The sequence below is a fragment of the Phoxinus phoxinus genome (assembly GCF_949152265.1).
Source record: "Phoxinus phoxinus genome assembly, chromosome: 14".
Taxonomy (NCBI): Eukaryota; Metazoa; Chordata; class Actinopteri; order Cypriniformes; family Leuciscidae; genus Phoxinus; species Phoxinus phoxinus.
Genome location: NC_136889.1, coordinates 19,898,103 through 19,970,191, shown reverse-complemented (window position 1 = coordinate 19,970,191; position 72,089 = coordinate 19,898,103). Strand labels below are relative to the sequence as shown.

Below are 72,089 nucleotides of genomic sequence, written 5' to 3'. Positions count from 1 at the left end.
AGTTTATTATTCAGTAAAATATATTATTGTGAATATTATAGTTATTTGTTCATCATTGTGTCAGTGTTTTATTCGCTGACTTTAGATAGCTTCTTAGCACAAAGAATAACATAGTGATGAAAAAAAGGGATCCATCTTTTAGGGCTACTGTAGAAACATGTCGGCGCAAAATGGCTATTTCACTGTAAGGGGACCTGCAGTGTATGTAGATAGAAATGGCTCATTCTAAGGTAATGCAAACATAACGGTTCATTATAAGGTCTTTATACACCACTGAAAACATAGTTATGTATAATATTGCATTTCTGTCGACAGATCCTCCTAAATATTAAACAATGCACCTTTAAGAGAGATATAAAGAGTTTATATGGAAAGGATCTCAAGCTGACTGGCTGAAGACGTTAGCCTACTTTAGCTTTACCCATTTACAGAACTTCCTTAAAACTAATTCCAAAGAACTCTGTTAGAGAGCTACATATGGCAATTTATCCATTCAATAAATTACCTTACTCGGCTGTTGAGTAATAAAAATGCCATCGCTTTTACAACATTTCAAATCCCTCAGTTCTTGCCATCTCCGAAATTTCCAGCGAAAAACATTGCATTTAAAATATAAACACTAAAGGCTTGCCATAGTGAATCATGGTAAGAAAAAAAAAACATTTTGGAAGAAGGATTGATGATGTATTGACTCATTATTTATATTTAATTAATTTTGCAGGGTCTCATTTTTATTATAATTCTCATGGAATAATCCAACTTCATCATATTGTTTATTGCATTTGGAACAGCTGTGAAAGTAGGTGGTGGTCATTGAAAGGTCAGTGTGTATACATTAATATGCATTACAGTCATAAAATATCCTGCTTTCATGATACAACATTTCCTTAACAGCTGTGCGTGTATGGATGTGTTATGACATATGCCTAATAGGCTGCAGGCATACTCATATAAAACACACTCAACCTGTGTGCTGATAGTCACATGATGTGTCTCTATTTTACACAGCAGGACTGCAGGCAATCAGTCAGAGAAACTCACAAGAGGGTTGGTCCCTTCATGAAGTAGCACAAAAAGTAAATCACATTGGCTCAAAATGTTCTATAAGGACAGTAATATACTCTAGTTTATACTCTAGTTTATACTCTATGACAGCACAAAATGTCAACTTTATATTCGAAATATTCTACAATTAATTAAAAGTTATGTTATAATTATGTTATGTTATGTGTATTTGTTTGATCGATTTAAATGGAAAAACCTTAAAGGATACACTCTAATAACCCAAATGGCTGGGTTTGTCCATATTTGACCCAAAATTGGGTTAAAACAACCCAGCATTTTTTAGAGAAACAAACTGATAAACGAAATAAAATATAGTAAAATAACTCAAATATAGTAGTTGTCAAAGGTGATATCGGAAGGGGATATTTGTTCTTTATGATAATCCATATACAATTCCATCAACATTTGAGGAAATATATCTTAAATGTTTTTTTGAACTATTTTAAATATGAAGGTGAAGGAATAACAAAACACAAACCTGGTTTAACTATTTATCTGACAAAATTATTTGGAAAAAAAGGCAAACTACAGCTACTGGTTTTATTTGACTATGCAAAAAAAAAACTGCATAAAAAAAATACTCAGGAAAAAGCAGACACTCAACAATGAGTTATTTATATTTCGCTTAGTTATCGCTCTTGTTTTTGCATGTGTTTATTAGTTGTATATATATATATATATAGCTAATTAAAAATATCTACTAACCACTAATTATAATTAACTCAGGCAGCATGACATTTATGCTCAATTAGACTTGAGCTAATTGTTGAAATGAATAAGGCATGAAACGCAAACACACAACCATGACATTAACCATTTTGAAAAGTAAAAACATGTCTAAGTACTTATATGTCTATTTTCTTGTTCTCCTCCTGGATAAAAAGAGAAATACAGGCGGTCTTCTGCAGATATCTGGTGCAGCTCAATTTAACTAAGGATCAAATCCTCTGGGAGTAAGTATGGCACCTTTATCAAAAGCATCACACTCTCAGTACTCTGCAAGAGATGCACCATAGATGCTTGGTGTTTGAACTGCACGGCAGCTATAAAAGCAGAAAAAAATGACTGAAACTGCAATGTTTTGCTAAACGTTCGGTAAAGCTTACAACAGCCCGGAACATAAAATTAAACAAACCTTAAGATTTTTTTATTGATTTCAACTTCTTATTGTATGGTTATTAATCTTAAAATATGGCTCAAGATCTTTGATCATGATTTCAGAGACACTGTCTTTTCTATGTCCATAAAAAAACATTTACAATAGACCAGTATCAGCACGAGAAGAAAAAAAGACAGTGACCTATTTTCAGCAGGCTGCTCTATTTTCTTGCACACCTGGGATGAGAATACAAGCCGGCATAAAGTTTGTCTGTTTTTTCCCCTCCCTTTTTATCTGTCAGTCGCATACTGTTATGTCCTCTTTCAGTTCACACACATATGACCCATGTTTATCTCCCCAGGTTTTGAGCAGCAGAGCTCCAGTATTGAACCACTAAACCGAAATGCAGTTGTACAGATGTGGCCCCTGAACACGCACAAAAGAAACGAGCGAGCTTAATTGAGCCGGGTAATTGGCCATTATTTACCGCCGAGATGACGCTCCCCACCGCTGGCTTTGACACATCTGTAGAGCTCATTAGTGTGAGGAACTCTCTCAAACGAGGCTGGAAAACGTGACAAGCTGCTTTGTTTCAGCTGTTATGTAACTGCGGGGTGCTCTCGTGCTCATAATTGACCTGGATGAAACATGTTTCAATCTCTGTACCTTTGTTGTAATGGTGGTTGGGTAGGTGGGTTTATAAAGTCAGTGATTATGTGAGTCCTGGACACGGAGTATATCTTAGGTTTGACAGAAATAGCAGGCTGTGCTGGCTAGCAGTAAATCTTTTAAATGATTAAATTGGACATGTTTCAACAAAAAGGACTTTCTGGTAGTTCAGGTTTTAGACGGTTTCACTGTACACTAAAAAAAAAAAGCTTTGTCATGTAAAAAATAAACTTAACATCAGCATGAAACGAAAGTTGCGGTTGTATTTTATTTTATGCTGTGATGTATATCCGAATGAAATGGTTTCTCAAGCAAGAAAAAATGTTTAGGGCAGGACTTGATTTTGTCCACTGGGAATTGCTTGGATTGTTGTGGTTTGCTATTGCTACAATTTCATGTGAGTGACAGGTTGTCTTGTATAATGTTCCTAAAAGCAATGTCTTAATTTTTCACATGTATGTTACATACATTTAATGGTCCTATTATACACCTGGCGCTATATTAAAATATTAAAAATAACTACAATTTTATTATTGTGTACACAAAGATATGGTGGAATGAATCCGGCTTGTCCTGTAGATGGTCTGTTCGTGCGCTTTATCCTCGAGCACAAGCAGATCCGTTCCCTCGCTAGAGAAGCGTTCAGTCTTTCCGCTTGCAAATTCCACCATGTAAAGAGCGAATCCGCCATGGCGCGAGCGCAACTGGAATGTAAAGAGATTGGGCGATGTGACTGATTGGTTTATTGCACGTAAAGCCCAAAACACACCCATTACTCATTAAGAGAATAGGGACAACCCTTTTAGACCAAACGCCGGGTGCCGACCATTTTCCCAAGTGCTAGCAAAAGTGGATTCAGACACGCCCTAAGTGCACTTGCGCCGTGTGCTTTAGACCATGTGCTTAGACTGTTAAAATAGGGCCCTAAATGTATGACAATTGAATTCATAAACCCACTTTTGTTAGAAAACATGCCATATACAGTGCAAAATTTGATTGATTTGCTTATAAGTTTCAACCCAATCTAACTGATCGTTCATCCAACTAAATGAAGTTACGCGACATTTGAATCAGAAATATTCACCAAATGTGTAAGTTTGCCAGACATCAATAAACAAACGTAAAATGTAGTGACAATATGGGTAACAGATACAACAACAGGTGTTTAGAGCATATTAAAGCCCCTATTCGCAATAACAACTAAACTCATCCAGAACCAACGAGTTTCACATTGAAATTCAGCCCCTGGCCTCAGATGGGAGTAAATGTCTTTCCCCCAGCTGCACCTGACAGCAAGTCTCGGTTCTGTTTACGTGCCTCAGCTCCCATTACAGCCCTGTGCCGATTGCCATCAAAATAGATCTTCAATTTTGCAAGTGGGATTCAGACCTCCATCAAAACAATTGCCTGTCATGCGGAACAACAGTTGGCAATGTTGCATTTGATGAGGCAATCAGTCCACTGATCCTGCTGCATATTAGCAGATCCTAATGACTCTTTGCATCAGAAAGAACCCTTCAGCACACTGACCATACATTTTCACAAATGGATAGTAAAAAGACATTTTCTTCACATAGATTAAGACATTTATATTAGAATATAAATATGTTTAGACAGCTCATGGAAATGGCTGGTAAAATGGATTTACTGATTACATTATAAATTTGTATTGCATGTCATCCTGCATAACCTCTATAGTAAACCATAAAAAAGTAGTCGCCTGCTTTAAAAGCAAAATATTAAAATATTAATATATTTGATAATAAAAATAAATATTATAAAAACAAGAAATCAAGGCTCCCAAACTTTTTGACCAATGAATTTGTCTAACGAATTTTCCTGTCACTTGCGATTACTGGATACGGATATTTTGGTAAGACTTTAGTTTAGGGTCCAGTTCTCACTATAGTTGCTTATTAGCATGCATATTAATATTGGCTGTTTATTAGTACTTATAAAGCACTTATTAATGCCTTATTCTGCATGACCATATTCTACATCCCTTAATCCTACACAATACATAAACTTAACAACTTCCTTACTAATAATTAGCAGTAATAAGGAATTTATTGAGGCAAAAGTTATAGTTAATAGTTAGTTAAAAGTGAGAATTTGACCCTAATCTAAAGTTTGACTGATATATTTTATGGATTTCACTCATAATTAGAAATGTCCTGCTGGCGAAATATTTTAGCTATAGCAGAGCATAAATAGGGGAAAAATGTTTTATTTAATACCAAATTCTTCATGGCTCCTTTCTCCGATCTTCAGGCCTGGATGGTGCAATTTAAAAATGTCCTGATCTCTCCTGGTTTTCCATAACTGTGTGAATCCTAAAGAGAAGATTGAAAAAGAATGAATGCATGCATAGCAAAGTGAGGTATTATGCCATGAAAATGAAAAAAGTAAAAGGAAGAACCCACTCCACTGAAACATGGCCATTTAAAATTCAAAGCCTCTTTCATAGCAGAGTGACTCAACTCTGAAATTTTGTTGCTTCAGTAGATCAAATAATAGAATTATGTGCATGTCGACCCCTGTCTTAATTACAGCTTTCAAAACATATTAATCAGGCAATCAGAGCAGGTCGGCCTCTGCAAAGAACAAGTCGTGGGGAGCGAACAGAGAACTCTACATTACTCTCATTAGAAGCACTTGGATATACTTGGATAATTAAATAAAATTTTATTTAAAAAAAGGATGAGGGACTACTGAGCTGCACTGCCAGACGTGTAAAATACGGTATTCTCTGGCAATCAGGGAAACCTGTGAAGACACATTGTGCAGTCCACAATGGGGAAAAATGATTGTAGCACAAGTGTTTGAAGAGAGGCAGATTGTTTTATGACTGTACATGTGTATCCTAGCAACCAGGCCCCTTATGTTTGCTTTGCATCAGTGGCCCGTACCTCATGTCACCATGAAAGGTTGCAGAGAGCATAAAAGAGATAAGACATTTGGTGTTGTAGCAATTTCCCCCAAAGTAAGAGCAAAATTATTAATTATATAACAGATTGAACAACAAAACAGCTAGATTTTCAGCACTCAACCTTTTACAGTATGTCCATGGAACGGTCAGAGTGCTTTCTGACCGTTTCACGCATCTGAGGAGGAATCTCTATGGATTGTTTGGTTCTTTCTGTTGTCAGGAAGTAACAAGAGCAAGCTCTTGTGGAATATGTTCACAACTAAATTAAGTTTCTCAGTGACTATGTCTTTTAGTCTGGTCTATATATGAAAAATATTAATCAGCAAATTTGTATGTTGGGGAAAATTAAAGGAGACCACCACTTTTATTGGAAATAGGCTCATTTTCCAACTCCCCTAGAGTTAAACAGTTGAGTTTTACCGTTTTCGAATCCATTCAGCTGATCTCCATGTCTGACGGTAGCACTTTTAGCATAGCTTAGCATAGACCATTGAATCTGATTAGACCGTTAGCATCTCTCTCAAAAAAATGACCAAAGAGTTTCAATATTTTTCCTATTTAAAACTTGACTCTTCTGTAGTTACATTGTGTACTAAGACCGACAGAAAATGAAAAGTTGCGATTTTCTAGGCCAATATGACTAGGAACTATACTCGCATTCCTACGTAATAATTAAGGAACTGTGCTGCCGTACCATGAGTGCAGCAGGCGCAATATTACGCAGCACCTGAAAATAGTCCCCAGCTAGGTAACTTCCAACGTGAACGGGGCTAAGTTTGTAATATCATTGCGCCTGCTGGTACGGCAGCACAGTTCACATCGATGAACAACGTTCACAAATGATTAATTTAAATTAATTTAAATCTCCTCCCATACATTTTGCATCTGAAAGGGAAACTCCTATACAAATGCATATGCAATAAGGTCAGCCGCAAAAATAACTGTCCACGCCTTTTCAGCGCAAATAAATGCAAATTTCACTGCATGCCTTTAGTAAATCCTGACCGCTGTTCTTTAACGCCAAAAGAGGGTTTGCGTTGGCGCAAGCTATTAGTAAATCTATGTTGGTATTTCTATGTATGCAAGCTGCTATTTGTTGTATCTATTGTATTATAATTCATGAATTCTTTAATGGTATTTTAAAAAGCATCATATGGATGTTTGGCTCCTTGCTGCATTCTGAGAGAGACAATAAAGCTGAGTCTGTGTCTGGTAAAGCTGTGATTGGTCACTCAGATGGTTATAAACAGGCAGTCTTTGACCAGAATATGGTGGAGGGAATGCTAAGTTTCAAAATGAAAAGTTATAAATATTTAGGTGCTATTTTAATAATTCATTTGTTTAGCCTGTTTATCAGTTTGTATATACAGTAAAGCACAATCCAAAAAAATAAAAACATCCCTAATCTCTTGTAGCATCTTTCAAACGCATGCTCATGCTCTGGCTAATGTCTCAGTGGTACCCAAAACATCACCTGCTCTGCTTTGAAACATCTGCCTGCAACAAATTCTTGCTGGAGGGCTCCCCGCAGAAATGAAGCAGCGTTGCAGATTGAGCGGAGAGAGAATCACCACGGAGCCCAAGGCTAAGGGCCGGAACTCATTGTTTTGCAGCTCTCAGCTGCTCAACGTACCCAGAACACCACAAAAGATCCCAGTCAGCGAGGATGTCCACGATCTCACTTCAAACTGCGTCCTTCGTGGCAGGCACGAGGGATTTGTGGAAAAGTTTTAGCTTACTGGTTTGCTTTTATTTAATTTAAGTTTTTGCATAGCAGTAACTTGCCTAGCCTATAGATCACCTCTCTCATCGTTTGCCTGGGAATCCTTTCAGAGGCAATAATCTCATGTTTAAAATATCAGGCTTTTTGTTGTTGATATTTCCCCTTCAGCTATAATTAAATTCTTAATTATCAAGACGCAGTCACAAGGAACACTGAGGCAGGGAATTCAATTTGGAGACCCCCTGTACCATCCCGAGGGTCAATAGAGGATTGTGGGAAGTGAGTGGGGTATGGATTGGGGAAGAAAGGAGAAAATAAGAGAGTTATGGATTCTTTTGATGGATATAATTTGCAGCACTGCTTTGCTTCCTGCTGCCATGAGATCACCTGATTCACTGACATCTTAATCATGTGTTCCTCAGGAGGAATCGCTCTGGATTACTGCTCTGTTCTTTCTATTAAAAGCAAGCAACAACAGCAGCCTCCCATGGACCAAGGATACAACACAATTAACTTTCTCACTGACTTCTCTTCATCCTTTCAGCAGGTCTATATGAAGTCTGCAAGTCTGTATGATGGGAAAAACTAAGCTTAAAGGGACAGTTCACAAAAATATCATATTTATTCACCATCGTGCCGTTCTAAACATGTATACTGTTTAAAAATAATGAATTAAAAAAATAAAAAAATAAAAAAAACATTACAAAGCTACATTGGACATCTTCTAAATAGTGTCAACAAATCTCATTATCAAAATGATTTAAAAATATATTTGTTAACCAAAGGTTTTTTAGTCATCAACAATATCAAAGACGGTGTTGACATTTTAAATAATACACTACCATTCAAAAATGAATGCAAGATTGGGGTCGGCAAGCTTTGTTAAAAATTGTTCTTTAAAGAAACCTCTTATGCTCACCGAGGCTGCATTTATTTGATCAAAAATACAGTAAAAACAATAATATTGTGTCATATTACTGCAGTTTAACCCTAGGGTATAAGTGTTTTCTATTTTCCATGATGGCAAAGCTGGATTTACATCAGCCATGAATCAGTGTCAGATGATCCTTCATGATCATGATCCTTGATTTATTTGAAATAAATAAATTTGAAACATCATAAATGTCTTTACCTTTTGATCAATGTCATGCATCCTTATTGAATAAAAGCAATAAGCAATTTCTTAAAAACAAATATCCCAAACTTCTAAATGGTAGTGCATATAAAAGTTAGTTAGAAGTAGTTATAAAACTGAAAACGGACTAAAATGGAAGTAAAACATTGACAATGTTAAGGAATTATTTTCATAAAAATACAAAAGCTATGACAAAAACTGTAAAAATTAACTAAATGAAGCTTCAAAAGCCATGTGATGCTGCACTATGTGATTAATGGAGAACATGGAGGTGTGTAACTTCATGACAGAATTTCCATTTTCGACTGAACTACTCCTTTAACATGATTTCAGCACACATACAGTATACCTTTTCAGCTATTTATGACTGAATGCACTGTAAGGATGGGCGTAATGTATGAACTTTCCATTTTCGAGCGAACTACTGCTTTAACATGAAATCAGCACACATGTGCAGTACCTTTTCAGCTATTTATGACTAAATGCACTGTAAGGAAGGGCGTAATGTATGAACTTTGACTCACTGATTGCTGATATGCAGGTTCTGTCATGGCCATGAGGATAGCTGAGGACGCTTTTCCCTCTCTCTCTCTCTCTCTCTCACACACACACAGGGATCTTGATGATTGGTCTATTTGGGAGAGTGTCCAGGACTCAGAGGAATGAATCTGACACTAATGCAGAGTGGAGGTGGCACAGGGGTGCACTGCGGATGTGCTTGCACTCTTTGAAGTGTCAGAACTGCTATGCCGGCACTGCGCCTACCTCCTCCTCCTCCAGATATTACAACGCAGTGTGTGCCTCGGGGAACATGGGTAAAGGATTGCCCCTGGCTAATTCGACATGCCTCCACTACATTTCACTCTTATCGGCCATTGTGGAGTACCTAAAAAATCAGTTTGACACAAGGCTTAAACACTGATATATTCCTGCATTTTCTTCCGACTTCTTTTTGTCTCTCTGTGTTTTTTAAAAACTCCCCCGCAGGCCTCGTTCCCGCCTTCTAGGTCAGCTCTTCTGTGATGTCATGCGTTCAGCTGGCCAGATGCAAAGGCGGTACTGACTCCTCCAGTTCCCTGCAGCACACGTCTCCCTCGATTCATAGGTAAAGAGTTCATGTCCTGGAATGGTCAGACATGGTGAATGGGCTCTGTGGGAAACAGCTTGTGCAGTCTGATCAGCTCTGACCCTTACAGATGAGCCATTCAGACAATGTGACACATGAAACCATCCAGTCACAGACCATCTGTGAAGTGAGCGTTTAAATGCAGGTGACTTCTCACTGTCATTCTACCAAAACTCAAAGGAACAGTTCACTCAAGAATAAAACTCTGTCATTAGTTACTCACTCTCAAAGTCATTCCAAACAAAAGGTACAACTTTGTGGAAACTCTGTAGAAAACGCTCACGCTCCTTATAGTTCGTATTGTTCCGAATATAAGACCCCCCTCAATATAAGACCCCCTTTTCAAGATGTACCTTTTGGAAAAAAGTTTTTTTGAAGACCACAGAAAATACTTTATTTGAAAATAATTTTCATATTGCATTTTTTTTTTCATATTAAAATATTACTGGTAAAACACTGGTAAAATCTACCAACAACAATTACATTCAGAAATAAACATTTTATAGCTACCATTAAGATAACCTGAAGTTCTCATTTAGTAGATTTCACAATGACTGATTTGAGAGAAAACATCCAGATACAAAAGTTTTAAAGAAATTCCACATACGAAGGCTAACTATTCATAAGACACAGTATATATGATGAAGCACTATAGTGTCCACTGCATGTAGTGATTGATGTGTACTATGCTATCAGAACCCATGCATACAACTTTTTTTTTAATAGCGTCCACTGTAGTGTGACCTCTATGCATGAAAGGGTTAATATATATAATATATATATATTGAAGCCATAGCTTTGTTTGAGGACCTAAATTTAAACATTCAACAAAATAGGTTTATGACTTAAAATATATTCATTTGAAAAACATTTTTTTTGCAATTTTATGGTGATTTTGTATCTTTTTTTAAGCTTGAAAGCCTCATCATTGTAATTTCATAGACAAAAACATAGACAAAAGAGCAATCCATTAAAATTTTGTATAGCAAGTAATGGAAAAAAATCATATGGGTTGGAAATGACACAAGGGTTAGTAAATTACAGAATTTCCATTTTTGGGTAAACTAATCCTTTAATGGTCTGACCTACTTTGCAACCCTTCTGTAAGTTGTCTAAAAACTGCATGTCACCAGTTTAACTCCAAAATAAGCTTTCACAGAGAGAAACTATTGCCGGATGTGGATGGGCTGTGATGAAGGATGACTCCGCACTAGTTTGATGAGCTTTAGCTTTAGCTCATCAGACACGCCTCACCAATCAGCAAATTAAAACCATCCGAACAGCTGGCTCATCCTGCCGTTTGAATCCGGATCATAATTAGGGATGGAGATGGGGGGAAATGCATCATAATACATGAAGTATGGATGCATTCCTGATCATTTTTTATTACTGGTGTTTTTCCAAACATCTCAAAAGATTTTTTTAAATCAAAAGTCTTAGCAAAAGTTCTGTTCTAAAAGATCTGCTTCTGTTTCAGCTACATTAAGGCACTTTTTTTTGACAGGGAGATAGTTGTTAATAACTGCCACAATTTACCCGAATTCACCATATTCATAATTTTAAACTCATTTTAAAACAGCAAAACCAATTGATTAATTCATTTAAAAGTAACTTTGGCTACGTTCACATTGGGATTGACAAAAGCACTTATTTAAAGGTGTAGTAAAGTCTCTAAATGTCCCGTTCACACAATGACTCATGCTTAGAACACAAAGCTCTTGGGAGCAACTCCGGAGAAGAACAATGACTGGATCTAAACCCTTCAGATGACACACAGCTCACACACAGCTTTCATCTTTAAATAATAGGTAAATAATAATAAATCAATAATTTTTACATTGTTATATTGTCACATGAAAAGCTTATTTGATGTGAAACTTACTGAGACCTTATTACTGAGACCCTAACAGCCACTTTCAGCCATACAAAAGTTGAGAGTTATGAGTTTGCCCACAAAATAAAGTGATGACCAGTCAACTTATATAAGCTTCTTGCAATATTTCCTCTAAAATCACTGGCGAAATAAGAGTGGCCAAATTATAATGATGCTGTTAAAGTTTGTCAACTCAAACTTAATTTAGTAGTCTCAAAGGACACACTAATCCCATTGTGTATCTGTAAAGACTGCATTTTCAATGACTCACTTGGCTGATGAACTTGCTGAACCACAGTGAGTGTGTAAAGCCTCTTCCTACTGCAACATTTGGAAAGAAATGACTGATGTTTTACAGCAGCTCAATCTGACTTTCTCTTTGACTCTTCGGCGCCTCCCCAGTTTGTGGATCCCTCAGGGAGAGAAAAATGGAGTTCACAGATGCAGTATTGCAGAAATATAAATAAATATATGGATTTTAAAAAAACAGTAAACACTGACATCATTTACAAAAAGAAGTGGTGTGACCAAGTTTTAACAGATATGTGGGAGAGAAGCGTCCCTATGTTTTTTGCAATAAAAACAAGTGACTTTTTTAAAAGGAGAGGGTAAGTAGCGGTGCCAAAATCATCCCATATCTTTCTCATAACAATAAGCAATTAATTCCACCTTCGAGAACAACATAACCCTGAAGATGAGATGATGCAATTGGCAGTAAAATGTCCATGCTAAAATTAGGCTTCTATTATTTGTGAATAGAATAGAGCCCAAATTGAGTTTGGAATATGGAGAATTTCAGAGAGATGCTAATCAAATTCACTCAAAGATGCCTTTCAATCTCGTTTGGCCTAATGTCTATGATTACGCATTGTGTGAACATGCTCACACCCTGTACAATGTTTCAGCCACTATATTCAACATGTATTACAGATAGACAGAAAAAATAGAAAGACACTTACTAATTAATACAGTAAGGTCCAACAACCACATTGGGATTTTTTTGTCTTTTTCTAAAACAAAAAAAATAAAAAAATAAAAAAATGCAGTATATTTCAAAATTTCACACTTTCTAAATGTCTGTCCAGATAGTATCATTTTGTTTTGAAACTTAATATATATATATATATATATATATATATATATTTAAAAAAAAATCACAAGTGATCTTAGTTTGCACCTCACTGTATGTGGATACTTTATGAGCTTTCCTCATTTTTCAAAATGTCTTGTTTTATGCAAAGCATCTGCCAACCTTGGGACAGTTTGGAGACAAGGTCACGTCATTGGACTGACCCCTCTTGCCGAGCATTGAGCAGTTTCATAACAAGGTGTCCGGATTTTGCATTTTAGGCATCCTCTGGACTTGTAACATCTCCTTTGCTAAAGTCTTTCTCACTTTGTCTCATTTTATATGTGTAAGAAGAGAGAAGACTGACAGAAGAGATTGGGGTGTTTTCTGCATGCAGTACTCATGGTTAGGATTAGGGTTGAAAAGAAAAGAAGAAACAGGCATGTTTTCCTATACCCTAACCCTAACCCTAACCCTAACCCTATACACACGCAATTCTACATTCCTCTCTGAGAAGTAAACATATACATACAAAAAAACTATAGACACAGAAACATTTTTTTTTTTTTTTTTTTTTATTACACTTGCTAACTGCTTTTAGCTAATATTACCCCCCAAATCTGCTTTAATTCACATCCAATTTATAGTATGCACTAGAAAAATTATGTAGTTGTAACCAGTATGTGTATAACACACTATAGCTGAGAAAGACAACGAAAGGTGGAAAACAATCGCTTAATCCAAGATGATTCGGGGGGAGAAAAGTACACTTAAGAGAAAAGAAAGAAATCCATGAATCTCAGGTCAATCAAACTGATCAACAGTTGTCAGTTATGTGAAGTGAAAGCACTCTGTAGGGAGAAAGATGTTACAGTTTCAAATATGCCACCTAATTTCCACAGCAGGCAGAAATGTATATTTACAGCTGATAAGATTTTCAAGGTAAAATCAACGATTTGCATCCAGTATTGCTTATTGTGTGTTAATTAAAAAGTGTGTTTGTGTGTTGTTAAAAAAACAAACATGTAAATATGATCCTGTTGATATAGTCCCTGATAAGATAAATAAATTAACCAGCTTTCGCTGCAAAAAAACACCAAACTGCTGCAAATGGCATTGCAATTTCAAGAAAAAACATCAACAAAATCCAGTTTGAGCACTGTAGCACCTCAATAAGCTTATAAATGGCGAATTACCTTTTTGGTAAGGAAACTGAAAAAAAATATTCTTACTAATTTTAACCCTTTACAATGGTAATTTAGACAAGTCTTGACCTCGCTGTTCTTTTAAAACAATAAGATGATAATTTGCCTTTGCCTCAGTCTCCATATTATGGCAAATATGGTCCCACTGTGACATTCAAGTTGATGCCAGGTCTCTGTCTCCACCATTTGCTTGTTTTGCCCCTCTTGTCACAGTAAGGCGCCAGTCTCTACGGGGTGTTAATACACTAGTCTTTTGATCCTCTCTGTTATCATGAATACCAGCAGAAGCTCAGTAAGGTCAGATTTTGAATGTACATTTGGGTCTGAGATGCAGACATCTGAATCAGCTCTTTAAAATGATGGTACACTTCGAGGCATACACACTGAATATATGCCCAATTAACACTCGTTTCAATGATCTGATCAATTACTTCTGTCACAATCAATAGTAGCCTAAATTAACACATATATTTTAAATAATGCCTGATTTGAATAGCATAATAAATGTAAGTTTTGCACAAAAAAAATATATATGTGTAAAGGTATGCATTAAAAAGAATAATTACACTATTTCAGAGCTTTTACAGTGCACACAAAAATAGCGCAACTCTTTAGGAGAACCTCCTATGTCTGCAATACAAAGTCGTGCTTGTGAAATTAACATCATCAGGCAGACCCAGAGTCTCACAGCCCGTACTAAGTTGCTAAACTATTCTCATTGATGCCCTTGCTGAATCTGAATGACGGCTTTCATTTCCCCTAGCATTCGGAGGCACGCAGCGCAGAGCTGCGATTGAGTTGTTCACTTCTCCTCCAGTGAATTATACCTCACGGAACGTAGAAGATCTGTAATTCCGAAAAAAAATTTGCATATCAAACATGCCATAGTCACTCGAGGGAGGACATCAAATCCTCCATGCTCATTCTCATGTTTGTTTGCGAGTTGATAGTCAAAGCTGTTTTGGTCTGATGCTAAAAGTGAATGCATTATTAGCTGCACTGCTAATGTGGTGTGTATATTCTAGGTCGTTGCTGATCATTGGCGAGTTGATTCTAGAATTGTTTCCTGAAAAAGACGCCAAAAACTATTTTGCATCCATAAAAATCCATCCAAATTGCACTAGTAACTGATGGTGATCAAAAATAGTAGCCTGGCAAGCCAGACCTACATCAAGATGTTAGGTCTAGCAACTCACCATTGGGATGGCTCAATCCGAGGGGCGGGATAAACGATTGTCTTTCAAATTCCCTCTGCATGCAATAGGACAGCGCTAAAAACAACCAGAGCAACGAAGAAGGTGACGTAGTCAGAGCGGCAAAGATCCGGTCCGGCAAAACTCTGAACACTTCTTCCTTTTTTAAGAATGACTGAAGTGCTGTTCTTTGCTCTTTTCTCAAAGAAAAACTTAACTCCAAGTCCTCCAGAGTCGCGGCCAAAGCCGATTCAAAAGACAGCCGATTCAAAAGACAACAGACCCGGGAGAGAATACAATGCTGAATAAAGTCTTATTTTGTGTTATTTTTGGACCAAAAAGTATTTTCGATGCTTCAAAAACTTCTACTAACCCACTGATGTCACATGGACTACTGTGATGATGTTTATATTACCTTTCTGGACATGGACAGTATACCATATATACATTTTCAATGGAGGGACAGAAAGCTCTCGGACTAAATCTAAAATATCTTAAACTGTGTTCCGAAGATGAACGGAGGTCTTACGGGCTTAGAACGACATGAGGGTGAGTCATTAATGACATTATTTTCATTTTTGGGTGAACTAACCCTTTAAGTCATTAAATTAATTTAAATATGCGATTACTAATTGCTTAAATGAACAACTAAAATGTCCACCTAATTCACCTAAAGTACGTTGTTCGAACATTAATGATTTTTTAGTTAGTAATTCGCATAAGACTCGCCCAAACCATGCCCATATATGGGCTTTCTATCACATGTGTTTAATAATAAAGTGTGTATCAGTTAGGGTTACGGTAGGTGTAGGGAGGGCTTTATTGTTCCAATAAGCATCCATTTAATCATTTTAATAAATATAACCATTATCACTTATTGCATACCGTAATGTACAACACCGAGGTGCAGATAGTATCTGCCATTATTTATAATTATAAATAGTATCTAAGTAAATAAGGAAAATACTGCTATTTTTACATAGTGTAAATAGAATCTATCGCTATTTTCACAAATATCTATCGCTATTATATTGCAAAGAAAATGCTGCTATTTTCACTTTGTGTACGGTAAATGGAATCTATTGCTACTTGTACTACAAATAGCCGCTACCTTATAATAAAGACACATGGGGTTAATATACAGACCAATGGGGTAAACAACCATATTATAATGGCATTATAAAAAGGCGACTGTGATGTTTAACTCACAGTATCTAAAGTGATTTACATTACATACATTTTCCGCTGATCATGGAATAATTAATTAATCAAATGATGGCATAAATAAAGATACATGGGGATAACGACACATTTGGCATTGTAAAGAGGCAATTCAAATGATGGACGGGAGTGTTGTGGTGCAGTCCAAATAAAAGATCACTGATCACGGCAGTATGCGGTGTTTCACTCAGAACTGACAAGCAATCAGAAAATTGTGCCGTTACTTGATTTGAATAATTATTTTAGTAAATCAAGCCCTTAAAAACAACACAGGCACAATTTTGACCATGTACGTTTTGCCAATGCTTTCACCTCACTAACGTAGCCTTTTCAGTGTACTTTAAGAGCAACCTTCAAGCCTGATCCATTCTGTCCTTCTTAATACGCCAAAAACACAACCTCATCATGTGTGACAAGACTGTTTCTGCCTCAACCCAACACTGCTGCCCTTCATAAATAATTAAAGATCTAATCTGTGATATTTCCAAAGGTCAGCAGCACAACAAAGCGACAAAAAAATGCCAGCTCCCCCATTTCTCTCAACGTTTTCACTTTCTTTACTACTTCCGGCCTGAACCTTTTGAGAATTCCAGGAGATGTTCTTTTTTTGTGAGCCAGCAACTATTGAACTCTCTGGAGTGACCTTCAGTCCATTTTGAAGCTTTGTAGATAATGATAAAAAAAATATAAAGAAAAATGCTCACAAATTTGTGGTCTGCTCCGTAACCCCACAACCTTAGTTCAGCTAAATACTAAAGAGCAAAGGTCACTAAAGCTTTCCTGCATGCCAAAATACCTAAATGTATTATTTAAATACATTTGAATATAAATATGAGCTATAGCGCTAACCTTGATTGGTCTCCTTGATGCATTATCTATAAGGTTCCACAAATCTCCAGACGCAGGAGGACTACGCTATCTTCCACACAGTTACTTTCAGAATTAAAGATGCCAGCAAAGACATTCCTAATCCATGAGGTATTAACTGTACAATACCATTATTCACATCACGAATGCAGCAACACGAAACTTTCAGAGTTATTAAAAGTTAATCCTAATGTATGATTTTTAACGCATGTGTTGTTTTACTAGTGAGATCTACACTGTAATTAACACAGTTATCAAGTCTGTGTCCGCAGACTGAGTTATGTAAATGAAGCTTGCTGAATGAAATGTTTAGTGTGCTGGAGATTTATTCAAATGTTTAAAGCTGACAGTGAGCTTAATCATTACAGCGTGCTCTTGCGGAATGAAATTTTTCTGCAAACAGGGTTTTATCTTGCCTCGCCTTTTCGACGGAAAACGTCTGAGAAACACACAGAAGGTTTTCTTTCGCTTCGAAAACATCATTCCAGAGTTCCTTTGTTCCCTGTATCGCATCGGAACAGGAGAGGAACGCTGGCTAACTGAAAAAGAGTTACATCCTCACTATGTCAAGGAAACAACCAAATTGAGAGTGCCTGGCATGTTTTTGCTAGCAATATCATTTGCCTCTCATGTTCTCTGACATTCAATCCTCAGAGAACAAGTTTATATTCATGATCAAAGCCAATTCTCCCTTAAACCTGGTTATCAACAATCATGATGCTTAGGGGTAACATTTATCAAAAAAGTGTGGAAAATTTTCACCACTGTTATCAAGTATACAAACACAAAATGCTATACAAAGTATACAAATGCTTTGACCTTTTTGAAATGTAGAAATGCTCATCTCGGAGCAATCCTCTGACACCATTTATATAACACTAAAATATTCCTACAACACACTGACCTCCTGTAAAGAACCTGAAAATGCATATTAACAAGCCTACAGTGCAGATGCACTGAACTCTAGAAAAGCTTTTACAGAAGGCAAGGCGGAAACCTCAGTACCTACTCTACTTTATGTTCATCTTATTGCAGCCCTATAGCACTCTATAAAGTTTCATTAGGCTAAGCTTAATTCCATTTGGAGAAGCTTACCTATAGCTTACTGAATAACATAAAAAAACATAGACTTCTTAATGTCAGCAAAATTCAGAGACTTTCTCTTTATTTACAGGTTTAGATAATTATGAGTAAAAAAGTCAAACACATACAATTACATAAATTAACCCACATCAGTCAGTAATGGCATCAAGGGACCAAATGGGTTGCTGTTTTGTGTTGCTGTTATATGTAGCTTTATTTAGTGAAAAATGTATTTAATTGACAGTTTTGCAAAAAGTGGTCACAAAGTTGAATTTATTTATAGATACAAAAGAACATAAAAGTCGGATTTTTATATATAATCGCAAAATGGACTGACCCAGTTCTCAAGCTCATCTCTGACTCAACTGGTTGCAACGCTGGCCAGCTCACTGAGAGTAAAGGAGATCAGTGAGTAACATCATACATTTAAGTTTGTTCCAGCTATTATGTGTCTTCAGGAGACTTGGAATATAAAGCACACTATGATGCTGAGAAGTTACCCACAATCTTAGTTCTGCTCTGCAAATATGATGACAATTTGTCGGCGCACTGGCTAAGGTTAAACTCTGAGATTTAGTTCATGACTTAGAGGTTCAAAGCCAAGAGAGAAAAAAAATATTGCCTGAGAGGATAGAAACATTCATCCTGAATGTTTAGTATTTACTTCTCTCCAGTCCGGGATGTGCCTTATCTCTGGCTACAGCAAAGCAATGTGCGTGTAGGTAAATTTAATGTGGTCCACGTGTGTCTGGGTAAGCGTGTGAATATGCGAACTCATCATCAATGTGTGCCACTAACACCTCTGCTCATGTGTGACGTCCTCTCTCTGCCCTCTCCTTGTGTTCTGCTGGCAGGGTTGATTATGCCGCTTGTCCTTTTAACCCTGCGGCTTTGAGTTAGTGTCATCCTGGGTCTCTCATTAGACTCGTTTTCCCATTAAACATTCATGATCTGCGTTTCCATGTCAACAATGCACAAAGGTCACTGAAGAATGATAACTTGGGACGGTTATGGTTTTTGCATCGCACATAAACTGTAGCGCTAGCGTACTTTATTTCTCAAATAAAATCTCTGCCTTCCACCAGCTGCGGCTGCCTCTCTGAGCTTTCATAAACCAGGAAAAATCATTGGGCTGCCACGTAGTAACTGGCCTCAGACTGTCAGAGGTGAACGAAATGCAATTTCTATAGGTAAAATGAAAATTGGATGGTTCTTTCCATCTCCCATATGTGTCAAGGATCCAATTTTAATATATTTTCAGTCCCCAAGAATGATTGTTTGCTTCCTGCGACTGCTCACGGTTCTCTACTGCTGCATGGCTGCAATTATTTATTACTCATTGACGCTGATGTATCCTTTATCATTGTTATGTCTCTGCATGTTGTTTACACATTCTATTGCATTCACTTGGTACAAGCCAATGCTGCAAATGTGAAATAAAACTTTGAATGTTTTTAAAGCGCTTGTTTAGCAAATTACCCTCAATAAAGTGTTTGTTGCCTCCTAAATATGACCAAATCCACAGAGATTCCACTAAGTTGCAAAAAAAGCTGAGAAAAGCACTTGGTATGGTCTCAGAATGAACAGATACATTAAAAGTGAATAGTGAAGTTCATGACTGCGCACATTTGATCAACTATAAGAACTTTAACATCCCAGGGGTTGAGCAAAACATTAAAAGTTTAAAAATCATTAAAACTAATGTTTTTTGTTGTTAGTTTGCCATGGCTTCATTTATTTCTGCTAATTTTGAAATAGCTTCTGGCTTCTAGAGACTTTATTTTGTTAACAGTGTAAGTGTAAGACTTTCCATCTGAAATTATGAAAATCCATTATATATATATAAAGAAAATGTGTTAGTTGCATAGCTGATAGCATTTTTAATACATTTTTAAGCATTTAATTTTAGCTTTACTTCAGTTTTAGTTTTAAGTTTAAGTTTAAGATGAAGCACTAAAGTTAACATTCCTAAAGCCCTATTCGGGCGGTAATTGTTTCTCATGTGGACGTTTGTAAAAAAAAAAAAAAAAAAACATTTGCATGGCACCTCAGTGATAAAACTTTGGATGGCGATTTTGTGATCCTACGAACGCGGGAAGTCGTCAGTCGTATGATTGTCTGCAAATAGAATGTCCTATGCTTGGAATAATAAGAATAAGTTCATATATGAGGAATATAATATCCTAATTATTATGTGATTATTTAAATCTCCTGTTTAATGATAGGAAGATAAATGGTTTTTGCTACTTGGTCAAAAATGGTCTTGCATTTTATCTCAAATTGTGTAAATTAGCGGAAATAATGTATATTTTAATGTATAGTTTAATGTGTATTTTAATATAGTTGCTGCCATTTCAAATGTTTACATGCTTTTCTCCTCTTTCGCCTTTGAATGGTGATGAAATATTATTCTTGTAAATAATTTCCAGCATTTCAGTTATAAAAGTCTAGGCTAGATCTTTAAAATGCATCCAAATTACAGTAAAGCGCAACAGTTATTGTACGGTGCTCAGCAGTGGTCAAAAATAATTTAAACAGTGCATTTTTTATTGATCTCTTGTAAACTCAGTGATGTGGATTTGGACAGCAATTAAATGAACATATGACCTTGGTGTTTGACAAAAAAAGGAAATTCAGCCGGGGATTTTTACACGGGTGGTGGGAGAAACACACTGACATTCTGGATTCTGACAGCAATAAAATCACTGACTAGTCCCTGTAAATGTTGAAAATACCTTACGACCCCATGAGAAACAATTACACTTCCAAATAGGGCTTAATTTTTATCTAAAGCCCTATTCAGATGGGAATTAGAGAAATATTTATTTTTCACAGGCCTACTTGGGGATTTAAATCCTGTATGAATCTGCATTGTGTTTTCTCACACAACCTGAGTAAAAATTCCATGGCAAATTAGCTGTTTTTCGGCAAACTCAACAGTCCTCTGATAAATCTAATCCCACCAGAATGCAAATGTCTGGGATTCCCGATATTGTATTATACTAATGCTTCTCCTCAAGTGTTTTTTGACCTACCTGAGCTACTGTTTGCGCATCATTCACATGCTTTCATTTCAATATGGATGGTATCTGATGAAAAATCATCACGAGTCAAATCGTGGAAACTGACTGCCCTTTTTAATATCAGTGTAAGGTAAGATATTTGTCTAGATTTCGCTGCTTACTTATGTGGGGTTATTACCGTAACAGCCACTTCTATAAACTTTTATTTATAAAGTAATTTACAAAGTAATTCTTTGTAAAGCCATTGTATTCCAAAAATATTTGAACATTGTAAGTGAACAGTTAAAAGAAAACTACAGTGTGTGTGTGTGTGTGTGTGTGTGTGTGTGTGTGTGTGTGTGTGTGTGTGTGTGTGTGTGTGTGTGTGTGTGTGTGTGTGTGTGTGTGTGTGTGTGTGTTATTATATACAGTTATTATATACAGAAGCGCCAATTTTACAGTTATTGTCTTATCTAGTCAAAAAATATATAACCAAGCACAACACCTTCAACAAATGCTTAGGATTTTGTTGATAATGTAATTATATATATATTCATCCTTGCCAAGTAAAAGGTTTGGAAAAAAACATCCAAATGGATTTTTATAAAAACAGGAATGACACATTAGCCCACATCTTCTGTGATGAGTTGAAACATTAACAGAAAAGCCTTTATGGAAAATCAACATAACAGACTTTTCTTGTCTTCTTATCACTGGAGTGGACATGAAAGGCCACAACTGGATTTTACTGAACCAATGCCTCTTGTCCTGCTTGGATAGTCATCAAGATTCATAAAGGCTAAAGATCCAATTAGCCTGAGCAGCATTAAGGACAATCCTGTTCCTACCAACAATCCAGACCCGCCACATAACGTACAGCCAATTACACACCTGCTGGATAAGGATGGTAATCATGCTGAAGTAGCTAGATTGTTTCTGACTTTTGGTGTTATGGAAATGAGGATCTCTCAAAGACACTCACTTACTTTAGGCCACTGGACTCAACAGTCACTGTTTCAAGGGCATCAATGACCCCCCGAGACATTCAGCCGGGAATTTGAATAATCCCGACCGTTGAGTGCTGAATTTGGCCATTATAAAGCCATTAAAATGATAAAGGAAAGGAAAGTGACTTTTTTGCTTTGTGGCACACACACTTTCAAATCCTTTTGCTAGGTGTAACCGACCAACAAAAACAGTGCAAGAAAAATGTTCTCTGTTTTCCTGAAACATCCATCAGGACCAATGACCTTAAAATGAGAGCTGTTATTTGCTGCATCAAGTACTTCCTGTGTAGCTCATATCCACAGTAGCTGTGAAGAGCAGTTACGGCTAATAAACCAATACTAGAGCTCTAAAAAGCTTTTAAATCGTATTAATTTGTCATGTCTGTTATGCAACCACTCACAAATGACTGCTTTCAGAGGTAGCCACTGGGTCTTTTAAATCACATAGTGTATTCACTGCTGTGCTTCACTCTGTTCATTTTCTCTGGGTTATTTCCCACGGGAGGCCACCAAGGGGTTTCAGGGTACTGCAGCAAACAAATAGAGGTCAAAGAAGACCCCACAGTAACTGTAGTAAAAACTCATCTATTATGACTCATGTCGAGCCTCATGTTATCAGTGCTCTTAGTAGTCCCTGAGCTGAATTTCAATTTATACTATTTATTTATTTCCACAACTTTCCCATTTCACAATAAAAGCAGCCATGCTAACTATTTTTCAATAGCGTGATTCATTTGTTTCCTTTCTGTCGGTCACTTATGACGTTGTGTCAAAATACTGAAACTAAGGGTTAGGATTGGGAATCGAAAATCGATTTCAATTCTGGAATCGAATACTTGAGGTCAGGAATCCGATACTTGTTATAAAATAAAAATGTCAGTTTCTCTTATCGATTCCTTTGTGAGCATTTCAATATTACTTTAAACAATTCAAGCGCGAGACGAAAAGAGGAGGCGTGTTCCGGCGCAAACGTTTCCTGGTGCTATTTTGCGGTTTCAGAAAACAATTCCGCCACAGACCAGGAAAAACCTAGTCTAAAGTCAGTGGTGCGCTATTCAGATGCTATTTTAAGGGCACATGCTTGGCCGCTTTGCTTCTCTCATCTACACATCTACATTTGTATCTTTTTGTTGCGATTGCTAATGTTTCATTTTGTTCTTTTTAAATTACTGAGTGTTTAATTTTCTTTAATAATGCTTGAAATGTATTTTAGTTAGTTGTTTTTGCTATGGTCTTTTTAAACCACAGGCAAACGTTCCTTGTGTAAGTGTTCCTTAGCCTGTTGTTTTTGTTCATGATATTCAGCTACAATTAAATGTTTTGCGATACGACTAAATGTGAATGAAATCTAAGCTTCTTTTTTTTTACCTTATTAGAATCGAAATTAGGAATCGATAATAACGATACCCAACCATACTAACGCCTGTTTCACACAGTACCTCAACAACGGGACATAATGGATGTAGCCTACTCGTCTCTTTGTGGAGGTGGAAAAACAACTTCTTTGTGACCCACAATATTTATTGTAAAAAAGATTTAAATGCAAAAGAAAAGGTATGAGAGAGCTGTTTTGTCAATTATATGTTTTAATTTAAAATGTTTGCGATTTAAAGGTCCCGTTTTTCAGCTTTGATTGTGTTTACAGTGTGCAATATAACATGTGTTCATGTTTCGCGTGTAAAAAAACACAGTATTTTTCACAAAATGTATTTATCTGTTCCCTCCATCAAGGAAAGTGGGTTACACTCAAGCGGCAACCTCCCTGTCTCTCTCTTGAAACCAACACGGAAATGAATTAAACGGCAATTCATCGACTGGCCGTTTGAGGCTGGCTGCAGAAGTGAGTCAAATCTGTATCTTCACCTCAACAAATTCCAGCTGCTGAACTTGCCATCTCTGCCGTGTTTTCCTCTGTGAACATGCACTAATGGATGTCTGACAATTTCGTTGCTTTTTGGAGTTTTCAGATTTAAAAACGTCTATAGATATAAAGGCTACACTCGTTCTGCGGTGCCGTTGTTCTGGAACAGATTATAAAATGCTTATGTACCGTCAGATGAAATCCTGCAGGTGTCTGTGCTTTCTCCGTCCATGCAACATTTTATTTTTTTATTTTTTTATTCATTTATTTGACATGGACATTGCAATTAAACATAGTACAAAACAAGTCTGTAACTGATGCTATGCAAAAAGAGTTTATAGCTATTGCTAATTTTCAACTCCAGTCCATGGTTGGGCCTTTACACTACAACATTTACTATTTCATCTTAAAAACATATCTACAGACACACCATACAAATCACTTACATACACAAACCAGCTATCTACAAATGGGTACATTCCTGTTTCGATTTCATCCAAGACTTAACTCGAGAAGTAAACATTTTAAGCTCAGTCAATGCACATCCTTGAATGAGCGCGGATTTCTAGCTCATTTACTTGAACTTCATAGGTAATATATCTATCTTTTGACCCATTTGAGATGCGGCCAAAATCAGAATTTAAAATGGACTGAATAATAAAGCTCTCTACGAACTTGACGAGAGATGCCGCGCTGACGGACCATAGACTGTAAAAAAGAGTGACTGACATGTATGCACATAATCACGGTCACACACACTCTCAGAGTAATATTGTAAAGTTACTGCATAATACATTTTCATCAGAATCACGATACACAGTCTCACTTGTAGCTATGTATTTTAACTATTATAATATTTCGAAGGGCAAAAACAGGACCTTTTAATTGGCATTCTGATTTTAATCATCAACTGTGGAGTCACATACTTGGTACTGTGAGTAGCATATAGCATTAGCTCCCAAGCCTGCGCTAACTCCATAACGTCGCGCTAGGTGGGCGTGGTTTCAGATAGCCAGGCTCCTCAGCTCCGCCTCTTTGCCCATATTCTGTTATCCGGGAGTGACGAGCGGTGACGCGAGGCCAAGATGGCGATGGCCGGCTCCGCCCACTTTAGGCTTCAAAAATGCTCTTCAAAAATCTACGGGTGACGTCACGGACACTACGTCCATATTTGTTTACAGTCTATGGTTACACTAGATGTTTGCCACAAAAAGCTGTTTGCTACAGGATATAATTTGTTGTTCCACATCACTACTTTTATGTCACACAGTACACTCCAAGTCAAGTACACCCAAATAAAATGTCATCAGATGTGATGTTAGAAAGTCTGATTTGTTTTAGTGAATCTGTTCATTTATACAGTTCATTGATGAACTGGTTCATAAATTATTCTTCAGACTTAATGAACATTTGACAGTGCTATTAAATTATTAGTGCTATTATACATTAAGTCAGATTTAGATGACAGCAAAACTATTTCAAATGTAAAAAAAAAAAAAAAAAGTTAAATTAGTGTGCACCATTAAACATCAAATATGGGGCAATATGAGCCACCACAATATATTTACCACAACTGGAAACCTCCAGCTACCAGCCTTGAGCCTTAACCAGTTTACAACCACCCCAAACACGGTGAGAGTAGATGGCAATGCTTTAACCGCATGCGTGTTGAAGGTCACTATAGAACCTCTTACATCCTTGTCAAGTGGAGTGCTAACCTTTTCTCCTTTCAAACAACGCCTGGGTGTTGATGGAGCATCTGATTCGAAATGAAAATGATAATGGTGACGGTCAACATCTCTGACACCTCATGCTAATTAGAAGGCGAGAGTTATGTGTTGGGGGAGTTGACACAATCCTGTCGCTCAATCCAGTAACCCCAGGCTTTGAGACTGTCACCCGTCTCCCCATGCATCTCACCTCTGATGCTCTGTCCAAACTGATCCCCATGCAGTGCCCTGTGTCTGAGCTGTCTTGTTCTCCGTCACAAGCTGCCTTTCCATCAGTGAACTCACATAAAGTGCAACACAACACGAACAGGTTTTTGCACTTGGGCTTTTAGCACTTTGTCTGGTGTTCGAAAAAAGCTGACCTTGCTGAAACTATTATTTTAAATTTCCTTAATACAAAACAATAAATATTTAGTTTAAGCTGATGTTTGAGTATCAATTTCATGTATAGCGATTCAATTTGAATGTCTCTTCTCAGGCGACTGTTTATAGAGTCCAGAACTTGTTACACTCCACATCTCACCACATCATAATAAAATTTGACATACCGGTACTGTATGCCATTCAAAAGTTTGGGGTCAGTATAAGATATATATTTTTTTAATTATTAAAACCACTTTCATTGAGCAAAGACACATTAAGTATCAAACCTGAACAGCCATTTTACTCCTGTCTTCATAGGAATAAATTACATTTACACTGTAATAATATTGCACAATATTACCGTTTACTGTATTTTTGATCAAATGAATTGCAGCCCTGGTGAGCATAGGAGTATGCCAGTTATGGTAATGGCGTTTAGTTTCCGACAAGCGCTGTAAGCGGTAGACCAATCGTAACAGACTGGGCCGTCTGGCCAATCAGAGCAGAGTAGACTCTCGAAAAGGAGGGACTGAATCATCTGACGAGTCATTTGAGAATGAGCGTTTTTTGACCTTTGATGCATGTAAACCCTGTTGTAGGAGACCTCCAAAACAAAATTAGGAACCTTTAAAATAGCATAATAGGGCCACTTTAACACTGAAATATCTGACAAAAACTCTCTACAAAACTAAACACATTAATATTTAAACAGCTTAAAGTGCTTATTTTCTATGAACGTCTGATATGGTGAAAAGTCTTAACTGTACTCATTTGTTATATTGATCATATCTGATGCTGAACAAGACAGGGCCATTAACTTTCCTCAGTTCTGAGAGCTTTTCCTGCATTGATTGTTCTGTGTGGGTCTCTGTGGGACTGACGCCACATAAAACACGGCTCTGAAGGAGAGTCTGCTTGTTCAGATGCACACTAGGACAAAGATTAAACGAGATCCGGCTCCTCAGGGTGACCTACTGGCACTTCTTTTGGACCAGCACTGTTACGCATGGATAAAGCTCGAATAAATATGAACTACTTCGATTGATCATAACCATGAATAGACTTGGGTGAAGAAATCCATTTTTTTCTCTTGTCAAAAAACTTTGATGCAAAACCACAACGACTTGGCCTATGCAGTATCTTAGATATAGATTTCCCATTTAAACATCTCTTTAGTGTTGAAAAGGCTATGTGCATTTCTCCAAGGTCCCCAGTCCAGACTGCTCCAAATCAATGCAAATGACTCATTTCGGCCACCTTATGAAAAATCTCAAGGTATCACCTGCTCCCACTCACTCAGTTACGTTAATGTGATTATTCTTGTATTTGTCATTTGGATGCATCTAAAAGGAACACTTCACCCAAAAATCTAAACTGTGTCATTATGTAGTTACTCACCCTCACATCGTTCCAAACCAAGGTGACTTTCTTTTCTCAGTGGAACTCGAAGGAAGAACCCTTTAAGAATGTGTCATACATAGGCCTACAATTTATGTTTGTGGATTCCAGCCACATATTGAGTTACATAATTTTCTTAAGCTCAGCCTCCAAAGGCCTACTCACGTACCACTCACAGTCACAGTAGAGATGTCTGAAATCACCAGTTTCAATTCGACCTGCTGCAATACAACCTGCTGTTGTTATGCAACTTCTGGTATTTATTATTTATGGGATTTACAAGTTTTTGGCAAGTAGTCGAAAGTCTTTCTACTGTTTCAGACATAGCCACATGGGTTTGTCCATATACATGTTGCCCTATCTGAATAAGCTCCAGTATTTGCCTTAAATGTGTTTGTTCATGGGTTCCAAACCCATGTAGGACCCATACCTCAAGCTCATATCATGCCTATATTGGCCCACAATGAAATGTTGGCTAGGGGATAAATTCAACATTTAAACTGTGATTGGTCAATAAATGGTCAGGTACATTTACCTGTTCTTTCGAAGTTGGCAGTTCTTGCCAGGAATAAGCTGCACAACAGATTATGTCAATAGTCAAATGACTATCCTGTAGCTCAAACAATAGAGCGTTGGCGCTTGCAACGCCAAGGTCATGGGTTCGATTCCCAAGGAAAGCAGGAACTGATAAGAATGTAAATGTACCTTGAAAAGCTATGTAAGTCGCTTTGGATAAAAGCATCTGCCAAATGTAAAAATGTTAAGGGTGTAACGATACCCTCATGTCACATCACGATACTGAACTCATGATACAATATTATTGCGATACTCCAAGACATATGATAAAAGGTTAACAAACATTTTACTATTGTACACATTATTCTGAAGCTGAAATACAGAATTATTTTAGATGAATATGCTTGCACTCTGTCTATGACTAGATATAATAATGTAGGCCACTTTTTACTGGTAACATAAGGCATTTGTCATTATCAGGACACACACATATTCCCCCATTGCATTAATACATATAGTTTAATGTAGTACTGACACTAAAACTAGATTTTTTTCTCACACAGTAATTCTTTAGATATACACAATATATATTGTTTTATCATTTTGCATTTTTGTATTGCGATATATTGTGACACGATATATTGTTACACCCCTAAAAAATGTAAATGAAAATTTGCTGACATGTTCAATCAAATCAGCCTTCTCTGTCCATCTTTTTTAACATTTGTGATATTTTTCCGTCTTCTCTGCATTGTTTTCTTTTTTCAGTACCATGACTCCCATGATATGATGGTTTCAGAGGAACAGAATGGGCTGTTAAATTTTTAAAACATGTGCTCTGGAATTTGTCAACGGTAATCTAATCTTGGTCAGAAAATGTTTCTTTGTGGTTCTGCCTGCCTTTCATGTGTTTTAAAAGGATTTCCATTAGCTTCAGGTGAAACGCACCCAAAATATTTATGACGGAAACCACACTTTTTCTGAGAAAACAGAAACTAGAGCTTGGATGCAAATGTTCAGTTGAAAGTGGGGGGATATGTAGCTGGATTAGAGACAGATATGATTCTACATCAAGGACAGGTCTCACAGGCAAAGCCTAATCCACAGCTTTTTTTGATCTATATTTTTAAACTAGTGAACAAACACAGTTGTTGGAATAACATGATGGCGAAACAGAGCCACTGAGACTTCCATGTCTTACATTCTGATTCAGTATTACACGGTAGGCCTACACCAGACACTTCTGATAGCCATTTTCGCTGATGAAATTGTTAGAAAGGGTTGATGTGATGTTCTTTGACACCTCTTTGTAGAGACGATAAATGACAAGATATGCAAATGAGGACTGGCTTTCAGTAAACATCCTTGCTTTCAAAGGCATTTGTGAGAAAGATAAGCAGCAGAACAGCATTATCTGATTTTTCCACATGATTTGCTATCAAAAAAACTGAATCCTATTCATGTATTTGCTCGTTATTGCACAATTTTCAAAGCCAACAGATTCCCCATTAATGCATTCTCGTTTCATTCTCATTAATAATCACAATTCTGATTATGATATATGCAGAATTGAATATGCAAGAACCACATTAATTGAACATGCAAGAACCCCAACTAACAAGAACCAAAAAGCAACTTAAAAATAAATGTATGCATGAAAATACTTCTTCAACAGTTAAACAATTACAACTTGGGTTCAGTTTTTGTGCCGATTAGCCTACATTCCCCATTAAAACAAAAACAAAGAACCACCAAATCCACTACAGATATTTTCTGTTTATGACCATTTTAAAATATTCCACAATATTCCTCATTCTAATTCTTTATCAAGTGCCTCATAATGAGTTTTCACAAAAATACAAAATACCGAAAAGACAGAATGTGAAGAAAAAATTACTTCAAAAAAGTGATCACACAAATTTTGTGTATAATATTTTGCAAATTATTTTGAGATGCTTATGCATTTTATATTGATCTGAATGTATATGTACAGTCATAATTCAGTGACATACATTGATGGTGTTGTATAAAACAAAGCCCTTATAAATGGCGAGAAAATATTATCCCTTTATAACAAAAAAAGACACTGTTCATGACCTTTATACAGCCTACTTATTTCAGCAAAATCTTCCAACTCTCCTCAAACGACTTCTGTCACACTTCTGACCGTGCAGCACCTAATCTGCTATTTCTCTATTGCATTTCCCCCATCTCTTTTAAGACACCTTCCCGGCAGACTGAAACGCTGATCCATCCCGTCTACAGCCTCTGCAAACAGCCATCTATCTCCCGAACCCGTGTGTACACTCTGCCTGCCAACAGTAATACATTACTACCAGTCATTTAGGTGAGTTTCCTGGAGTCCATGCATCAATACTCTGATGGCAGGCACCATCACAAGACTGTTGTTCCAGAGAAGAGCAGTCTTCCAATCCCAATAGTTTATAGATGGCTGCAGCCTTGGATGGACTATAGGAAGATGCATCAGAGCTCAGCATTACTCACTAGACCCCAGCAAAGATGTCGTGTAATGCAGGCCATGAAGGAAGCAGGAAGTCATGACAAATAGTTTTTGTTTTTAGTAAAAAGGGATTTCGAGAGTAAAAAAAAAAACATCAAACAGTGATGGAGAGGATACTGGGGTAAAATCAGACATGATAAAGAACGAAGAACGAAGTGTACATTTATAGTTAAATGCACATTATAATCTTTAGAGTCAAAAGGGTGAAACAAGAATAGATAGAAATTAGCATAAAGTAAAGTCGTTTTTTTTTAAACTATGCTATGTTGAGATTTAAACTCCGTAAACAAAAGCTGTTCCACTAGATTATCCAATTTTACACTTATAAAGTTGTTGTGGGGTTTTTTATGGTCCTTTTTCATGGTTTCATGTTTTTTTTTTTTTTATGGTCATGTCTCATCTTGCCACCAAACTGAGACAGTACTGCGAATGGTTTCCCCTTAAAAAAAAAAAAAAAAAGGCATATTAACTTTGTGTCTACAAATACATGTGTATGTTTCAGGGCTCCAGACAACAACAACAAAAAGCCATTGGCTACTATATAAAAGGGGAAAAAAATAGGCAGCAAATAATTGTTTAAAAAGTGTTTTCATTTTGTCATGTGTTGTCACGTCTGCCCTCCTTTTACAGCATCAGCATTTTCATCCATCTTGTGGATGTGCTGGTGTGTACCCCCTCCAGTTACACTGAGAACTAAGGTTCACTTAAAGTAGGAACTGAATTGCTTTTCCAACTACATAGGCTACAGTAATAAAGAATTGTTCTTTACACACAATCTGAGCCAGTGTTACAGACCATAATAATGTCAGCAAATGCATCCTATAAACGTTGCCGTATATCTTGCACAGACCCAATCTATTTTTCTTCATAACATCTGAAAGGTAAATTTGGAGAAAGGCAGCTCTTCATTTGCAATTATACGGGCAGTGCTGAATTTCATTTTTAGCTCCTTCAATTCTTTCTCATGTAGACATAAGGTTAAGTAAAAATATAAGGATCATGTGATATAGTGCATATATTTAGCCAAATGTGTTATTTTTCTAGCTGACTAACGAGTTTATGAGCATTGAATGAGGTAAACCTGACGTTATGTGACATGATTGTTCACAAGCTGTTTAATATAAGCTCTTTCCAAGGCCGAAATGCTGATTGAGCATCTGTCAGTCCACATTAAAAAGTGCTAAAATAACATTAATTGCTTGTATTTCGTGATAAAATTGACAGATTTTTAAAGCTGAAAGTTTGTTAATTGTTTACTAAAATTAACAAACACAATAAAGTTAACAATTATAGTACAAATCTCACTGCGATTATGGATGACTGCGCTACAAATAATGTGAAGTTCAGCAGTATCAGAAAACAGCAAAGATTAAAAAATATTGAGAATAAGAATCCATATCAGTATCAATCAAAAATGAGAATTGTTAACGATTAGTTCGCATCCACACAGCTGAAGTTTATAGTTTATCCACGTTGTTTACACGAAATAGACGCTGCCTTCCTGCACTTTTTGCATGTTCATTCATTGACACGTCTCCATTGTTGCTCGATAGAGATGAGGGCTTTGAAAAATTATTTTGGTTTGACATGCGTTTCTGAAGCTGATCCTCGCTGTGCCAGTGCATATTTTGGCGCTCAAACTCAGTAAGTGAGGTTTTTTTCTTCACTGCAACACGTGATGACATGTGAATCAGATTGTTGATGTTATTCTGTTAACAATCTCATTTCTTATAAATCCCATAAACCTAAAGAGATGATTGATAAAAGTTTTGTACATGGACATGCATACCGGTAATAAGTTTTTTTTTTACAAGTTATAAATTCTGAATTGTGAGATATAAACTCGTAATTCTGAGGAATTGGACTTTGTAACTCGCAATTTTGTGTTTGTAACTCGCAATTTTGTGTTTATATCTGAGAAAAAAAGTCAGAATTGGGAGATGTAAACTTAGAAGGTCGCAATTATCTTTTAAGATGTTTTATTAGGTGGGCGGAAACAAGCTTCCATAGAGTCTTCTAGATATACACTCTACTTGAACCCTGCAAATACTAATGAAATCACATTGGGACAACAGACAGAAGCAAACCTTAACTATTCTGTGATGTAGAGCTGCACTGCACTGGCTTCCATAATCTGGGGTATAGGGACTGAAAACTTCTAACTATTTTTATCTATACAGTAACAGACGCAGTTTAATCACTGTTTCACCAAACTGAGACTGACTTGCTGCAGAAGCAGGTTGGAGGAGATAAAACAGCAATGCAAAGGAAGAGAGGGATGGAGAAGATGCTGACTGACTGACTGACAGCAGGAGAAGAAAAAGATATAAGAGAGAGTGAGAGAGAAAACAACGAGGCAGCGAGAGAAACAGTGAGAGGAAGCGCCTCAGGATATTGCCTGAAACTTTCATTAGTCAAGGCAGGTTTTTCCCCCAATAATAAACGCCTGCTTCATCATAATTGAGTCATGTGCTTTGGAGATCTTAATTAGAGCTGCTGGCAAGGAAACAGCAGCTAAGAGACTTTTCTGACCCTCTGACCATGTAAAGAGCTGTGAGACTATAAGCCCTCTATTCACTTCCACTCTCGTTTATTTCATTTGTTCCACATTTTCTATCTCATTCTGCTTAACGTCTCACAATTCATCCTTCTCCATCTTTCTTTCGCAATTCTCAGCTGGTTTTGCTTCAGGACCTAGATTATATGGTGAACATCAAGGTCGACTCAATGCTGTACAAAAAAAAAAAAAAAACTTTCAAATTAAAAACTGAAATGTATTAATATATTTAGTTACTTTTAGGAAACACTTTTGAAAAACTCAAGCAAGGTTGTCTTTATATAGGTTAATGTGGCATTGGGGTTGAATTTCAATAGCTCAAACAAATAATGTTTAGCCTTGGTTATCCTAAATTCTAAACTATTTTGTCTACATAAAAAAAAAAAACTAAAATCAATCATTTTAAAATTCACAAGTGATTAAGGTAATCACTACATTATAATGTACAGTATATGATAAGTAAGATTGGCATAAAATTACATTTAACAGTTTAATTTAAAGCTGCAGTCGGCAAGTCTGGCAGATTGAGGGGACTGTTGTTTAAAGGAGAACTCCGGTCAATTTGAACATTGAGCTCAATTTTTTGTAAATTTGGAGTGCTGTCAATAGTCAGTAGTCGATTGTCGAGTTCACGTGCATAGGTTTAGTTACCTATGATCATGCGCGTGAACTCGACAATCGACTACTTTGGACTTCGACCGAAAACAGGAACTAAATACAGGTATGTGCGCTTGTTGAATTAACATAATTTTTATTCATATCTTTCACATCTACTGCAGTCAGATTCACTCGTGTTCACTCTGAAGGAATCACTCAACATGGCTGGGCACTTGTAATGACCCATCAAGGATGATAAGAGAAATAAAAGCAGGTTTAAAATTTGCCTCATTCAAGTCAATAGGGTGCAAATTTTAAAAAGAGGATAACACGGTGTAGGCAACACCGATTTGTGTCGTTGTTCTCTGTATTGACAGCACTCCAAATTTACTAAAAATTGAGCTCAATGTTAAAATTGACCGGAGTTCTCCTTTAATGTTGGGACTGTACCAAAATGTTTACAACTCTCATGCACCTCCCCCACTACCGCGAGCACCCTCCCATCGAGTTTGTGCTCGTCAGTGTGTGTACCAGATTTTCTGTGAACGTGCCCGTCTCTTCAGCATCGAAGCATCATTTTCTTTTCTTTAGTTGTTTTTGGACCTCGTAGCTCTGGTTGTTTACAGAGGAATTGGAAACTTGTTAGTAGATTTTCTCTCCGCCATTACGCTTCGTACAATCCAACACACCTGCGAACTTCAGGCGTGTGCATGTGATATTGTAACGTGCGTGAGGGGGGATCTGTGGCGTGTGCACGAACTGTGATTGACAGTCAGATCTCACACAGCCCTGTGCTGACTGGACCAGAAGAACCGGGAGCGGTGGATTTTTGCAAAACAAATAACACGCTCCAGGTGGAGGTACAAGTGCGGGTTTTTTTCTAAAACCGGCTGATTTATGTTGTTCTGTCAAAGCATATGTTGGTTTCAGTGAATATGATCAAAAAAATCTTGCAGACTTCAGCTTTAATAGTAGTGTTTTAAATATTAACTTTAAATGAGCATAGTATTACAGCAAAGATAACCTCAAGGAAAAATAGGGGGAAATGAGCAAGCAATATCCACTATTGGTCAATACAAAGCTTCTACCAATACTTCTAACAATACTTAGGAAGTGTTTTCAAATTCCTTTTAAATTGTGTTCTCGCTTGGCAGGTTTGGTTTGATTAAAATGAACTCAATTGCAATTTCTCTGTTAGTGCGGTTCATTTGGATATGGGTAAATGCTGCCATCCGAACCATGGTGTGCACCAAACAAGCGGACAGAGGCCCACCATTTCAGGGGGTCCGGGCCCGCTTCCAAACAAACTCTGGTGCAGTTCAACTGATATACGAATGCAACTCAACACGGACCAGGATGTGACGTCAAAACGTGAACCTAAAAAGGACAGAATACCAAGTACACACGGTTCTTCTTGTCATAAGAGTGATGTTACCCATTACAGGTTAGTACAGGTGTCAGAACAGCCATCTCCTTGAAGCAGATCTTCGTTTGTGTGTGCAATAAAGGAATTCCTCGCTGTTTTGACTCCTTTACACATTTTATAAGATCTTTGTGAGTTTTCAGCTGGTAAAAATACTATTATATACTGTATGTAAGCACATACAACGAGTGCATATAGCCCAGCACACAGCATTGATTTGGATGTTCGGTAAATTCCGTCAAAATAAATATCATAAAATATGTTCTTTTGTATCTTTAGGTTCATGTTAAAAATGAAAGTGTGAATGGTAAATAAACCAGGACTAAATGCATAATTTTCTTTTTTGGTCCAGACCAAAAGAACCAAGAGAATCAACCTACAAATGTGAACATACCCTTAAAGGCTTAGTTCGCCCAAAAATGAAATTTCTGTCATTACTTACTTAACCTCATGCCGTAAAACCTTTCGTTCATCTTCAGCTTCTACTTCGTCAACAGCGCCAAAAACTGACACGGAAGAGAAGAAATGGTTGGAAAAAGTTGTTAGTCATTCGCAGAAAGCTCTCAGATTTTATCAAAATATCTTAAGTTGTGTCCTTACGGATTTGGAACGACATGAGGGTGAGTAATTAATGACAGAAATTTCATTTGTGGGTGAACTAACCCTTTAAAAGTTGACAAGCCTATTTCATTTGCAAATCCTAATTAATAATTTAATTAGTTGAATGTTATTGTTTCCATTTCCCATTGTTTTGTTCCCGCAATCAAAACAGACCTATGACTCAATTTGGGTCGTGACCCACTAGTGGCTTACAGCACCTCTCTCTGACAGACAGAGGGTGCTTTCTTTCCCGCCCCTCCCTCACCGCCACTGACAGCTCTGAGGAATGTTACGTGGCTGCTGCCACCCCCCTGGAGCTCACCTGTCCAATTCAAGGTTAGATAAACAGTCATGACCTTACCACACATATCACAACTCCTCAGGGATGGTGTCATATACTACACATCCATTTACTTGCGACCTAAATATCACTGTATTTTAATTATCTATTGTGAAGGCCTGTTTGTTTGGAACTCTACCATGGTGTCTAGGCCTGTCGCGATTATTGAGTATTGATAATCGTGGTCATTCGCAATTATTTGAGATAACCGCAATCATTTTTGTGCAGTATAAATTTCAACCACATTTTGTCAAAGATACAAAGGAAGAAGAAAGAAAGAAAGAAAGAAAGAAAGAAAGAAAGAAAGAAAGAAAGAAAGAAAGAAAGAAAGAAAGAAAGAAAGAAAGAAAGAAAGAAAGAAAGAACAAAGATCTTCAAAGGTCTTCTTTCATATTAAATTAAGGGTTCTGTGTATTATCAGACTGCATTATATTATATTAGATTATATTATTATTAATATATTATTAATTTCACAGCATTAAAGTAAATCATATGGGCCTATTTTATTATTATAATATGTATTATTATATTATATTCGATTTCAAGTAAAAAAAAAAAAAACATTAAATTGACATAAACAAAACAGAATTAATTAGTTAATTGTATGATAATTAAACGTCATGATTGTGACACGCCACCAAATAAAACTATCACAAATGTTGCTAGATTCAGTCAAATGAGGTCTGGTACAAAAAAATCTACACACATTGACACACATGCATGAATCGATGAAGCTTTCAAATTTCAATCGTTATGTTATTTTCTAAATAAACCACATGGTTGTGAGAGAGATTTTAAGGTAGAAATCCATATAAGTCTAATGTGTTTGATGAAAGAAGATTTACACTAAAATACATTTGTGCAAATTAAACTATCCTGTGCAACTCAAAATACTATGCAAGAGATCCATGATTAGCCAAATTACTAGTAAAAGTAAAGTTTTAAAGCTATTTGTTTTTCCCTGCAGAGCAAAAAGAAAAACATTAAATGCAATATTACACAAATCTAACTACATTTCCGTACCATTTAATTTCCCCCCGCATTGCTTGAGGAGGCCGTCAAGAAAACCAGGTCAGATCCAGCTGATGAAAAAAATTATGTGATTTAATGGCCCCTGAGGGTCAACACAAATATAGCACTGCATTAACTCTGGCCCCTCCTTGGACAGAGCAGCAAGGACATCACCCATAAACATCAAGAGCGAGACATGACACAGACCAAGCGGATAGTGAAATGATAACGAATAAAATGACATTATGAGTCCACATATTCAATTTATTTATGTTTATATGTTCATTTCATTATTTGATTAAGTGCAGCTCTCAAATTATTCTGTATAAAATTAAGAGTGTACTTTCATTTCCATGACTACTTTTATTTTTTTCCACTTGAACATGTAAGTAAAAAGGTCAGACTTACCTCTTTGATTTGACCACTAGGTGGAGGAGAAACTCTTTGGAGCAGGTGCGCTCACCTTTCCTTTCCGGTGAATTTGATCTCATTTCACCATCACCACAAAGAAATGCAAAGAATGCACTAGAAAATGTGGAAGGAAACGCAACATGAATCACAATACTCGAAATAAAAAAATATTCTCATTCAAGATCAAAAGGAATGTGAAAGCCATTCTTTCATTTCAACCTTTTCAAGAGGCTTTGTACACATCCAAATAAAGCACTGCAGGAGTAACTCTCCCACGGTTTTCCATAAAGAACAGATTCTAGGTACAGATGTATACTGCCTTCTGTATTTGCATAGTCATTAGGAAAATAAGTGTCTACCACAAACACACCAAGACACGTAGTCATGTTAAATGAGGTCAGGAGAGTTCTAGGCAAGGTTTCCTCAAGCATAAATGTGATAATCTTCTTCTTTTTTAAAAATCTTTACTGCCAGGAATGGTTTGGTTAGCGGGCAGACTTGTGGCTCAGCGGGTATTCTTGTAAAACTATCAAAAAGATTTTATCAAAATGCATCTGAGATATAGATCTTTTGTATTCTTCGTTATTTACAGTGGGGCTTAAAAGTACTGTATGACTACGTTGAAAATATGGGATTTATAATCGAATGACATGGATATAAGCAGCTAGTTTTAGTATTATGAAGAAAAAAAGAAATACTATAACATAAAATGAAGAAATATTTAAGATTATGCATTATTTCAAGGTCACTACAAGCAAAATTGTGACTGTCCATTTGAACTTTTATGTACATAATGTAAGTGTTCTTTATTGGATACGCTTGATCGATTTCCAATTAAGATGGATAAGGTTATCATCAGGCTTTACATTAACCTGTGAAGTTCATGTAGCTCTGCTTGCATTGTTTGAAAATATTGATTAAAATATTGATATAAACAGATAGGCCTATGTTTCTAATTCTGTGTATCTGAATTAGCGCTATGACACATCTTAGTACAGAATCTCGGGATCAAAACAAAGTAGAAGAAGCTGAAACAAGTGATAGAATATTGCTCACTCAAATGTAAAATAACGTGATCATCGAACATTAAACAGTGCGTAAATCAAAACTGCTTAATGTTTCCAAATTAAATGAAACGTAACACGTGAAGTGAATACGACTGTGAAGTTTTGGGGGTGTAGGACTCGATCTACTCCATTTGTTTTTTGATCATCATTCTGAATCATATCAAGGCATAGTCTTTGACAAAAATGAGATTTTCTCAACTTTTTTGTTTAAAATGTTGCCTTTCTTTATGAAACTTACAGCTCTGCTCTAGTCTGCTCTAACTCTAGTCGGATAAAAAATGTCTAACGTTAACGCCTATCTGGTAACCTCGAGTCAGGGGGGAGAGGGAGGGGATACACCGCTCTACAGTAATTTGAAAGTGATTGCAGTACCAGTTTTGGACACAATCTTACATATGGCTCCTTTAAAGGTATTTTTCAAGTATAAAAAATAACATTTGAACATATAGTAGTATAGGCCTACTGCAAGTGCAAAAATAATATATAAATAGTAAACTATACGTATAATGTTAAGTTCACTTAAAGAAAACTTGTAAGTATACTTGCAGGATAAAACTACTAAACTAGTAGTTTACTGAGAGTATAAAAGTGTACTTTCATAAACTAAAAATGTGCTACAAGTATTAAAATAGTAAACTACTAGTATACCCATAAGTTCACTTGCAGTACAAATGAGAAACGTAATTATGAACTAGTTGTGCACTTAACGTTTACTACTGTTACACTTATAGACATAGTACACTTAAATACTTTCATACTAAAAGTGGGCCAATTTAGTCCCAAGCGGTAGCCTATTAAAATAGTACACTTACGAGTTTACTACTAGATATTGACAGTAGTAGCCCTATACTACATAATGTATACTTGAAATATACTTGAACATTACTTAAGTAGCCTATAGGCCTACTTCATAAAATTAACTTAAAGTATACATATTTTTCGTAAGGGTTTGTTCAATTAAATTGCAATTACTCTGTAAATATCCACTTATTTTTGCTCACTGTGCCGTAAAGTATGTTTTAAGATGTAGGCCTAATGTTTTACAGAGTGGGCAGAGCAACGCTCCGAATCCGATTCAGTCTGTGACTCGAGTGAGCTGATAATTTATACTTACATGCTTGCTGAATCAGTTTTGCCAACCACAATGGACGAATACACTAAAAAATCACGGATCAGTCATTGGTAGTTCTAATTCGGAACTGCATTCGGAACAGACGCGCGAGATTGCAAAAAAGAAGAATAAGAAGAACCGACTCAAAACAGTGATTCATTCGCGAATCGGGCATCGTGATTTCTGTTTGTAAACAATCACATGACAATTGATATCGTCAGGGAAACAATTCTCAGGTTGGTGTACTGTACGGTAATACGGTATTTTCTTTAGTCAAAAACTGATTTATTTGTAACATATCAGATATCACTGGACGTACGAGGAACACTGTTTGATATTGAAATTAGCTTGATAAACCCGGTGTTCACCTAACGCTAGCAGTAAGTTAGGCCTATTTTAAAATTAAAAATATCACCTAAAGATGTTAAATACCCAATGAGGTAATAACAAACGTGATAAAACAACAATGCCTTAACTGATAAGTCATTAGAGCTCTAAAGGGGGAGTACCTGCCATGCAAGTATGAGATAAATAATGAGTGCTAATATTAATAAAGCTAATGATGCTTGACAGATCTAGGCTAGCACAGCTCCCTTAGCAAGTCACAGGCAGAGGATTGGGAAGCTCAGTGGATGTGGTGAAATGAGGGATCGAGGTGGACAGAGGGGACAGTTCAGGGTTTATACAGAGGGAATCTGTGGTTAATTAGCAGTGACAGTTCCTCGGTTAGTCCAGCATTAGTTCAGACAGCTGCAGGCTGCTGCCAGTGCCACACGTTGCCACTCATTCTCTCTTCATTTCCATCTAGATAGATATGTTTCGCCCATTCACTCACTCAGGTGTTTGTTTCTCTTCTCCCCAAGAACACAACCCCATTGAAAAAGCAAGGGAAGGAAAGTATGACTTCAGAATTATTCTTCATTTGTGTAATCACAATGACTTCGTGTTCTGTGGAAGACTTCCCACATTCTGCTGAATTGTAGTTGGAGTGGTAAATATGCAGAAGGCAGCAAAACTATTCAAAGATAGCTTATCTTGGAGACCGGGAAGAAACCAGTTTTTGAGGCCTAAACTGCAATGTAAGAATCATATTTATAATGGGAAAAAGAAAAAAAATACATTGTTCTTTAATATACCTTATTGATAAAAATGAAACCACATGCAGACCTCAGTGTTGTAATTGTTAACTAAACTAGTAAGAATAATTTTTGGTTATTTAATATATAAATTGAATATAATAATAACTTAAACAACTTAAATTATGAAATGTTGCAACTAACTGAAATGGTACATTTAATTATTAAAACTCAAACTGAAATAAATATTAATTGAAGTATCGTCAAATTATAAACAACTAATACAAATGACTACTTAAGACCACTGAAAAACGAAAATATAAAAATAAAAGTGAACATTTTTATAAGTACCATAATAGTACCCATAAACAAAATACTAAAATAACAATGGTGCGCCTTATAAAAATGTACCGTTAGTAACACTAACCATTGTATCTGTACAAAACAGTTGTACTATAGCCTAATAAATATATGAAGGTGATGGAAAATAAAGTGTATTTTTTTCATAATACTGTTTTATATCAGGTACATTGCTCTAACCTATTTCAAAGACATCTTGGGAGCTGTTGATTTAGAGTGCCATCAGGCCCGGGAGAGAGAAGAGCAAAAGTTAGGTTTGCACTCCATCTATAATGCATTTCTTAGTTACAATAATGTAGACAAATGTTTGCTCCAGTTTTTAAACACTGTAATACAGACACATTGATGTAACTATAGTAACGAGTCGTCCATGGCTTTATGTGGTCAGTATTAAGGATGGATAGATGGTTATAATAATGAAACACCACAATTTGAATGCATTGAAACAACAATAACATTCATAATAGTGCCTAGTTTCTGAGGGGCTTCTCAGATCGAGGACTCTGGCAGAGGCCCATCCTTCATCTTTGGTTACTTGGTCTTAGTAGTTAAATTATGGTTAGTGAAAACAATTTAAACTAAGTAAACGCGTTTCAAGCTGTTGGATAATAGACATCATTTGCATATTGCACAACATGTTTCACTTTGTACTGCGTGTTTCTTTTACCACTGACACCTTGGTGTTTGTGGCTGCAGCAGTTTTACTTTTAATTTGCTGTAAAACACATCCAGATGCAGATTCACAACTGACTGTCTATAAGTTTGAATATCATCGTGTCTTCACTGTAGTACAAGCTGCGCGCTCTTCCATATTCGAAGCTGTCAAAGGGAGCGCCCAGTCGCGTCGCGTCGTTCCTCTGGTGTCCGTGAATACTTCCTGGTCCAAAGTTGTGTGTACTCAAATCAAAGTCATTTGAGCATGAAGTCGGATGGTGAACTCACAGCAGGGAATTACACTTCAACGGACACACACACACTTCTCTAAACTGAGGAACAGAGAAGTTCAATAGTATAGCCTACTTCATTATTCAGCGTTGTTGACGCTTAGAAAACATGATGCGAACAGATGAACATTATCCACGCAACGGAACCCTGAAGTCTCATTGTGACCAGAAACAACAGGAAAACAACAGTTTAAAGAATGGATATCACAAAAATGAAAAGGTATGTCAAGCAGCATCCCTCAATTCATCGTAAAATACGTTAAAGTTTAACGTGTCCTTTTAAAAATTCAAGTTAACGTTAAATGGGTAACTTACAGGGGATAATGTTTAAAAATGTTGATTTTACAGCGCGCTTACTTTTCTATAACATGTCCAGTTTGACTTAACATGGAATTTGAATTGGGAGGTCCGATTCATTTCACCGAATCGGTTCGGTCAGGTGGTTCGTTTAATGAATTGTTTCAGAAGAACAATTCACCAATTAGTTTGAGTCATCACTAAAATATGCTTAAAGTTCATGGGTGCTTCTGGTAATGAAATAAATGTTTACTCTTATGTAAATATTAGAATAGTAACCATATAGTTTAACTGTTAAAATTGTGTAACCTAACCACAGGCAAAAACATGGTGGCTTCTCTCTTAAAGGGACAGTTCACCAAAAAATGGAAATTATGTCATCATTTAGGCTACTCACTCACCCTCAAGTTGTGTCACTCCTATATGTATTTATTTCTTCTGCTGAACACAAATGTTCATAATTTGAAGAATATGGGTAGTAAAACCTTTAATGGGACCCCACTGACTGACAGTAATAGTATGGCGGAAAAAAATACTATGGAAGTCAATGGGGCCCAACAACTGTTTGGTTACAGACATTCTTCAAAATATCTTCTTTTGTGTTCAGAGGAAGAGAAACTCATACAGTTTCAGAGAAACTCATACAGGTTTGGAACTTTAGGGTGAGTAAATGATGTCAGCATTTTCATTTTTGAGTGAACTATCCCTTTAAGAGAAGCCACCATGGTTTTGTCTGTGGTTATACAATTTTCACAGTTAAACTATATGGTTTCTAACAACAAACAATGGTATTTGTCATTAAAAGTTTCCTATTGGTTATGAAAGATATGGCTTAAGCACACTTAGAAATTACATTTATTATTAAATGATGGTAATTGGACTGTTAAGTTATTGTAGTATATATTTGAATATAATTTGTCTGCTAAATTAAAGTACCAATAAAACAGTATTAACTATATTGTTTTGTTAACCTGTGATATTGTAGGTGCATAAAAATGGCACGGGAAACGGTTTTCATCAGCCTCGAGTTAGGGGTGAAGATTCATTCGAGGAGGCCCCCATGTATGTGGCTGTCCTGACATACATGGGCTATGGAATTGTCATCCTGTTTGGCTATTTCAGAGACTTACTAAGAGCTATTGGATTAGAGAAATGCCATCAGGCCCAGGAGAGACAAGAGCAAAAGGTAGGTTTGCTCTCCATCTAATACATTTTGCACAGTAACCACCATGCAGAGTGTGTTCTAGTTTGTCTTGCTCTAGTTTTCATACACAAAGGGAAGAAAATCTTTATATTATATTTAGCATTACCTCATGTAGGCTTATACTTATACTAAACCTTATACTGAGTTGCTAGGACTTATCCTAATTTTTGGATTAGAATAACATCTTTCTATGCGTCTAAAAGGCAAATGTTCTGTGAGAGTTGCATAATTAACATAAAAAAATAAATGTTAGAAAGATGATTATAGGCAACACAAATTATTCTCAAACACAAAGTGTTTTCTTTCATGTCATTTGATTTACACACTGTTCACTATGGAAAATCTCCATGATATGTGTGAGGTGATGCTGGGGAGGTTAAGTACGCAATTAAACCCCAGAGGACAGTGACTTCATTATTTCTGCTCTGTCTGTCCGTTGAGAAAAGATGCCTCTTTTGTGTACATTTCTCACTCAAAGCTTGTGGTATTACATTAGATGTGATTATTAAAAGGCATAAATTGAGTTTTTTTTAAAAATTGAGTTGGCAAGATCATGAAATGGTAAGCTTTCAGAGAGAGTCACACCTTTAGTAAAATAGTGTTATATTGGTATGAGTGAACACATTGGGAATATTTTGCTCTGTGCTTGCCATGTTTTCCATGATCAGCGTGAATCACTCCAGCCAAATTGTCACTGTCTAAATCTTCTAAGCTAGCTGTAATTTTTCAAGTGTACAAATACAAATCAGTAAGAAGTGAGCGCAACAGACATTTCAGTGGAATGCTGTAGCACCACCATTTGCCATTAATATCCAATGAAAATAAATATATTAACCGGAAAATGAATGGAAAGAACAGGTTTCTGCACATTTCACAGAGTGTGCTTGATATGTAGGCCCATACACGCCATTAGCATTTAAGAGCTAGGCCTACATTTACATAATCTCACAGCATTTCCATTCTCCCTTTTCCTGTTTAACAGAGGTTTCTACATTGTCGTTTGAGTCACACACCAGCATAGCTTTAAACTGTGTGCTTTGTGTTAAATGAGAACAAAAATGGCTATAAGAATCAATAAGAGTGCAGTTTTTGTTTGAGCTTTCTTGGTGTCTTAAGAGAATGCTTTGAATGTGTGATCTAAAACGCTGGGTGAAGATCAGACACCTCCTCGGTGACCAGAAAAACTTGAGTGGCAGTCAAAAGCTTATGCAAAAAAACGTGTAAAAGTCAGACTGCAGTTTTTTGCGGCTTTGTTATTTTCTGCTGTCTTAACTCCATAACTGTTTTTTAACAGTTCAAAGTAGGTTTAATAAAGGCAGCACAATGAGCAGTCTGCATAGCCTCTTCTTTGTTCTTTGGCAGAGTTTACTTAAAGACAAGATGTGGGTGAGTCTCTCAGGACTCTGATACTCACAGAGCAAATGGTTTTGAAACATTCACCCGGTTGTAACTACCCACGTGTAAACAGTGTCTTTTTATGGCTGATCTTGGGTCACCTGTCCCTCTTCTTTTTTTATGAATTGAGCATATTGCGGAAGGGAAGCATGAAATACTGATGTCAGGTTGTGTTAAAAGTGCTTCTAGTTGTTATGTTGTAATTGGTTTCTTGTATTACAGGACTTTGTTCCCCTTTACCAAGATTTTGAAAACTTCTACACCCGGAACATGTACATGAGAGTCAGAGACAACTGGAACCGGCCCATATGCAGTTTACCCGGTCCGGTTTTTGATCTCATGGAAAGAGTAACGGATGATTACAATTGGACTTTTAGGTAAATCTATTCTTTGCATAAAACAAGCCGTTATAACTGTTGAAAAGAGCAGGATGTACTGTATAGGTGATGGTTTCTGGTAAAAGGTGTTGATTGTCAAGTCTTACTAACTAGCTTAACCAGCAAAACCAGTAAACCAACTTTACCAGAAAGCCCATGGATTTATTTCACCGCACCAGCACTAACCAGCTTAAACCTGTTTTTTCATTCATACTAGGACAATATGGTATTTTTATCCAGAAAGAAATATATTCATATATGATATTATAGTCCTACCATTCAAAAGTTTTTTATTTTTTATTCAGCAAGAATGTATTAAATTGATAAAAAGGTTCAAAAACTTTTAAGTTGATACAAGAAAAAAACAAATAAATGCTGTTCTTTTAAACTTTCTGTTCATCAAAGAATCCTGAAAAAATCCACCTGTTTTCAAAATATAATATAATATTAAGAAAAGTCTTTTGAGCAGCAAATCAGCATATTAGAATGATTTGTGAAGGATCATGTGACACTGAAGATGGTAATGGCTGGTGAACATTCAGCGTCCACATCACAGGAATAAATTACACTAATGTATATTAAAATAGAAAACACTTGGGATTGTAATAATATTTCAAAATATTACTCCTTTTTTTACTGTATTTTGGATCAGATAAATGCCTTGATGAGTATAAGAGACTTCTTTTAAAAATATTATATCAAACATTTGAATACATTTCATCAGAGGAGAAAAATATTAAATGACAGTTATATGATTTTTGGACCTTTTTCCTCATTTAGTTAATTTGTAATTTCAGCTCATTGTGTTTATTGTTTCTTTCAATGGCCGCCCTAACATGGACTGCTGCTTTGTATTGCACAAATTTATTTTATATTATACCCACTAATTTTAGTTCTACCCTAGAACAAGAATGATCTATGTACAGGCTAGTCAGGATAAATCAATATCAATAACCGTTTGGTTGGTGTGTTTCTTCTCTGTCAGGTTAACAGGGAAAACCATTAAGAACGTCATAAACATGGGCTCCTACAACTATCTGGGTTTCGCTGAAAACAACGTTGACTTCCTGAGAACCGTAGCAGAGGTGACCAGACAGTATGGGGTGGGCGTCTGCAGCACAAGACAGGAACTAGGTATTTGTGTGGCTACACCACAAACATCTCTCAGAATCAGGTCACCTATAGCATCCAACATTGTTTTCTTAAAGGGGTCATCGGATGCCCATTTTCCACAAGTTGGTATGATTCTTTAGGGTCTTCATGTAAAGTTTGTAACATAGTTTGGTTAAAATTTCTCAATGATTGTGTAAAACAACACCCTTTAACCTCCTTAAAAACAGCTCTGTTCACTGTGACTTGTTTCGGTGCATGTCTCCTTAAATGATAATGAGCAACTGCTCACCCCACCCCTCTCTACCGTGGGGTGTGTCGACACAAGACAGGTGCTGCTTTGGCAACCTGCCTTGGCAGACATTATACAAATGACATCATATTGCTCAGAAAATCCAAACGGCTTGATTATTGAGAGTGTTTAGGCTTTTTGTGGATTAAAAGAAAAGGAGTGAATGGATTTTTTTTTTTTTTTCATTGTATGGTTGTGTCCACACTGCAAAGACACATTTATATGTAAACACCATATAAAAGTGAATTTTGCATCAGATGACCCCTTTTAAGAACAAGCATGGTATTTTGTTTGGCAACTATAATGGTTTATTAAATGCCACCATAAACCCATCAAAAGCATTTTTTCCTCTTGTGATCTGACCTGCTTTGAGCAGCATTAACAGAATTCCTCCTTCAATAGATTTATTAGGTCCAACCTATTTTTGAATTTGCAACGTAAGTTGATGATTGACTGACGTGTTTCATATCTCTCTCAGGTACAGGTTTATTACTTATGATGAATCAAATGACTCATAATGATCTTCCCATATTCCCATGCTGACATTTTTTACAAATGTCATGTAGATTGTGTAGGTTAAAAGCGGGCTTGTTTGCACTAAGTCTAAGGTGAAATGGTTATCTGTACCACAGTGATAGGAAATCTCAGGGAATTTTAAAGGGCCCTTATTATGCTATTTTAAATGCTACTCATTTTGTTTTGGAGGTCTCCTACTATAGGTTTACATGCATCCAAGGTCAAAAAACACTTACAATTTCTCATAATTTACATTATACATAACCAAATTTCTCAAAGGCTTGTTTCAAGATTCAGTCTCTATAAACCCCTCATTTCCGAGAGCCTTCTCTGCTCTGATTGGTCAATAGGTCCAGTCTGTTGTGATTGGTCTACCGCTTACAGCTCGTTTCAGAAACAAAAAGCCCATTAGCATATTCAAATTTCAGCTTTCTCAGCACTTGATACACAGTGATGCAAACAGTAATGATGGTGCGTTTTTCTGTATAAATTCCAGCGTGAGTCCTCATCCGCATTCCTGCATTTAGATTCGCAGCACAGAAAACAGCGTCATCTCGACAAGTCACAACACGAACCAAACTCTTCTAGGCCTCGGCTATAACAGCAGTGTTTGAGGGCGGAAGTAGATGTTGTTCATGGGCAGCCATTGAAGCAAATTTGTTTCATTGTTATGTAGGTATGTACCAGGAAGTAAGACTGGAATTGCTGATAACTCATTTCAGCAGTTCAGAATCTATTCTTTCTTTTAAGAGACAATAACTTTATTTCTTTATTTCTGCCAAGACAACTCTCTTAATGTTTGGCATGGTAATGGGTTTGACAATGTTGATATATTTGGTCTTGGTGGAATAGATCTGCTACGCAGAGCAAGTACGGGACTTGCTACATACATGACACTCTGCTGTGAGCAAGTAAGACAAGCTGCTGCTGTACAACATAGCATACAAGAATTAGCCATAGCAGATCCATACAGGTGGAGGTCACTTTAAGGTGCACTGCTAAAGCAAATGCTAACCAAGCTTTTGAAGGTTGAGCAGCGAGCTCATTGGCTACTGATACGGTAGGAACCAATCAGGTGTCCCCTATATAAAATTATATGATTGCAAGCGTTTGAGTTAAGAACCTATTAGCCTGCGCCATCTAGAGTTTCATTACAGAACTTTGTATTTGTAATGAACAAGTTTTTTTAAAACATTGCAGACATTTTACATTCACAAATAGCTATATTACACAAAAAAAACATGATTTAAAATTGTGATTTCCAGGCTTGAAAAAGTAGATTTTTTTTTTTTTAATGTATAGATTTTTTTTTTTTTCATTTATGAAAAAAATATTTAATTGGTTGGAAAAATATTTTTTAAAATGCGTATTGAGTGATCACAAACTACTTTAATGGAAATTCATTGGTAAAAATGTGTGGAAACCCTAGATGATGGTTTAGAGATTAGATCTGTTAAGTTCTTTGGTTAGACCAATCTGATATCTAGTTATTCTGGTTTGTTACATATGTGACATTTTTCTTAGCTGCTTGATGACTGTCACTACCTGTTCTGACACCAGCAAGACTGTAAAACATGTAAGACTGTAAAACATCACATGAGCACAGTTGGGTCAAGTACAAATTACAGTTAAGCTGGAAATTTGTGTCGCTGTTTTATTTAACTTTCTCTGTGTCACTGCTTTTCTGTTTTTCTCCTCTTACATACACTCTTACACAGTATAAATGCACATCCCTCTTAATGATATATATATTTTTCCTTAGAAGTAGGTAAAGTTGGTAATCTGAGATATTTTGTCTGCGGTGCTACTGTGGTGAATCTGAGCCAAAAATCAGAAACGGACACGAAAAGAACACGTGATCATGAGTCATGGGAGTATTTGTGTGTAAAGTCCTTTTCGTATCATTCATTATTCATTTGAGGGATTCATTTCTTTCTTTCTGCATCTCTCAGAGTCGTTGCTTTGGGATATATTTCTGCAGGCCCTCTGTTAAATGAGCAATAACAACTAACCCCACGAGTCCATATTAAGATGCAGTTCTAAATTAGATGCATGTGTATGTATTACGTATTAGGGATGGGCATTTTAAAATAATTTTGCAGTCAATGTTCTTAAACAAATTTTTTTTAACTGATTATTTTACAATTATTTATTTTATTCACAAACATTACATCACCAGTGTTTCAAAATAATTATGAAATAAATAATAAATTATATATTAATTAAGTAAATTATTAATAAAGTAAATACGTATGAAATATGTAAAATATTAAAGTATATAAAAATAGTTTATATTTTAAAATTAAGTATACATATTCATGAATCTTGTTTTACTAAGTGTTTAAAGGGTTTGACTAATGAAAGATTTGCATTTAGGTACAGGAATCAAAATCACAGAATTACTACCCTTAAATTTATACTGGAAAGTGGCATTGTATCTCCCAAGTTACATTTGATTACAATTTTACTCATTTATGTGATGTTATGTTATGTAAGTTTTTTTTTTTTTTTTTTTCACTATAACGTGGTCACGGTTGACAGGATGTTTTTGTTCTAACTGCAGGATCAATAAGTCCTGTTTGTTTTAGCTGACAGGTTTTAAGACTTCTACTTCAATCATTTACAGAAAATCTGCCTGTCTTTAGTGTGTGTGTGTGTGTGTGTGTGTGTGTGTGTGTGTGTGTGTGTGTGTTCAGTCACCATGGACTATTTAAAAGAGTTACCATTAAGTTACAGTTGTCAAACACTAATATCACTGAAGCACGTTGCACTTATGGAGGAATCGAGAACATAATGGGTTATTTGTAAGTGTCACATTTATTGTTACTAGAGCTAAATGTTTCACCATGGTGATGCAGTCATTGTACAACCAGTGGGTGCAAATGTTGTTTGCTACACTAGTTTCTTATGAGACAAAAGTTGTCTATCTCCAGTGGGCTTAAGGGGTTCATAAACGAGAATTTTTCATTGAGCTACACCCTTTTTTGTCTTATTGGAGCTACTTAAAATATTAATCTATTTTCTATTTTTATTTTTGAAAATCAGCTTGAGTATATGATTATAATTTATAACAAGTATAATTCAGTATGAATTGAGCCCAGAACAGTTCGCAGCACCCGTGTTTAAAGGAATTTTGCTAGTTTTAAACAAGTTAAGGTGTGCTTTCGATTACTACAGAAAATGATTTGGCTTGTCCCTCTGCATTTAAAAACAAACAAAAATAGCATTTGCAATGGAAGCCTATGAAAAAAAATGTGAAGCTTGAAATTACAGTTGTAATCAAAATTATTCAAACCCCATTCCAAATCAGGCTTGTTAGCAAAATGTACATACTTTCAGTGGTTTGCAATGAACAAATCAAACAAAAGTAATTAAACTAGCTCAACACAACAAATGTTTCCCCCAAATTCAACTGAAAATACAACTTTGAATGAGTTCTGCAGTCTCAAAATTATTCAACCCCCTGAATAGAATCCTCACAACAGCACAAATCTACAAAACAGGTGTTGTCTCAAGCACACCTGGTTCAACTAATGAAACCCTTGATTAGACCTGTTTTGTCTAAAGCTCGGGTGTCATTGGACCTTCCAACAGGACAATTATCCCAAGCATACCTCAACAATCCTAAACATACCTCAGAAGAAGACCTGGGGCCATCACAGTCATCACTTGAACCCTATAGAAAATCTCTGGTGGGATTTAAAGAAGGCTGTTGCAGCAGCACGCAAACCCAAGAATATTGCTGAACTGGAAGCCATTGCTCATGAGGAAAAGATAAGATCACAACAGCAAAAGGGTGTCTTACTAATTACTAAAGATGCATGCCTTGAAGGGTTTAAATCATTTTAAGACTGCAAAAGTTTCATTTTCAGTTGAATTTGGGGAAAACGCTTGAAACATTTGCTGTGTTGAGCTATTTCGATGACTTTTTTGTTTGATTTGTTCATTGCAAACTGCTAAAAGTGCAATGGGGAAGTTATGCTTTATTCTTTGTGTATGTATTATTCTGGTGCAGTTCCTTGACCCATTAACTTTCACTGTAAATATTACCGTAAACATGATTTTCTGTGGTAGTCTATGCCCACAGATAATGTTGACCGAGCTTCATTTGTATTTAACCCTGAACATATCTCTTAACTGTTATCAGAGCTGTTCCTATCCATTTAAATTAAATTAGGTTAAGGTTGAGAACTTGCTGTTTTATGTTCAGTTTTTTTCCTGGTTAAACACTCCCAGCAGGTGAATGAGATCTTCATGGGTCTCGCTCTCATTTCTCACTTCATTAGACTACTACAATACCCCAGTTACAAGTCAAGACCCTTATGTGTTTCCTCTGTGTTGAGCGAGCTGCGTTTACACTTGGCATTAACATGTGACCTGTATCCGGATGTTGTCCACATACACATTGAAAAGACAAGTGTAAACGCGTTTCTGATCAGAATGTTATCCGATCAGCGTGTCCTGGTCCAGAGGTAGTCGTGGACGCATTGTGATCGGATCTCAGTGTAATGTAAACGCAATCCAGCCATCGTGTCTGCATTCACAGGTGGACGTCACACATTCCCCGCCCAGTCTCCCCACGTAGCTGTCAGAAAACAGTTACAGTATGATCAACTCTGGAAGTATTCCTTCATTCAAAAAATGTAATTTGATCTAAGACTGGAGATTGCACAGGATAGTAAAGTGAGTGGGTTAAAGCAAATGGGACATTGCTTAATTTGTATCATCTTTACTCTTAATTTGGTGTCGTGCTACAGACCTAATTTAAATATTATGCAAAAACAGAAATCCAATCGATTATCCAGATACAGAGGCTACTTAATCAACAACAATGAACAAATGTAAACGCACCGTGTCCTGATTGGATAATGATCCGATCTGCTTGATCGGATCATGGTGATCGCATGTTAATGCCAAGTGTAAACGCAGCCTATGACGTCCACCTGTGAATGCAGACACGATGGCTGGATTGCGTTTACATTACACTGAGATCCGATCACAATCCGTCCTCGACTTCCTCTGGATCAGGACACGGTGATCGGATTACATTCCGATCAGAAACGCGTTTACACTTGTCTTTTCAATGTGTATGTGTGGACAACATCCGGATACAGGTCGCATGTTAATGCCAAGTGTGTAAACACTATCACACTGAAGTGCAGTTTAGCCACCCTGGACCCGATTCAGGTTTAATCAAACTCATCACGCTTCAGCTGCTGCTGTGAGAGGGAATGATCAGAAGTCCGGAGTAATCAATGGTGTTTTAGAGTACAAAGCTCTCCAAAGGAAAAAGGAGAGGCATTTATTTACAGACCAACACTGAGTGTTGTGCATTCACTCTTGACCGCTGTCTTATTCTGACTCTTTGACACTTTTGGTGTGTGAGAGGGGTCCATGGGAGCAGAAAAATGATGGGAGCCAGACTCCAATTGCCCACATGTGTATAGTGGTGTTGTTTTTAAATTCTTTAACTTGTTTTGTATGTATGTGTGCATGGTTGTGCATTTAGATTTGAATTAATAATGTAATTTACTTTCTAATAACATTCCAGAACTTTGATTGATTTTTAATTAAGACCACAAACAGGCTGCAGACCTGTTATCCGAATTTAAATTTAAGGAAGTGCAATTAAATTGCTGTAAGTGTAGTTATTAGTCAATAATATATTTAGTTTGAAACACACAAGCATAATTATACAGACAACAGATGGGGGGTTTCCAGAAACATTAGATGGTATTATATTAGTCCGTAAGTTCCTCTTCCTGTCATCCCCATTCAAATTCCATTTGGACAACCTGAAGGGTGTGGTCAATTCAATTCAAATTTCAACTAATGAGTTTAAAGGGATAGTTCACCCAAAAATCTAAATTCACCCTCGTGTTTTTCTAAAACTGTACGACTGTGGAACATAAAAGAAGATATTTTGAGAAATGTCTGTGGTTTTTGTCAATACAGCCTTCAAAACTGTTTGGTTACTAATTTTTTTTTATATATATATCTTCTTATGTGTTTTGCAAAATAAAGAAAGTCATACAGGGTTGGAACAAAATGATAGTGATTCATAATAACAGAATAACATATTGGGTTGAACACTTCCTTTAAAGTGAGTCAAATTCTGAGTTTTTCCTAGTACTGTTGTAAAAACATCTAACTAATCAAGGCCTGTATACTTCTAAAGAAAAAAAATATATATATATATATATATTTTATTAATGTAATTTTACATCACATGGAGAGTTGTTGCCTTGGATTTTATTTGTTCAAAAGTCTCCAAGTTATTGATAATCGCAAGCACAGTCAGTCTCTCAGTTTTTCTTCATTTCTCTGGTCTTATGGTTAAAGAAAGTGGTCAGCTCATGTGTTGCTGACATGACATGTGTTGCTTTGGCCTGTGACATTTTCTGTTCCCATTTATTGTACAAAGAAAAGAGACAAGTCACCAAGTAGACTTTTGTAAACTAATTTTCATAAAAGTGTTAGCTTATACTTTTCATTATCTTTTTTTATAGGCAACTTCAGCATCCATGAGAAACTGGAGGAACATGTGGCTGAGTTCTTGGGTGTGGAGGCTGCCATGGCGTTTGGAATGGGTTTCGCCACCAATTCCATGAACATTCCAGCTCTAGTCGGAAAGGTCAGCGTTTAAAAATTAATCCCTAACGGTGCCTCTTTATTTTTTACATCTGTCTTAAATCACTCGATTTTATCTGCTGAAGTGAGCTCACAACTGTTGTATATTAATCCATTATCTCTGGGCGCCTGTTATTAATTGCCACAATAAAGAGTTTTCCACGCACTACAGAATAACCCAATGAACCAGCACACTAAACAAACCCTTGTTAAAAATGATGCTCAATCAGATAAACAAGCTCAGTTAGAACTTGACAGTGTTTGTTTAGGGCGTCTCATTAGGGATTGTTTATACTGGGCCCAATGATGTGGTCGTCATAACCAGCTCAGATGAGAAGACCTCAGGATCTGGGTGTGATCCAGAGGGCTGGGGGACTTTCTTAAGGATTGTACTGGAGGGGGATGTTCTTCCCTTAAGAAAGTCCTCATGATGTATGTTGCAGCCTTGGGGTATTGGTTAAGCACTGAGTCCAACAACTTGTCCCTTCTGGAGGAAGTGTCAGTTCAAGGCGTCTCAAGGTGAAGAGGAGATGACAGCAACCATTGTTGAATCAGGCCAGGCTCTGCTGATATTGAGAATTCGTCATCCAGTTTACAACAAATGATCTGAATGTTAAAAAGTTAAATTCATTTGAACCAAAAAAAAAAAATTCTGAAGGTTCATTTCAATTAACTGCTTCCCATAGTTGGTAAAGCTGGCAACACCAAGGCTGGGGTTCGATTCCCAGCGAACATGCTCAATAATAGAATGCCATGCAATGGTCCATTCACACAAAACGCATGTTTGCATTCCACTGTGCTGCTTTTCCATTGTTGTTCTATGTAAATATGCACTAACTAGACAGACGTGTTTAACCATTGTGCTCGTATCTCAAGTTAAAAGAAGTCAAACTTTTGGGGGGGGGGGGAGCGTATCTCAAGAGCTGACGTTTCTTTTTCTCTTTACCCGTCTCATGTTTGTAACTGGAAAAACGTGAATGGTCTCTTAGATGCTTTGGATAAAAGTGTCTTTCAAATGCATAAATGTAACTCAACTGATTTAAGTCATTATTCAGTAGTGTTCCCAGACGTCATTGCATGTCTTCTTTGTTGACAAAATATAAGGATGGACTTTGTCCAGACAGATCATTCCCTATCTGGGGCAGGATTATATTTAAATGAGCTCAAAAGAATGAACAATTAAGATTCAATGACATAAAAGGAGAGAGAGAAGATAATAAAAATAGATAGATTAACAAATGAAATAAGAATAAAAATCGGAAGTATTGAATTATACGTGCATGCAAGAATACTATGAAGAGAGTGATCTGCCATGTTTTTTTTGCATTTTATTAATTTCAAGTTCTATTTTATTATTTTATTGGTATCACTTTATTTTAAAGTCCTGTTCCCCATGTACATACTATAAACTTATAGTTATTACAATAACTGGGTAATAACCCTGAACCTACCCCTAAACCTAACTTTAAACTGTTAGTTCACCCAAAAACGTCAATTCTGTCATCAATTACTCACCCTCCTTTCATTCCAAACCCGTAAGACCTTTGTTCATCTTCGAAACACAAATGAAGATCTTTTTTATTAAATCTGAGAGGTTAAAATCTGAACCACCCATAGGCAGTAACGTCATTGCAACCTTCAAGGCCCAGACAGGTAGTAAATGCATAGTTAAAATAGTCCATGTGACTAAAATGGTTCAATCTTAATATTATGAAGCGACGAGAATACTTTAGTGCGCAAAAATAACAACATTATTCAACAATCTCTTCTCTTCCATGTCGTTCTCCTACACTGTTGACGTAGTGTAAACAGTGCAGCGCTTCCGGGATCTACGTCAGAAAGTTGGCTCACCATTGGCTGACGCTGGTCTTGTGAGCACCACTGTAGCGGCACATAAAAACAATCAAAAGACCGCTAAGGAGCTGAGTGGAGGAATAACTTCTGTGACGCGTTTATCCTTGAAGCTTGCATGTTGTTTTATTTTGTACAGGTTTGCACGGTCAACAAAATATGTGCTCCAGCACTCACCCCCATTCTTCCATCCAAACACACACACAACAGGTGTTTTAACCCCACTTAATTAATGACACACCCATTATCATTTGGTCACATGACTTTCCCATTACATGGCTCCTACAACCACGACACATGCGTGTGACGTAGGAACTAGTCAGTAATGAGCCGACATTCTGACGTAGAACCAGTATTTTCTTAGATAAAATACAGTATGGTGCTGTAAAATAAAGTGCAACCCTTTTATTTTTACTCTTTATATTATAGTATGGTATTTAGTATGACTTTCTGTAAAACACTTTAAACAGTGTTTTAAAAGATGCTATAACGCTTGACTGTTTGTGATCGTGTTTTGTACGACCCTCACATTATTATTTTACACAACATGTTATTGATGGATTCCTGCTTTCGATTCCTGCTTCGTAATGTGTTCAGAGCCATGCAGTAACATATTCCTTGTTTCCAGGGCTGTTTGATCCTGAGCGATGAGCTAAATCACACGTCCCTTATCCTTGGCGCCAGGTTGTCGAGCGCAACCATTCGAGTTTTCAAACACAACAGTAAGTACATGTTCACAATATTATGAAATTTAAATATACCAACTCACTGTGTGTTCTGTTATCAACACACGTTGCTTAAGGTTCAACATTCTGAGGTGTTCACCTTCACAGTTAGTGATGGTTAGCCGAAAGAGTTTAAGCATTAGCCTGCAGCGAGGCATACTTGGGGTTTTAAGATGGCTGTGCTTTAGGGAATCCATTGTAGTTAATGGTATTCTTGTGTAGCTACTGGATGACTGGTGTGCATCTTTCTCCAGAGGATGGAATACATGATGCATGAAGAACAAAAGCTTGAATGTGCTCTCGCAGTGCCGTGAAATACTTGGTTGTTGGTCCTTAAGGCAAACCTTGGAGACTCTACATGCCACTGTCTGACCTGAAAATAGTCTCGGTAAAAGTGACAGAGGAGACCCGACTGCATCGCACTTGATAAGCTGGTTTAGGTGTATTTGATTAGGGTCAGAACTATAGAAGGTCACTTGAAGTCAACTTGGAATCTCAGAGATCTCATTTCATTGGGAGTGTATGTTGTAACATGGGCGGATATGATAAGTGGATGAAAAACGTTTACAAAAGAAATGCATCAATTAGTCAACGTTCATTATTATACGATAATCCAAACCTGTATAGACCGCATTTGCAGAGACAGGGGTGTAAAATATGGTATGGTTCTCTGTTGATACCTGTACACCTGCAGAATAAATGTTTTCATTGCATAACAATGAATGTATCACGCGCATTTTGATTGTTAGGACATGTTTGTTGACAAATATCTACCACACTAACGCTAGCATTGCCATTTTGATTCTTTATCCGTCATCTTCTGAGGATTGCGCAATGGTCAGAAGTTGGAAAATTCCACATCCAACTTGATATGAAAAACAGCATAAATTCTGCAGGAAGGTAGATAAATTTTATCTATGCACATTTGCACATTTAAATGCAAACAGACTCAATGTGTTCAAATGCTCTGAATGTGCTGCTGACATTGGGAATATGTAGGCCTGTGCTTTGGCTTTGGTTAGTGTATCAATCACATCAGCATTTGCTTGAACACTTGGATTTTCCTAGGGAAAAGATTGCAGCTGTAAAAATATGGTACACAGAATGTGGATTTTTTTTTGTAGTTTCATTTGAAAGCTGCACATAGTTTTGAATAATGATTATTGCCGTTTTGTATGTCAAAGTGACTGTGGGTAGTGAGTGGGTAGGCTTCCTGTATTATAAGCACATTTATTCTGGCTCAAATGTCCACAACCAAGCTGTAAATATTGTCATTGTCATTGAAATGACTAGTGATAACTTAACAAAGATTTAGCCAAACAACAGTAGTTTGACATTTATCCCCCCACGCCTTGTTTCATCTAGTACTACATTTCACTGGTCAATTCTTCTTTTTATAGTTGTTCTTAACCTGAAACCTTTGTCAGATCTGTTTAGGTGAGTGTAGTATTTCAGGACTGCATGGATAGTGAAAGCAGGCCGCGTCCACATTGGCCTTCACTGGCCTAAATACTGTACGTTCACCTGTTTGAAACGAGGCCACTTTGATAAGAGACATTCTTTTCTTTGGGCTTTGCGTCACTTTTTATTCATAGAGACAGTGGAGAAGGCAGGACGTTTTTAGAGTAAGAGAGAAGATGAATGAGATCAGGATCAGAACTTCTTCTTTTACATTTTCTTTGATTTTGCAGTTCAACTCTGCCATCTGTTGGCTAGTTTGTAGTGTTGCCGTGTCTGGTTATCTTAAGTGACTTTAGGCTAGTTGGGGGGGAATACAGTCACACATTTATACTTGAACAATAAAATATGACCGACCAATAATAGCATTGCTGAATATCCCAATGTGCTCCGTTTTACATAAGATCGCTATTAATCACTGTTATTTATTTCCCTTTTCTTTCCATGTTTCTACCTTTTCCAACCCCTCCCCTAGGATACAATTATCGGAAAGCCTTTTTTTTAAAGATGCAATTTAGCCTTGGTTAATGTGTATGCCAAAATAAATCAGACCGTTGAACTCAAGCAATTCTCCTTGATTCATAAATGCCCTCACACTCACAAAAGCAAATTAGGGTTATTTTGGTGAGGTAGGTCACTTATTTTTGGGTTTATTTTGCCAGACCATGCTGCTTATTTTTCTAGCAAGGTCTGGGAACACTGCCAGATTGTGTCTCAGTAATCGGACACATTTAAAGTCCATTATTTTATCCCTTAAAACTCATCTTTGATCACCGAAATTACATATTTAAAAGTATTTTCTTTCCTTTGTTTATGCCTTAAAATAGCTTTGAATGTAACTCTACACCCTTACCTCATTTACCTCACCAGCTCAGAGATCCACTCGTTGACGATCACACGTTGACGTGATCGGTTACAAGGCAGTTTGTGACGTCAGAAACACCAGTGATTTCAAACCCCGTTTTTGAGACTGTCTTTGGTTCACTGCTGTTTTAAGGAGAAAATACTCTACATTGGTGTTGACTTTGCACATGGTTTGTCTTAAAGCACATTAAAAACACCACATATACATATAAACAACATTAAAAGCTTGATTTTTCATAAATCAGGTCTCTCCAGAAAGAGGATTTACACTGTTCTATATATCTAAGAACAAAACCTGTTGGCCACATACAGTTAGAAAAAATCTGGAACAAGCATGTTCGGTTGTTTGTCATTTGGAATAGAGCTTTGTGATGTAATATTACAGCCATATGTATTTCTAAAGGTGATTTCATAGAACTAAATTTCCTTTGCTCATGACTGCCACATGAAAATGTTTTATATCCAACCACTCAACATTTATGAGCGTATCCTTCTTATTTTGGTTTGGGAAGACCTTGAAATAAGTTGTTGTCTTTTTGTTTGGTTTAGGTAAAATAGCATCAAACAGTGTGTATTTCTGTTAATGCCTTATTGTGTCATAACGTGCCTGTTTTGTGTTTGGTTGCAGACATGCAGAGTCTAGAAAAGCTGCTGAAGGAAGCGATTTGCTCAGGGCAACCCCGTACCCATCGCTCTTGGAAGAAGATTCTCATCATGGTGGAGGGCATCTACAGGTGAATGTTTACAATCATATTCACTCCAGCCTTAATGTAAGCAGCTACATCTAATGAAAGAGGATGTAACTGTGCAAATTAATAAAAGCCCAATTCATAGAGTACCTTTCCTACAAAATTATAGCTCAAATTGCTTTACAAAGTAGCAGAAAGAAAATTAAATATAACAAATAACACAAAAATCTGCCATTTACTATTATTGTTGGAGAACAGCTACAACGTTTTGGATTTAATAACCAGTGGCACCTACTTTGGCTGCAGTGGGGATAAGGAAATTGCCTACTGTATGCCTCTTTATCACTGTTGTTTATTTGAGTTTTTCTGATGTGTAATGTCACCCATTTGGACACTGCCTGTCTGATTGTTGGTTTATTGAGGCCAAAGTCTTCAGTCATGGTTGTGTGACCCTTTCCAGCCTCGTGAGCATTGATAACCCTTGTTTTAAGGAACATTTATTGCATAAATCTGTGCTCAGTGGGCTGTGAACACTGAAGGTTCATAAACTTTATATGAAATTCACACACGATTATAGAAGATTATAAACGAGTCACAAACTTGCAACCAGATCAAAACATTTACAGTGTCTAGTGCCATATCTGAGACAGGTGTCTTTTCTCAGGACACCTATTTCAGTCATATCTGCCAAGTAGTAGAGACGTTTTACTGTATAGTAGTCTTGATGGTAGGTATTTTAAATGTAAAATATTCAAGTTGATGGATTATGAAAACGAAATAAAAATGTACCGTATATGTATCTATTTATCAGTTTGTATTATATTTAATATTGTATATACACAATAATAATACAGTTTAAATATTTTAATAATTGTAATTATTTATACATGTTTGCCTATGTCAGTGATATTTTTTTGCACATTTTAACTTAAATCTTTTTGTCTGTTTCTTTCAGTATGGAAGGCTCTCTTGTCAGGCTGCCAGAGATCTTGGCACTAAAGAAGAAGTACAAGGCTTATCTGTACCTCGATGAGGCCCATAGCATCGGGGCCGTGGGCGCCACAGGTCGGGGAGTTACAGAACACTTTGGAGTGGACCCCAATGAAGTGGACGTTCTGATGGGCACCTTCACTAAGAGCTTCGGGGCTGCTGGCGGATACATAGCTGGCAAAAAGGTAGGCATCATGTAATGCTTTACTATCAAGGGCCTTTTAACCAGGCATTTCCTGAGGCACGAAATCAGCCCAATGTTTTACAGAAATTCAGCCCGTTGAGCTACTGTTTGTCGTTTGGTGACGCTCGTGGTGCAGAAATGCACAATGCACCAGCATGCACACCATCCTCCCTTCCCGTCTATTTCAAGCGCACACACATGTTCTCATTTCATGATGTGAAACTACATGTGTTACCCAAATGTCACTGACGCTCCTGCCACAGCACCACCTCTCTCATCTCATTACTCCATTAAAAAAGACCACTTCACTTCATAACCACATCACGGACATGGCAGTTGATTATAAAAGACTGAAAACGAAAAAGACTGCAGGTTTTTTAAATTACACATACTTTGGAGAACAGAGTGAGGGGGAAAGAGAGAGAGAGACCCCACGTGTGTTGCGTAATATTAAGTGTGTTGTTAATAAGGTGAGACTGTCGGCCAGCTCAGTTTTATGGGTCAAATCAAAATTGCAGGTTTTCACGGAATGCTTCCTAACATGATGTTACCTGTCTATAATGTATACTACCGTTCAAAAGTTTGGGGGTGGTAACTAAGAAGTCACTTATTATCACCAAGGCTATATTTATTGGATCAAAAATCCTGAAATATTATTACCATTTAAAATCAAACTGTTCTATTTGAAAGAATTTTAAACATTATTATTTAGCTGCTTTTTTAGCAGCCGTTACTCCTGACTTCATTGTCACATGATTTTCCTTCAGAAATCATTCTGATTTGTTGATTTGGTGCTCAAGAAACATTATTACCATCAGGTTTGAAAACAGTTGTGCTGCTTAATATTTTTGTGGAAACTGAAATGTGAAAATCAAACACTTTTTGCACAAATCTGTGAAGCTCAAAAGAACAGCATTTATTTGATTTGTATTTATTATAAACATTATAAATGTATTTACTGTTACTTTTTATTAATTAAATGCATCCTTGCAGAATAAAAGTATTAATTTCTTTTAAAAAGAAATACATTTTTGAACGGTATCAATCAAACTTTTGAACAATAGTGTATAAAGTAGTAGTTTTTCCGATTTTCACATCAGATTTTTACATCATGTGGTGGTCCAGCACTGACTAAATTAGTTTATTTAAAAAAAAAAAAAAGTAAATACAAATTTTATTAATATTACCTTGGACTATATAAAATATAAAATCATTAAAAAATCTTTACAATTTATCTATGATTTGTCTCTGTTGAAATGTTGTGTTGCTGGACGACAGACCTTTTTAGTCATACCTGTCAACTTGTCAAAGAAAACTCCTGTTCCCTTCACATAGGTTTACTGTTTTCTTTAATAAAGGTACAGCAGTAGAGTAAAATCTGCTCTCAGCAGAACTAAGGACACTGTACACAAGCACAGAGGGAGGTACACAAAGAGAGCTGCCAAACGGCTCCAGCCAGTCCCTCGCTCCACAGATGTGGGTGGATTTCGGACACGTTCTCTTAACTGACTTATCTTATGCTGTTACCACAAAGCTCCCAGGACCTAAAGCACTGCAAATTTTGCACTCTAAGTGGAAGCAGATGTTTGCTTCGCAGATATTCCGCCTAAAAACCCCTTCGCCCACGTCCTCAAAGTAGAGGACACATCTGGATGCAGAGACCCGTGTGCACTGCGAGGTGCGTCCCCCTCCCCTCGCTCCTCCACAGTGGATACAGATGTCCGAGGACAGAGATTAAGAGCTGTATACTGGCCCCGGCTTCTGCTCAGAAGCATTTTTATTGGATGCCGGACAGACGGGGCACAATCTCAAAAACTGATTGTTTGGGGGGAAAAAATCATTCAATGACTGCTATAAACGTGTTTGTTTGCCACATTGCCTCAAGCAGTTTTCAAAACAAACATGCTGTATTAGTCACAAACTGACAAATTTGAGCATTTTGAGAAGCTGTCATTATCACTGGATGATGTCTTAGGTGTTTGCTGTGTGCTTTCATCTCCCTCTAGTGGTGTAGTTCGGACAGCACAGTGTTTCAGGTCATTTTAAAGGGACAGTTCACCCAAACATGAAAATCTACTGTTAATTTACTCACCCTCAGACCATTCAAGATGTAGATGTCTTTTTTTTTCTTTAGTAGAAATGTAAAGAAGATTTTTAGCTGAAACCGTGGTTCTTGGTGACTCATATAATGCAAGTCAATGGCTTCCGTCACTTTGAGAGTCAAAAAACAATATACCGGCAAAACAAAATACAGTAATACCTGCTCCTGACAATACATTGAGGTCTTATGAAGCTGTTTATTACAGGTAACAGTGTTGTAAATAATGTTCAGTTTTTTGCACATACCCATCGTTTAAGACCTCAATGAATCATCTGGAGCCACTGGATTTCATTTTGTTTGGCCTGTATGTTTTTTGTTTTGTTTTTTTACTCAAAGTGATGGTAGCCATTGACTTGCATTATATGAATCAACGAGGACCACGGTTTCAGCTAAAAATATTTATTCCACTGAAGAAAGAAAGACACCTACATTTTGGATGGCCTGAGGATGAGTAAATTGAAAGCAAATGTCATTTTCTGGTGTACTATCCCTTTAAGTGACATTTTAATGCACATTTTTTAAAGGTTCCTCTTCTGAAGAAACCTGAGGTTAAAAAATCTTGCACAAGCACGCAATACATTTCTCATGGATGATCCGCGTAGTGTTCAAGAGTTTAAACTTACAAACCTGTCTTTAACCATACTGCAACTTGTGAAACATTGACACTGGGAGTTGACCATAAAGTAGTTCAAATGAAAGTTAATAGCTAATATTTTTATCCTAAATTATTACCCTTATGTCGGTATGAAATTTCCTTAATCAGTTTGATATATTTTATTTTTTAATATTTGATGATTGATGATTGATAATTAAATTAAATAGAAATACAATTATTTTATTTCAGTAATAATTTATTTTCTTTCTTTCTTTTTTTTTGCCCAGTATTAAATTAATTCTTCTGTTAACCACAAAAGAAGATTTTAGGCAAAATGTCTGACATAAATATGAGTAGATGATGAAAATGTTTATTTTGGGCTAAAGTATTCCTTTAATAATGGACGCGTTGTGTTTTTCTGCAGGAGTTGGTGGATTATTTGCGGGCTCACTCTCACAGTGCAGTGTACGCTACAGCCATGTCCCCACCTGTCGTGGAGCAGATCATCAGGGCAATAAAATGCATCATGGGAGTCGATGGCACAACAGAAGGTTAGTAACAAAGCCTTGCAAAGACACTGAAACAGTACTAAGACATTAAATAATGAAAGGGGCTGTCCAGGTGTTTTTGGGTTTTTTTAAGTCACTTGACTGAAGTCAACAGATGTCACATGACTGAAGTCAACAGACTTTACACTTGATGTGTCAAAGGGCATTGAGACGCACAATTCAAACCAGTCAGTCATTGTAATATCAGAAGACACTGAAATTCTCTATCCAACATACCCAACATTCTCCTTAAACATGGGGAATCCAATGGGAAAGAGATTCAGATGGCTTTAATAACCAAATAAAATGTATTTCGCCACAGCATATAACTCATGTAAAACAGATTTCAATAAAGCAATGGGACTGGCTTAAAGAGTCCTGCAGACCTTTAGTCAAGGAAAGGTCACATATTTCCAGGTATTAAGAGTCCGCAGAATGGCACCAGATGTTATAAGGTTTTTCCCAAGCTGCCTTCTGTTTTTGATATGCGTTAATCCATATATTTATGTTTTTAGAGAAGACATTGTGTTTCATTTTAGTTTCGCTGTAGTTCACACCATGATAGAAAAGACTCAAACCACAATGAAGTACAGTACACTAGTTCAAATACAACAACAAAAAAAGCAATATTGTGAAATATTATTACAAATTAAAAAAACTATTTTCGGTTACACTTTATTTTAAGGTGACGTAGTTACATTGTACTTACTCAAATAAGTACTGAGTAATATTAATTAACAACATGTACTTACTATATAGTTACAATTAGGGTTAGGGTTTGGTTTAGGGTTAGTAACTTGTATTTATGCATACTTTACAGTTATTACGTGAGTAAGTACGTCACTTTCAAATAAAGTGTTTCCCTATTTTCTAACTGGTGGTGACAGACTGGTGGTAGTGGATAGCAACATGCCCAGTGCATTATGGGTGTTGAAGTTTTCCCCCCCAAAAAATAGTTTTCTCCGTTCTCTAGTCAGGTTGCATTCTAGTTTCGGTAAACGTGAATGCTACCCTGGTTCTACCAGACTCTCGTACATTTCATTTGTACAGAGAGTCTGGCCTCTCTCCATTGACAAGCATTAACTTCCTCGAAGGCGGGTACTCTGTTGAAGCTTAAAACTATTGGATCTGCCATAACCAATCGCTAACGTTTGGTCGTGACGTATGTCAACTCAAACTAGCGCACAACCTCAACGTCTCAGTCACTCCATCTGTTCGCTGATTGGACCTGCAAAAAATGTATTTGGGAGAAAACCCAAGTATATACCACAATCCCAGACCTAGTACTGAAGGAAAATGAAAATTGAGCGGAAGTACGTAGGAGGGCTGAGCCAGGCTACGTGAATGCATCCTTGCTGAATAAAAGTATACATTTATTCTAAGTCAATAGAAGAGCAAATGAAATGCCCCCCCCCCAAAAAAGTTTTGCATGTGAATAAAAAATAAAAACAAAACAGAATAAATGTATTTATAAAATATACAAAATAAGAGTTTAAGGTGCGGTCACACTACACATTTTGTTCCATTGACTTCCATTCATACACATGCGAATGCGTCAAACCAGAAACGCAAGCTCAGTTTCACATTTTTCTGTGTTCCAAAGTTTGGTGAACTCTGACTGTGAAAACGAAAACTCTATCACATGAAAACGTGTAACAAGTAGAAGATCGATATGTCATGGTGTGAACTCTTGGCTGAATTAAAAGAATGCATGTTTTTGCAGTAAAGTCGAATAGATTTTATATTTTCATATACAATCATGACATCAGAGACTTTCTTTTTAAATAGAGCACCTTTTAATTCAGATAGCTATTTTAAATAACACTCCCCTGCTTCAATTGGCCAAGTGGTTCTAGTCCAAACTTGTCCAAGGAGAATCTTTCTAGGCTGTTTTAAACTGTTGACACTGTGATGTCTATATCATACTTGGACAAGCCGCCCATGGGTGTCATAACTGGCATGATATGCAATTCTGTTGAGGGTGAGTCACACTGTTCTGAGAGTTCGCCTTAGAATGCTCCATATCGCTCTGAATTTACAACACAATAGACTGCAGAAGACCTGAACGTGTACCATGTCCATAACTAAGTATTTGGTTTGAGCTTCACCTGCTCTTTCTAGCGTCTGCCAGTATTCAGTGTTTCAGTTGAAGAGTTTCTAATGTAATGAATGTTAACAGCGGTTGTATTCGTTCCACTGACATGCGGTCTTTTGAGCTTGGCTTTACAGCACACCTCCTTTTGAAATACCTGCCAATCGGTTCACAGGTAATTATATGCAAACATGCTGTTGTTTTCCAAAAGCTCAGGCCATGGTGCCAAAGAGAGTTGGAGGCGGACCTGGCTAGCCCTCAGAACTGCATGATTCACTCCATTAAAGATGGAGGAGAGAAAGAGTGGTAGACATAAACTGAACAAGACAGAGAGTGAAAAGTATTGATGTTCATTGAGCTATTGATGTGTCTCCAATCGCATTAAGTTGTTAGAGTTATATCTTTGTGGTTCGAACCACCAAAGTTCGGATTACTAGTCCGGAGCGGTAACCGCTAATCTACTGGCAACCACATGGTACCGTGCGCATCTGAGTCCGTGCTTCTCAGTTTACCCCAAGTCTCCAATTGTTTGCCAAATCCATTGTATCCTATGTACAAGCCAAGAGTGTCTTGGCAAATAATGAAATTTGTCTACTATTGAGCCTGACAAAACAAAACCAGCTGGTACTGTTTTTCACATCGACTCACCCCACAGTCCACACACACACATTAAGAGGCGTTTTGAAGAGAGAACAGAAATGAGCCTCAAAATGTAATGAAAACTTATAAAGTGCATAAGACAGTTTCACTGTTTTCTTCCTGTTTTTGTTTGTTACTATGTTTTTGGATAATTTTATGAATGGGTCTGCTCTGTCTCACCTAACTACTTAATGGTCTTAATGAGGGGCTATTAAAAGAGCGATCCTGGTATTTGAACGGCAGAGCAGATGATGTCATTTCCTGTCTCCTCCTTTGGGCCCCTTCCCTAGTCTTTTACATACAATCAGACTATATCCTAAAGGGAACTAATAGTTGTTTGTAAACTCTTTTTGATTATACCTGCAGAAATAAGGGTGAAATATATATGTTCCAGTAGCCTAGGAAAGGGAAAGTTAAGGTATTGCTAAGACTGTTTTGTAAGAGCCGTAACTGCTGGTGGTATGGCTTTATGCCACTACATTATGTTGCAATTCCTTGGCGATTTTCCCAGTGTTTTCAACTATATTTAAGTAGAAAAACTATGAAACTTTCAAGCAAACAGTGAAGTAAAAAAAAAAAAAAAAAAGAAGTTGGCTAATCTTTGTGCCAGCTGTTTTAGGACTAGTTTGTAGACATATTTGTTCTATGGTTTGCAGACTCTGCCTGACATGGACTGTTTGGAGTTCATGCTACCGCAGAGTGGGCGCAGACTCTTTGAGTGCTACAAATTACTGTAGAATTGCCGTAACAACAAATTACCATCAGATTCAAACTGTTATACAAAATATCATAAATATGATCAAATCAGTCACAGCGTTGGGTAGACAGTTGGGAGGCGGGCGCACAGACAAACTGCTTGTAAAGTATTGAAATGGTGAAGCTTTATGAATATTTCTTGATATTTAGAACATGATATTTTACTGTTTTGCTTGTGGTCTATATGTTGTATATGGAGATCATTGGCCAGTTGTATAAACTGCTTCGATTAGTCTTACAGGTTAGCTGTCTATGTTTTTACTCACTGACATAAAAACTGTAGATAAGTCTAATTTGAATCTGAAAAGTAATTTGAGTCTGAAATCTGCTGGTTCAGACTAGTTCTTAAGACCCAAAAGGTGCTTTTACACCATCAGGCCGAATGGTTCTTAGAACGATAAGTAAAGGTTCCAGTTATGTTTCCATTTGAGCTTGGTTCGGCATGGTACGAATACGAACTGTGCTGGTGACGTCGGCACTCAGGATTGGTCTCTTGACTGTTCCTTGGCTACCAGTTTCTCTGTAGATGGCCAAGCGCTCTATTTGAGCGAAGTAAAGGTTAATAATAAAGTTAAAAGAAATATCTGATCATCCTCCATAACGTAAACGTAAGAAAATGAAGCTATACCAGCTGGGGTGGATTGGGCTGGAACTTTACCTAGGGTTGTCGGAAGGGGAGAAATCGATCCAAAATCGCCCCAATATCTTGTAGTGTTTGGCGGGCTTTAGTCGAGATTTTGTATTTTCAAAGTAAAAATGGAAATGTCTAAAAATCATTTACTATTGTTCATTACAATTGTTGATTTTTACAATTTTTTTGACGTTCATAGTCCTTTGTTGGTTTTATAAGTATTTGACCACTGCAATTTTTTTTTATGTAACACTTTACAATAATGTCTCATTCGTTAACATTAATGTGTTAACTAACATGAACTAACAATGAGCAATAGATTTATTACAGTGTTTATTAATCTTTGTTAATGTTATTTAATAAGAAAAATACAGTCGTTCAATTGTTTGTTCATGTTAGTTCACAGTGCATTAGCTAATGTTAACAACTACAACTTTTGATTTTAATAATGTATTGGTAAACATTAAAAAAGGAACATGAAATAAGATTAATAAATGTTGTATTGTTCATCTTTGGTTCATGTTAACTAATGAAATCTTATTGTAAAGTGTTACCATTTTTTATTTAACTAGTACAATAATATTAGTAAACTGACTATAAATAAATATAAGACATGTACTGTAACCGATACTTTCATAGCCTGCATCCCTCTCATCCTCTCAGTACAATACAGAATTGAGATTATTTGCACTTTGAGATTATTTGCACTTTTCCTTTTGACCTACAGTTGCTCTGTTGTAAATCTTGACCTTTACTTTATTGTAGACTCCCATTTATGTCTCTCCTTTTCCAATGAAAGCTAACAAATTCTCCTCGATGACGGCTCTGTCTGTATCTCCCCCGCAGGCCAGCGAAGAGTTCGGCAGCTGGCTGAGAACACGCGCTACCTCAGATCTCGGCTGAAGGATATGGGCTTCATCGTTTACGGCAACAAGGACTCTCCAGTGGTACCGCTCCTGCTCTATCTACCTGGGAAAGTTGGGTAAGCAGCTCCCCAAGCCAGCAACCCCGTTTGGATTACAGATTCTAGCAGCGTTCAATTCACACAACATGTATAAAAGAGTGTCAGTTTACACAACAGCCCCACCAGGCTCGCATTTACACAAACCTGATTTAGTCCATTTGAGAACTCTCAGCTTAGATCGCCGGGCCAGCGAGAAGCAAAACATTAGGTTTCTTTGTGGGCTTTTTTCGCGTCTGTGCATCTTCTTTGTGATTTAAGAACAGTTTCCACTGTCTGGACACTACAGTAATCCTCCTTTGAACTTGTGAACCTGCCCACATTTCGGGCTGCCAATAAAACAACAATGCCAGGCTTACATAGGTTACAAAGGTGATAGCTTTGAATGCCATGTGGAAAATGTACTGACTGCTTGAGGACACCCCAACAAAAGCTGCAGTCATCTTCACTGGTCATTCCAAAGAAGGCGATGTGGTCTTTTCAAGAAGACGTTGGATCATAGCCATCTTGGATGGTCTAGTTGATCCATGAATCAGTGGTGAGGGGAAAAAAAACAAGAGAGGCAGAAAGAAAACATGACATGCAAGAGGCTCATCACCGCACAGGCGTTTCAGACTCCTCCAAAGATAACAGCTTCCTGGCACACCAACAAAGACCACGGCAGCTGTGAGGCCTTTTAAATCCAGCATTCACTCTCCGTCGCCGCTCTGTTCTCTCGATGCTGTCGTCTCTGCTGACAAAGTGGAGGCCTTTTCTCCTCCTCTCGCTCTCAATCTTTTCCTCCTCCATTATACCTTTCCCTTTGCCTTTCTCTCCTTGTCAATCCAGTTCTTTTTCTCCCTCTTGGCTAATGCAAATGGCAGTCCAGCTGTGAGGTTTACAATGGATTTCCCTTCACTCAAAGGGTGAGGAAAGGTAGCAGACAGTGCAAACCCTGAATGGAAATCTCGACAGCTTTACTCTGCATAATGTTTCTACTTTGAGTTTTAGATGTGCTAAAAAAAAAACAGGCGATAACTTGTCCATGGCCATGTGATATCTAATCACGGCCTTGGTTTGTAATGAAGATTGTCTTACTAAGAGCATTGACAACTTTTGGAAACTTGAGTGTGTAAAGTTCATTTAAAACCCATAGTGACAAGCCAAAATGTTGTTCACCGTCTGCTCTCAGGGCGTTCTCAAGGGCCATGTTGAAGAGGAAGATTGGTGTTGTAGTTGTAGGCTTCCCGGCTACAACCATTACAGAAGCCAGAGCTCGCTTCTGTGTGTCTGCCGCCCATACCAAAGAAATGCTCGACAAGGTAATAAACTACACCCCCCAACATCTCACAGACCTATCCATCTCTATTTTAGTATTCTTTATTTTTTTCTTACTGACACTTAGACTTACTTTAAAGCGTTAGTGTTACACAAGACATGAAATGAAAACAGGTGTTCAGACAAGACGAATCAAAAGCTTTCATTTTAAAAGCTAAAACATTTAGTGTATTTCAAACATTTCTATATAAGGATAGACTGATATACACATTCTGTGTGTTACAGTTTAACAGATAATTATTTTCATGTTATGATTTTTGGATGATATTAAAGTTCTGTACTCTTTTGTTTAAATAACTGAAAAATGCAACACTAAGGCCTGGTTTCACAGACCTAAACAGAGTCCTGAATTGCTTAGCAAATGTTCCATTCCATTTCAATCGAATATGTTTTGATTTATATTGCCTTTTTACAATCCAAAGCACCTTAAATGCCTCGGATATGCCACCTGAAAGTGCCACAGAAACTAAATAATTGTTTATGGGCATGTTCCCGACAAGAAACGTGAAAAAAGCAATGTCAAAATATCTCACATAGCCTCATCTCTTCCCAGGTTATCCAGAGCCTTGATGAACTTGGAGACTACATCAGGGTGAAGTTCTCTCGTCATAGACTTTCTCAACGGCCAGCGCTGTACGATGAAACAGACTTTGAGCTTGACAGCTGATCATACACTCTCATCACTGTGAGTGTGTTGCCACCAAGGCCCACCTCAGTGTAAAAGGAAAAAAATTTCCCCAAAATTTCCCCCCAAAAAATTGTGCAGTGTTTGTAATAGCTTTTGAAATTCGTTCGTCCTCCTGTGAGGCATGGACTTTTATGTGTATATATTGTAAAATGATATTTAATTGTTTTTTAACTGCTGTTTCACAGTTTTGTGAAATTTGTTAAGTGATTTTTTTTTTCTCTCAGGGGATTGTGGGGAAAAGGGAGGGGCCGCGACGGCTGTGTTTATAGAACATATATCAAAAGCTGCTCTAAATATATCAAACAATTAACTCCCTTAACACTGACCTACATCAAAACTCTAGCTGCGGATAAGAAACCCCTTGAAGTGGCCCCATTTTTTTTTTTTTTTTTTTTTTTTTTAATCCTGCTGCTAAGATGGACTGATGAAAGACCTTCATTCTGTGCTGGATTGTGTGTTTGTGTGATCCACAAGTACATTGATTGAAAGAGATTGAACAAGGCTGGGCGTTGTAGACCCAGTGCAGCTCATTCACAGTCATTAAACATTCATGCATTGCATCTTGCAGGTCCTTCTAATTTAAACTGTTAGGCATTTATTTGTTATGTGCACAAAACTACTTCTGATTTTAAAATAAAAAATAAAAAGAAACATTTATGGACTGATTGTACTTGTAAATCAAATGTTTGCTTGGAAAGTTGGAAAGAATTCCGTGTCATTTGTTTGTATGTTTCAGATGCAGGACTTATGTTCATTTGTAGGATCATTTTAGATGGTTTTCACTCACAATGAAACATTTAGTTTGATCATAACTAGGATTGAGAGCCATAGAATCCACTTTTTAATAAACACCGCTCCCTCATGCAGTGCAAGAAGTGTAGGCTGATTCCTGAGGTAATGACTCTCGAAATGAATAATAAACCTAGTGTAACCAGTGTGCTCTTGATTCTCGATTGAACATATTTTTTGTGGATCAGTATCATATATCGCATCCAATGTAGTCTGACCGATTCCCAAGCGAATTACT

At 36.9% G+C, this 72,089-nt stretch overlaps 1 protein-coding gene and 1 long non-coding RNA gene across 2 annotated transcripts; one reads left to right on the top strand and one right to left on the bottom strand.

Annotated features, from left to right (window-relative positions):
• Positions 1–3,210: 3,210 nt before the first annotated feature.
• Positions 3,211–12,576, bottom strand: LOC307010165. The gene is made up of 3 exons (XR_013800162.1): positions 11,891–12,576; positions 5,071–5,166; positions 3,211–3,537 (listed from the first exon to the last, which is right to left on the bottom strand). It is a non-coding gene; the product is annotated as an uncharacterized lncRNA (long non-coding RNA).
• A 28,780-nt stretch (positions 12,577–41,356) lies between these two features.
• Positions 41,357–71,715, top strand: sptlc3 (serine palmitoyltransferase, long chain base subunit 3). The gene is made up of 12 exons (XM_079634602.1): positions 41,357–42,372; positions 43,435–43,635; positions 45,271–45,425; positions 46,411–46,559; positions 53,853–53,977; positions 56,453–56,546; positions 59,500–59,605; positions 60,516–60,735; positions 63,855–63,981; positions 68,943–69,078; positions 70,229–70,358; positions 70,928–71,715. The coding sequence occupies exons 1-12, from the start codon at positions 42,262–42,264 to the stop codon at positions 71,039–71,041; spliced, it is 1,668 nt and encodes a 555-aa protein (XP_079490728.1). The 5' UTR covers positions 41,357–42,261; the 3' UTR covers positions 71,042–71,715.
• The last annotated feature ends 374 nt before the right edge of the window (positions 71,716–72,089 follow it).

Coding starts and splice junctions, on each gene's coding strand:
- sptlc3 (XM_079634602.1), top strand. CDS start 42,262: ATGATGCGAACAGATGAACATTATCCACGCAACGGAACCCTGAAGTCT. Junction 59,606..60,515: donor ATGGTGGAGGGCATCTACAG/GTGAATGTTTAC, acceptor TGTTTCTTTCAG/TATGGAAGGCTCTCTTGTCA. Junction 69,079..70,228: donor TATCTACCTGGGAAAGTTGG/GTAAGCAGCTCC, acceptor GTCTGCTCTCAG/GGCGTTCTCAAGGGCCATGT.